Source organism: Lithobates pipiens, unplaced genomic scaffold (genome assembly GCF_037356315.1).
Source record: "Lithobates pipiens isolate NorthernLeopardFrog02 unplaced genomic scaffold, aLitPip1_a1.2 Scaffold_185, whole genome shotgun sequence".
Taxonomy (NCBI): domain Eukaryota; kingdom Metazoa; phylum Chordata; class Amphibia; order Anura; family Ranidae; genus Lithobates; species Lithobates pipiens.
The window spans coordinates 1-72089 of NW_027507761.1; the positions used below are offsets into that span (position 1 = coordinate 1).

At 48.5% G+C, this 72089-nt stretch overlaps 2 protein-coding genes across 2 annotated transcripts in view; one reads left to right on the forward strand and one right to left on the reverse strand.

Annotated features, from left to right (window-relative positions):
- The first annotated feature begins 105 nt into the window (after nucleotides 1-105).
- Nucleotides 106-42893, forward strand: LOC143995703 (uncharacterized). Its single transcript, XM_077490451.1, has 5 exons — nucleotides 106-168; nucleotides 2488-2555; nucleotides 21345-21770; nucleotides 30065-30181; nucleotides 37739-42893. The coding sequence occupies exons 3-5, from the start codon at nucleotides 21455-21457 to the stop codon at nucleotides 38860-38862; spliced, it is 1557 nt and encodes a 518-aa protein (XP_077346577.1). The 5' UTR covers nucleotides 106-168; nucleotides 2488-2555; nucleotides 21345-21454; the 3' UTR covers nucleotides 38863-42893.
- Nucleotides 42894-70095: 27202 nt separating this feature from the next.
- LOC143995704 (T-cell differentiation antigen CD6-like) overlaps nucleotides 70096-72089 on the reverse strand; it is a 133193-nt gene continuing 131199 nt past the window's right edge. The window contains exons 12-13 of the mRNA XM_077490452.1: nucleotides 71615-71692; nucleotides 70096-70376 (exon numbers count right to left, since the gene is read on the reverse strand). Of these exons, the coding sequence (XP_077346578.1) occupies nucleotides 70372-70376; nucleotides 71615-71692 (83 nt within the window). The 3' untranslated portion in view covers nucleotides 70096-70371. The remainder of the gene's footprint in view (nucleotides 70377-71614; nucleotides 71693-72089) is intronic.

Here is a 72089-nt window from a genome sequence, read left to right on the forward strand (position 1 = left end):
CTCCCATTTTCCCTTCATATAAAGCATTAAATTTTGGGAATTCTGTGGAGTTCAGACACGGACTACATTTCCCATCATGCCTCAGTTCTGCTCTCCCAGCATCCTCAGCAGACTCCGCCCCTCTCCCAGATTCTGCAGCCCATCCATAGGGAAGCTGAGTGTATCCAGGTATGTGTGGCCCATCGCCTGCACTCTGTATGGGGGAGGGGTTCTCCTATACAATGCTGTCCATTGTCTGCGCTGTATACCCGGGGGGGAGGAGGGAGGGGGCTATCTATATACTGTATACACTTTATATAGAGGAAAGCAGGAGAAGTGTTTATTTTTCTACCTATCTATCCATGTATAGAGAGGGAGATAACCCTCGGAATATTCCTTCCTATATACTTCCCTATATACCTCCCTATTTACCTCCCTATATATCACCCTATATTCCTCCCTATATACCTCTCTGTATATCTCCCTGTATACCTCTCTATATATCTCCCTGTATACCTTCCTATATACCTCCGTACACTGATCAGCCAGAACATTATGACCCCCGTAATATACCTCCCTATATATCACCCTATATACTTCTCTGTATACCTCCCTATATATCTCCCTGTATACCTCTCTATATATCTCCCTGTATTCCTCCCTATATACCTCCCTATATATCTCCCTGTATACCTCCGTACACTGATCAGCCAGAACATTATGACCCCCAGAATATTCCTCCCTATATACCTCTCTATATATCTCCCTGTATACCTCCCTATATACCTCAGTACACTGATCAGCCAGAACATTACGACCCCCGGAATATTTCCCCCTGTATACCTCCTTATATATCGCCCTATATGTGTCCTGTATATAGAGAGAGGGAAGGGGAAGGGAGAGGGGGATAACAAGAGATGTATGGGGGGAGGGAGAGGTGATAAAAAGAGAGGGATGGGGGAAGGGAGAGGGGGATAAAGAGAGAGAGGGATGGGGGGAATAATGGGGGATAAAGAGAGGGGGACGGAGAGGGGGGAGAGAGTGAGAGGAGTATAAAGAGAGGAGGATGGGGGAAGAGCGAGAGGGGTATAAAGAAGGAGGGGTGGAAGGGCAGGAGGAGAGTAAGAGGGGTATAAAGAGAGAGGGGAAGGGACAGGGGGAGAATGAGAGGGGTATAAAGAGAGGGGGGAGAATGAGAGGGGTATAAAGAGATGGGGAAGGGACAGGGGGAAGAGAGGGGTATAAAGAGAGGAGGTGGGGTAGGGACAGGAGCGAGAGTGAGAGGGGTATACAGAGAGGGGGGAAAGGGACAATGGGAGAATGAGAGGGGTATAAGGAGAGGGGGGAGAATGAGAGGGGATGGGGGAAGGGACGGGGGGAGAGTGAGATGGGTATAAGTAGAGGGGGGAGAGTGAGAGGGGTATAAAGAGAGGGGGGTGGGGGAAGGGACACGGGGGAAGTGAGAGGGGTATATAGAGGGGGATGGGGGATGGGGGAAGGGACAGGGGGGAAAGTGAGAGGGGTATATAGAGGGGGATGGGGGAAGGGACGGGGGTAAAGTGAGAGGGGTATATAGAGGGGGATGGGGAAGGGACAGGGGGGAAAGTGAGAGGGGTATATAGAGGGGGATGGGGGAAGGGACAGGGGGGAAAGTGAGAGGGGTATATAGAGGGGGAAGGGACAGGGGGGAAAGTGAGAAGGGTATATAGAGGGGGGTGGGGAAGGGACAGGGGGGAAAGTGAGAGGGGTATATAGAGGGGGAAGGGACAGGGGGGAAGGGACGGGGGTAAAGTGAGAGGGGTATATAGAGGGGGATGGGGAAGGGACAGGGGGGAAAGTGAGAGGGGTATATAGAGGGGGGTGGGGGAAGGGACGGGGGAAAGTGAGAGGGGTATATAGAGGGGGATGGGGGAAGGGACGGGGGTAAAGTGAGAGGGGTATATAGAGGGGGATGGGGGAAGGGACGGGGGTAAAGTGAGAGGGGTATATAGAGGGGGATGGGGAAGGGACAGGGGGGAAAGTGAGAGGGGTATATAGAGGGGGGTGGGGGAAGGGACGGGGGAAAGTGAGAGGGGTATATAGAGGGGGATGGGGGAAGGGACGGGGGTAAAGTGAGAGGGGTATATAGAGGGGGATGGGGGAAGGGACGGGGGTAAAGTGAGAGGGGTATATAGAGGGGGATGGGGAAGGGACAGGGGGGAAAGTGAGAGGGGTATATAGAGGGGGGTGGGGGAAGGGACGGGGGAAAGTGAGAGGGGTATATAGAGGGGGATGGGGGAAGGGACGGGGGTAAAGTGAGAGGGGTATATAGAGGGGGATGGGGGAAGGGACGGGGGTAAAGTGAGAGGGGTATATAGAGGGGGATGGGGAAGGGACAGGGGGGAAAGTGAGAGGGGTATATAGAGGGGGATGGGGGAAGGGGGGAGTGATAGTGAATACAGATAGTGTAGATGCGATTCTCCTCCTGCTGGCTCTCTATTGGTCTAATTCTTCTGTTTTCTCTGGAAGGGCGATGCCGCTATATAATCACACATGTGCGATCCGGGACGCTGTGAGACGGGAACAACCAATCCCTGGTGAGTATAGAGCGGGTCCAATATCATACCTGAGGAGAGGCAGATACCCCAATGTGTGTGTGACCCCAATACTAATATACAGAGAGAGTTTGGGGTCCGGTCAGATGATGATGATGGGGACTCATTGAGTTCAGCGTCCTCTATGGATGATGAGTTTTGGGGTACAATGAAACGCGTTGGTTCTCCAGGCAGAGGGAGGAGTCGGGCTAAGAATCGGCGGCTTCAACTACCCTAATGGCAGTTCCCATTCCGTTTCTATAGAAGGCTCCATGCACGGTGACGGTGATGTTCCTTAGTCTGGCTCTCCCGTAGGGATTATGTTGTATGCATTTTGGTTTGCACCATTTATTATGTTCTTGTTTTTTTTGTTTTGTATAATTATATTCAATTATTTTGTAAATATGTTTTACATATTTATTATGGTTTTATTGTATATAAGTTGTTGTTTGTAAGATTTTCAATAAACAAAATTAACCCCTCATAATGGGCACAGCGGGTGTACAGACCCGGGAACTCAGCACAGGGATGGGGGGAGGGGCCCCTCATAATTGGTAGAGAGAGTGTACAGACCCGGGAACTCAGCACAGGGATGGGGGGAGGGGCCCCTCATAATTGGTAGAGAGAGTGTACAGACCCGGGAACTCGGCACAGGGATGGGGGGAGGGGCCCCTCATAATGGGCACAGCGGGTGTACAGACCCGGGAACTCAGCACAGGGATGGGGGGAACCCCTCATAATGGGCACAGCGGGTGTACAGACCCAGGAACTCAGCACAGGGATGGGGGGAGGGGCCCCTCATAATGGGCACAGCGGGCGTACAGACCCAGGAACTCAGCACAGGGATGGTGGGAACCCCTCATAATGGGCACAGCGGGTGTACAGACCCGGTAACTCAGCACAGGGATGGTGAGAACCCCTCATAATGGGCACAGCGGGTGTACAGACCCGGGAACTCAGCACAGGGATGGTGGGAACCCCTCATAATGGGCACAGCGGGTGTACAGACCCGGGAACTCAGCACAGGGATGGTGGGAACCCCTCATAATGGGCACAGCGGGTGTACAGACCCGGGAACTCGGCACAGGGATGGTGGGAACCCCTCATAATGGGCACAGCGGGTGTACAGACCCGGGAACTCAGCACAGGGATGGTGGGAACCCCTCATAATGGGCACAGCGGGTGTACAGACCCGGGAACTCAGCACAGGGATGGTGGGAACCCCTCATAATGGGCACAGCGGGTGTACAGACCCGGGAACTCGGCACAGGGATGGTGGGAACCCCTCATAATGGGCACAGCGGGTGTACAGACCCGGGAACTCGGCACAGGGATGGTGGGAACTCCTCATAATGGGCACAGCGGGTGTACAGACCCGGGAACTTGGCACAGGGATGGTGGGAGCCCCTCATAATGGGCACAGCGGGTGTACAGACCCGGGAACACAGCACAGGGATGGTGGGAACCCCTCATAATGGGCACACCGGGTGTACAGACCTGGGAACATGGCATAGGGATGGTGAGGACCCCTCATAATGGGCACAGCGGGTGTACAGACCCGATAAATCAGCACAGGGATGGTGAGAACCCCTCATAATGGGCACAGCGGGTGTACAGACCCGGGAACTCAGCACAGGGATGGTGGGAACCCCTCATAATGGGCACAGCGGGTGTACAGACCCGGGAACTCGTCACAGGGATGGTGGGAACCCCTCATAATGGGCACAGCGGGTGTACAGACCCGGGAACTCAGCACAGGGATGGTGAGAACCCCTCATAATGGGCACAGCGGGTGTACAGACCCGGGAACTCGGCACAGGGATGGTGGGAACCCCTCATAATGGGCACAGCGGGTGTACAGACCCGGGAACTCAGCACTGCGATGGTGGGAACCCCTCATAATGGGCACAGCGGGTGTACAGACCCGGGAACTCGGCACAGGGATGGTGGGAACCCCTCATAATGGGCACAGCGGGTGTACAGACCCGGGAACTCGGCACAGGGATGGTGGGAACCCCTCATAATGGGCACAGCGGGTGTACAGACCCGGGAACTCGGCACAGGGATGGTGGGAACCCCTCATAATGGGCACAGCGGGTGTACAGACCCGGGAACTCAGCACTGCGATGGTGGGAACCCCTCATAATGGGCACAGCGGGTGTACAGACCCGAGAACTCGGCACAGGGATGGTGGGAACCCCTCATAATGGGCACAGCGGGTGTACAGACCCGAGAACTCGGCACAGGGATGGTGGGAACCCCTCATAATGGACACAGCGGGTGTACAGACCCGGGAACTCAGCACAGGGATGGTGTGAACCCCTCATAATGGGCACAGCGGGTGTACAGACCCGGGAACTCGGCACAGGGATGGTGGGAACCCCTCATAATGGGCACAGCGGGTGTACAGACCCGGGAACTCGGCACAGGGATGGTGGGAACCCCTCATAATGGGCACAGCGGGTGTACAGACCCGGGAACTCGGCACAGGGATGGTGGGAACCCCTCATAATGGGCACAGCGGGTGTACAGACCCGAGAACTCAGCACATGGATGGTGGGAACCTCTCATAATGGGCACAGCGGGGGTACAGACCCGGGAACTCAGCACAGGGATGGTGGGAACCCCTCATAATGGGCACAGCGGGTGTACAGATCCAGGAACTCAGCACAGGGATGGTGGGAACCCCTCATAATGGGCACAGCGGGTGTACAGACCCGGGAACTCGGCACAGGGATGGTGGGAACCCCTCATAATGGGCACAGCGGGTGTACAGACCCGGGAACTCGGCACAGGGATGGTGGGAACCCCTCATAATGGGCACAGCGGGTGTACAGACCCGGGAACTCGGCACAGGGATGGTGGGAACCCCTCATAATGGGCACAGCGGGTGTACAGACCCGGGAACTCGGCACAGGGATGGTGGGAACCCCTCATAATGGGCACAGCGGGTGTACAGACCCGGGAACTCAGCACTGCGATGGTGGGAACCCCTCATAATGGGCACAGCGGGTGTACAGACCCGAGAACTCGGCACAGGGATGGTGGGAACCCCTCATAATGGGCACAGCGGGTGTACAGACCCGAGAACTCGGCACAGGGATGGTGGGAACCCCTCATAATGGGCACAGCGGGTGTACAGACCCGGGAACTCGGCACAGGGATGGTGGGAACCCCTCATAATGGGCACAGCGGGTGTACAGACCTGGGAACTCAGCACAGGGATGGTGGGAACCCCTCATAATGGGTACAGCGGGTGTACAGACCCGAGAACTCAGCACATGGATGGTGGGAACCCCTCATAATGGGCACAGCGGGTGTACAGACCCGGGAACTCAGCACAGGGATGGTGTGAACCCCTCATAATGGGCACAGCGGGTGTACAGACCCGGGAACTCGGCACAGGGATGGTGGGAACCCCTCATAATGGGCACAGCGGGTGTACAGACCCGGGAACTCGGCACAGGGATGGTGGGAACCCCTCATAATGGGCACAGCGGGTGTACAGACCCGGGAACTCGGCACAGGGATGGTGGGAACCCCTCATAATGGGCACAGCGGGTGTACAGACCCGAGAACTCAGCACATGGATGGTGGGAACCTCTCATAATGGGCACAGCGGGGGTACAGACCCGGGAACTCAGCACAGGGATGGTGGGAACCCCTCATAATGGGCACAGCGGGTGTACAGATCCAGGAACTCAGCACAGGGATGGTGGGAACCCCTCATAATGGGCACAGCGGGTGTACAGACCCGGGAACTCGGCACAGGGATGGTGGGAACCCCTCATAATGGGCACAGCGGGTGTACAGACCCGGGAACTCGGCACAGGGATGGTGGGAACCCCTCATAATGGGCACAGCGGGTGTACAGACCCGGGAACTCGGCACAGGGATGGTGGGAACCCCTCATAATGGGCACAGCGGGTGTACAGACCCGGGAACTCGGCACAGGGATGGTGGGAACCCCTCATAATGGGCACAGCGGGTGTACAGACCCGGGAACTCAGCACTGCGATGGTGGGAACCCCTCATAATGGGCACAGCGGGTGTACAGACCCGAGAACTCGGCACAGGGATGGTGGGAACCCCTCATAATGGGCACAGCGGGTGTACAGACCCGGGAACTCAGCACAGGGATGGTGGGAACCCCTCATAATGGGCACAGCGGGTGTACAGACCCGAGAACTCGGCACAGGGATGGTGAGAACCCCTCATAATAGGCACAGCGGGTGTACAGACCCGAGAACTCGGCACAGGGATGGTGGGAACCCCTCATAATGGGCACAGCGGGTGTACAGACCCCGGAACTCGGCACAGGGATGGTGGGAACCCCTCATAATGGGCACAGCGGGTGTACAGACCCGGGAACTCGGCACAGGGATGGTGGGAACCCCTCATAATGGGCACAGCGGGTGTACAGACCCGGGAACTCAGCACAGGGATGGTGGGAACCCCTCATAATGGGCACAGCGGGTGTACAGACCCGGGAACTCGGCACAGGGATGGTGGGAAACTGCCATTCCTCTCCTTGACAGCGAGGTGAGAGGTTGCTAGTTCCTTTGCTCCTGTGCTTCCAGAGACCAGGGGCTAGAGTTACTCCTCTGCCCCAGGAAGGATGCTGGATCCTGGGGAGGACCCTGGCGGGGGCCCCCTGGATAGGCCTCAACCTGCGGAAGATTCTGGGCCTGGCCCAAGGAAGGATGAATCTCTGTCTTCCTTTAGACGGAGGATTGTGGAAACGCTGAAGCGGATTGAGAAGGAAGAGGAGAAGTTGGGAGCTTTGAAAGCTGAATTTAAAAAGAAGAAGCAGATTTGTGCCAAAGTCTTCAGTAAGAAGAGACCGGCTCTGAGGCCTGAATTGAAGGACCTGGAACAAGCTCTGCGGAAGCAGAAAGAATTGGTGAGTTCTCTGAAGGAGAATAGTGGAGCTTTTAAAGAAAAATATAAAAACGAGGAGCGATTTAATCAACTGAGGAAAGGAGCTTCTTCCTGCATGGAGAGCGAGGAGATGGAAGCAGAGAGTGAGAAAGTGGGCCCGGAGGATGAGCCCAGCTCTTCAACATCTCAGACATCTGCTGAACCCTCAATGGCGGAGGCCTCTGTCCCCTTCCCTCCCCAGCAATGTGGAACATCCCAGCAGGAGGATGAAGGTTCTAACATGTTGGATCTGATCAGCAAACTGGAGGCCAGTCCAGATTCAGCTCCCCAGGAAGGTGAGGAGAAGATGGACACCGTTCCTATTCCTGTGGAGAGAGCAGGTGCAGGTACTGTGTGTGTGCAGGATGGTGGGATCTTTAATAACAATGGGCCTGCTGAGGGTTGTGGTACTGCAGACAGTCAGCCCAGACCCATAGACAATATACAGCAAGCAAATACATCTGCTAATAACTGTCAGCTTCAGTCTGCAGAGAGGTCCATGGACAATACAGTGACTTTGCCTGGACCAGGCACAGCGGCTGTTCCTGTGAATGGTGGAGGAGATGCTGGGAGCAGTAGTACTACAGCTCTCCAGGAGTCTGCAGCAGCCAAGACTGTGATATCTCCCAGGATTGCAGCTGAGTGTTCGGGGGAGGGGGTGGGTCCTGCTAATCAGAAGACTGCTATCCCAGCTGATTCACACTCTCTGCCAGCAGGTCTGAATGTATCTGAGGACAAGACTGCAAATGCTGGAAGAAAAACTTATGCTGGTGTTGCTGCCACAGGATCTGGGAAGGGGGAACAAGCAGGGAGGGAACATGGGGACTTTCTATCTTTCTCCCTGTTTAAAAGGAGGAATGTTGTACAATTGAAATGGGAAGGTGATGGAAACCCCCCACATAGGAGGGTGGTGGTGGATAAAATTCTGCAGATGGGGTTTAGGCCTGCGGATATCTTCGCCCTGATCAGTCCGGCAGGTTCCTATGAATATGATTTGTCCTTTATCCGTCCCGAGTCTCTGGACATATTTTGGGAGAAGTTTGAACACGTGTGTAGGGGCCTGCCGGACTGGAAAGGGCTCATCCCCAAACTTATTTCCCGCCAGCCCCTCATTAAGATGGTGACAATTCTTGTGCGCAATGAATCCATACCACAAGGGGATCTGACTGTATGGTTGAGGAGGTATGGGGATGTCCTGAGCCCCCTGAGAAAGATTTTGGACGATCGGGGAATATGGACAGGGGGATGGTCTGTGCAGCTGAAACTAAAGGTTATTGACAATGTTGTCCAACATCTGCCATCCTCAGCTTTCCTGGGGAGGGACAGGCTGACCATCTTCTACCCGGGCCAGCCAAAGCTCTGCAATAAATGTGGAGATAAAGGGCATCTTGCATCCTCCTGTCCAGTAATGAAGTGCTCCCTGTGTCAGGGTATAGGACATTTGGCAAAGGATTGTAATATTATAAGGTGTAATCTGTGCAATGCAGTGGGACATCCTTATAGTCAGTGTCCTGAGGCAATGCACAATAAGCCTGAGCTCATGAGGGAGTTTTTCCGTCCGGACATGGAGGATGCGCAGAGCTCATCAGCTGGAGGGCCTGTGATCCCATCTGAGTCTGTGCCAATACCCAATGTGTCTCCCCAGTCTGTGCCAATACCCAATGTGTCTCCCCAGTCTGTGCCAATACCCAATGTGTCTCCCCAGTCTGTGCCAATACCCAATGTGTCTCTCCAGTCTGTGCCCATACCCAATGGGTCTGTGTCTCCCCAGTCTGTGCCCATACCCAATGGGTCTGTGTCTCCCCAGTCTGTGCCCATACCCAATGGGTCTGTGTCTCCCCAGTCTGTGCCAGTACCCAATGTGCCTGTGTCCTCCCAGCCTGTATGTAAAGTTTCAGTTGCCAAGAATGTGTCCAATCCTTCTGTGTCTTATCCTTCTGTGTCTTCTAAAATTGCAGAGGCAGCAAGAGGTGCTGAGGCTGGTGCATCAGGTGTGGTGCCAGTCCCCCTCCCCCGACGCTGCAGGGTTCCTATTGCAGATCGTGGGGGCCAGAGGAGTGGGGAAAATAGTGGGGAGGCTGGCCTGGTGGTAGATAAGGGAAGGGAGAGTGGGGGGGAGGGGGTTGAAGGGGAGGATAGGTGTGGGGAGGCTGGTTGTGGTTTATCCAAAGATGATATGGAGTGGTTGGAGGATAGGAGGAGGAGGGGCAAAATAAGGAAAAAAAGGGGTTCAGTTCCCTTCAATCCTGAAGTTTTGCCTTTGAAAAATAAGTTTAAGGTCCTGTCGGACGATGATGATGATTGGGACTCGTTCAGTTCAGCGTCCTCCATGGACGATGAGTGCCAGGGCGCAACAAAGCGTGCTGGTTCTCCAGGCAGAGGGAGTAGTCAGGCTAAGAAACGTCTGCCTCAATTACCCTAATGGCAGTTCCCACTCCGTTAAAAGTGGCAACCATTAATGTTGCCAGTTTGAGATCAGTAAGTGCTCGTCATATGGCCTTATTTTTGCTCAGCGAGTTTGATGCTGACATTTTGTTTTTACAAGAGACCCATCTGAGTAGTCTGGCCGATATACATCTGGCAAAGAAGGAGTGGAGACGTGGTCCCTCATTTTGGTCTCTTGCGGCCGAGCCTTACAGCGGGGTTGCAGTCCTTTTTTCTGGTATGGTAACGTGCCGGCGGGTAATTGAGGTAGAGATTGGGAGATGCATGGTCTTGGACGTCTCTGTAAGGGGGCAGGACTTGCGCCTGATTAACATCTATGGTCCCCAGACAAAGTGGGGCAGGAAATGCCTCCTTACAAAGATTAAGCCTTTTCTTTTTACGGCCCAGCAGGTTATCTTTGGAGGTGATTTCAACACCATTACTAGGTCTAAAGACAGGAGAGGTTTCAGAGATAAGCTGGGCTATGACACCCTTTTTCTCAATGCGATAGTTAGGGAAGCAGGTCTGGTAGATGCGCACATTAAGCGTTGCCCAGACAGCACGGGGTTCACTTTTCAGAGAGGTAGTAGTCAGAGTAGGATAGATAGGTTTTTTTTAAAGGGAGACTCTGCTTTTTCGGCCCCTGTGTGTCGGGCAGTGGAGTTTTCTGACCACTGTATTCTGTCTGTGACTCTGAATGCCTCAGACATGCCACCTAGGGGGAGGGGTATCTGGAGATTGAATTCGGCCCTCCTGGAAGACGAGAGAGTAAGACAATCCTTTGAGGATTTTTTTCAAGCACAGGTAACGATCCTAGACTTTTGCAACAGCAAGTCAGAATGGTGGGAGCTTGTAAAACAGCGGACTGTTAGGCTTTTCAAGGCCATAGGAAGAAAGAAGCAGCAAGATAAGTATATCACCTACCAGCGTTTGCGGAGGAAACTTGACCGCCTTGTTTCGAATGGAGGAGATTCTGGGGCGATCTCTGAGGTGAAGCTCCTCCTTAGGAGACATGAATATGACCGGCACGCCTCTTTGGTTCAGGAGAGGGATTACGGGAAATACCATTCACCTGACCCTTACCAGAACTGTAAACAGAGCGTAGCAGTTAAGACGGTCCATGGCCTGAAGGACAGTACGGGCTCCCTGACGAAGTCTAGGTCAGGGATCCTGGAGGTGGTCAGGTCATACTATGCAGATCTCCTGGGAGGAAGGAACCTTGATCGGACAAGGATGTTGGGTTTTTTGGACTCTACACCAGGACTGGAGAGTAATGTTCCTTTGATGAATTTGACAGATGAAATCACTGCAGATGAGGTAGTCCAGGCTATTGATAAACTGGCCATCAAGAAAACGCCAGGGCCAGATGGGTTGACAGCTGAGTTTTATAAATGTTTTAAGACGATCCTGGCTCCCTACCTTGCGGAGGTTTTTAATAGCTGTTTGCAGGAGGGTTCTCTCCCTCCCTCCATGAGGCAATCTGCAGTGATCCTTCTGTCAAAGGGTAAAGATCCTTCGATGATTGAGAATTGGCGCCCCATTAGCCTTCTTAATGTCGATAGAAAGATACTGGCAAAGATTTTTTTCTGGCGATTTTCGCCAGTGGCAGGCAGTTTGTTATCCCACCACCAGCACTGTTCGGTCCAAGGTAGAAGCACTTTCTCAGCAGTGTTAGCCGTCCGGGAGGCCTTGGAGCGTTGTAGGGCTGCTGGTTGGGGTAAATTTTTGCTGACATTGGATCAGGCTAAGGCCTTTGATCGGGTTAATCATGAGTACTTATGGCTGCTTCTTGGCAGATATGGCCTGGAGGGGGGTTTCATTGATTGGCTTAAGATTTTGTACAAAGGGGCTGAAAGCTTTCCGCTAGTTAATGGTTGGGTCGGGCAACCCTTTGTGGTCGGCTCGGGTGTGCGTCAGGGGTGCCCATTGAGTCCTCTGTTATATGCATTTGCAATTGACCCCTTCATCAGAAGGCTGGAGAATGGGCCATTGTGTGGAGTACCTTTGGGCATCGCTGGTGAGCCTCCTTTGAAAGTTGTGGCCTATGCTGATGATGTTTCTGTTTTTGTCTCTGGGACTGGAGAGGCGCAGGAGGTGGTCTCAGTGATAACGCAGTATTCAGAGGCATCAGGTTCAAAGGTCAACCAGGACAAGTGTGAAGCTTTCTGGATGGGCGTGGAAGGTGAGAGCTTTGTTCTCCCGGATGACTTCCCGGAGCCCCAGCAAAAAATTAGAGTTCTAGGCATTGAATTTGGCCCAGGTGACTATGGTCATGCAAATTGGGTGAACAGGCTGGAGAATGCCGATGCCAAGGTGGCAAGCTGGAAAGGTTGGCAGCTTTCCTTGAGGGAAAAGGTTGATCTGATCAAGACTTACCTGATTCCGATTTTTCTATATGTCAGTTTTGTTTGCGTTTTGCCAGCTTCTCTCTATACCAGGGTCTATACTTGTTTCTTCCAGCTGTTATGGGGGAACAGAATAAACCTTGTCAAAAGGAATGTGACTTACCTTTCTAGGCGGGAGGGTGGTCTAGGGATGATCAACCCTGTAGTCTTTTTCTCTCTGATGTTTGTGAAGTACAATCTTGGTAACATGTTGGCAGAGAGACCGCCTGGGTGGGTTGGTATTTTCCAGTCCTGGTTTAGGCCCTTTCTGCGAGACTGGGAAAATGGTGGGCCAGTGAAGAGCCTGAGGGTCAAGCATGATAAGCTCCCGGCTTATGTTGCCCCGTGTTTGAAAATGCTTCGGCAGTGGCAAGTAACAGCAGGAGAAGTCAGATCTCTTCCAAGGAAACTTCTTGAGAAGCGGATCATGAGCTCTGTTTTTTGCGAGCCACTGGCCTTGAGGGATTGCCCAAGCCTGGTTTTGGGGGTGGGTTTGCGGTTGATTAATTTGGAGAGAATCCCAATGAAGTTTAGGGATCAGGCTTGGCTTGCCTTTCATGGAAAACTATATGTGAAGGGCAACTTGAAGTTTCTTTCCATGAGTGATCGGGGCTGCCCGAGAGTGGAGTGTGGAGGAGTGGTGGAGTCCATGGATCACTTTCTACTTCAGTGCCCTTTTAATATAGAGGTGTACAAGAGGGTGGGGAGGGCTCTGAGTATACCCTTCCTCCCCCATATGAGTTATGCAGAGTGGGTGTATGGGGCTTTCCAGACTCGTCGGGATTATGATTTGGAAACACTTTTTTTAGTTAGTTTAGTAGTCCGTTATTTCACGTGGAGTGCACGGTGTCAGGTATCCTTACGGGGTAAAATCCTCCCTGTGGAAGTGGTGATGCAGAACATTCTGGGTGAGGTTGGGAAGATTCGGGGTCTTGAGAAAGACAGGTGGCAGCAGGAGGCCTGGATAAAGGCGTGGAGGAATATCAGGGCTCTGTAGCTGCTGCCTGTTGATCTCGGGGTGTGCGGCTTTCTTTGTATTCTTCTTTCACTCCCTTAGATTTTCAGATCAAATACAATTTTGATAAAAGGCTCCATGCATGGTGACGGTGATGTTCCTTAGTCTGGCTCTCCCATAGGGATTATGTAATGCGCAATCTGTTTTTGCACTGTTTATTTTGTTCTTGTTCTTTCTGGTCTGTATAATGATATTCAATTATTTTGTAAATATGTTTTTATTTATTTATTATGGTTTTATTGTATATAAGTTGTTGTTTGTAAGATTTTCAATAAAACAAAATTAACCCCTCATAATGGGCACAGCGGGTGTACAGACCCGGAACTCGGCACAGGGATGGTGGGAACCCCTCATAATGGGCACAGCGGGTGTACAGACCCGGAACTCGGCACAGGGATGGTGGGAACCCCTCATAATGGGCACAGCGGGTGTACAGACCCGGGAACTCAGCACAGGGATGGTGAGAACCCCTCATAATGGGCACAGCGGGTGTACAGACCCGGGAACTCAGCACTGCGATGGTGGGAACCCCTCATAATGGGCACAGCGGGTGTACAGACCGGGGAACTCAGCACAGGGATGGTGGGAACCCCTCATAATGGGCACAGCGGGTGTACAGACCCGGGAACTCAGCACAGGGATGGTGGGAACCCCTCATAATGGGCACAGCGGGTGTACAGACCCGGGAACTCGGCACAGGGATGGTGGGAACCCCTCATAATGGGCACAGCGGGTGTACAGACCCGGGAACTCAGCACAGGGATGGTGGGAACCCCTCATAATGGGCACAGCGGGTGTACAGACCCGGGAACTCAGCACAGGGATGGTGGGAACCCCTCATAATGGGCACAGCGGGTGTACAGACCCGGGAACTCGGCACAGGGATGGTGGGAACCCCTCATAATGGGCACAGCGGGTGTACAGACCCGGGAACTCAGCACTGCGATGGTGGGAACCCCTCATAATGGGCACAGCGGGTGTACAGACCCGAGAACTCGGCACAGGGATGGTGGGAACCCCTCATAATGGGCACAGCGGGTGTACAGACCCGAGAACTCGGCACAGGGATGGTGGGAACCCCTCATAATGGGCACAGCGGGTGTACAGACCCCGGAACTCGGCACAGGGATGGTGGGAACCCCTCATAATGGGCACAGCGGGTGTACAGACCCGGGAACTCGGCACAGGGATGGTGGGAACCCCTCATAATGGGCACAGCGGGTGTACAGACCCGGGAACTCGGCACAGGGATGGTGGGAACCCCTCATAATGGGCACAGCGGGTGTACAGACCCGAGAACTCGGCACAGGGATGGTGGGAACCCCTCATAATGGGCACAGCGGGTGTACAGACCCGGGAACTCAGCACTGCGATGGTGGGAACCCCTCATAATGGGCACAGCGGGTGTACAGACCCGAGAACTCGGCACAGGGATGGTGGGAACCCCTCATAATGGGCACAGCGGGTGTACAGACCTGAGAACTCAGCACAGGGATGGTGGGAACCCCTCATAATGGGCACAGCGGGTGTACAGACCCGGGAACTCGGCACAGGGATGGTGGGAACCCCTCATAATGGGCACAGCGGGTGTACAGACCCGGGAACTCAGCACAGGGATGGTGGGAACCCCTCATAATGGGCACAGCGGGTGTACAGACCCGGGAACTCAGCACTGCGATGGTGGGAACCCCTCATAATGGGCACAGCGGGTGTACAGACCGGGGAACTCAGCACAGGGATGGTGGGAACCCCTCATAATGGGCACAGCGGGTGTACAGACCCGGGAACTCGGCACAGGGATGGTGGGAACCCCTCATAATGGGCACAGCGGGTGTACAGACCGGGGAACTCAGCACAGGGATGGTGGGAACCCCTCATAATGGGCACAGCGGGTGTACAGACCTGGGAACTCAGCACAGGGATGGTGGGAACCCCTCATAATGGGCACAGCGGGTGTACAGACCCGGGAACTCAGCACAGGGATGGTGGGAACCCCTCATAATGGGCACAGCGGGTATACAGACCTGGGAACTCAGCACCGGGATGGTGGGAAACTGCCATTCCTCTCCTTGACAGCGAGGTGAGAGGTTGCTAGTTCCTTTGCTCCTGTGCTTCCAGAGACCAGGGGCTAGAGTTACTCCTCTGCCCCAGGAAGGATGCTGGATCCTGGGGAGGACCCTGGCGGGGGCCCCCTGGATAGGCCTCAACCTGTGGAAGATTCTGGGCCTGGCCCAAGGAAGGATGAATCTCTGTCTGCCTTTAGACGGAGGATTGTGGAAACGCTGAAGCGGATTGAGAAGGAAGAGGAGAAGTTGGGAGCTTTGAAAGCTGAATTTAAAAAGAAGAAGCAGATTTGTGCCAAAGTCTTCAGTAAGAAGAGACCGGCTCTGAGGCCTGAATTGAAGGACCTGGAACAAGCTCTGCGGAAGCAGAAAGAATTGGTGAGTTCTCTGAAGGAGAATAGTGGAGCTTTTAAAGAAAAATATAAAAATGAGGAGCGATTTAATCAAATGAGGAAAGGAGCTTCTTCCTGCATGGAGAGCGAGGAGATGGAAGCAGAGAGTGAGAAAGTGGGCCCGGAGGATGAGCCCAGCTCTTCAACACCTCAGACACCTGCTGAGCCCTCAATGGCGGAGGCCTCTGTCCCCTTCCCTCCCCAGCAATATGGAACATCCCAGCAGGAGGATGAAGGTTCTGACATGCTGGATCTGATCAATAAACTGGAGTCCAGTCCAGATTCAGCTCCCCAGGAAGGTGAGGAGAAGATGGACACCGTTCCTATTCCTGTGGAAGAAAGACCTGTGGAGAGAGCAGGTGCAGGTACTGTGTGTGTGCAGGATGGGGGGAACTTTAATAACAATGGGCCTGCTGAGGGTTGTGGTACTACAGACAGTCAGCCCAGAACCATAGACAATGTACTGCAAGCAAATACATCTGCTAATAACTGTCAGCTTCAGTCTGCAGAGAGGTCCATGGACAATACAGTGACTTTGCCTGGACCAGGCACAGCGGCTGTTCCTGTGAATGGTGGAGGAGATGCTGGGTGTAGTAGTACTACAACTCTCCTGGAGTCTGCAGCAGCCAAGACTGTGATGGCTCCCAGGATTGAAGCTGAGTGTTCGGGGGAGGGGGTGGGTCCTGCTAATCAGAAGACTGCTATCCCAGCTGATTCAGACTCTCTGCCAGCAGGTTTGAATGTATCTGAGGACAAGACTGCAAATGCTGGTGGTGGAAGAAAAACTTATGCTGGTGTTGCTGCCACAGGATCTGGGAAGGGGGAGCAAGCAGGGAAGGAGCATGGGGACGTTTTATCTTCCTCCCTGTGTAAAAGGAGGAATGTTGTACAATTGAAATGGGAAGGTGATGGAAACCCCCCACATAGGAGGGTGGTGGTGGATAAAATCCTGCAGATGGGGTTTAGGCCTGCGGATATCTTCGCCCTGATCAGTCCGGCAGGTTCCTATGAATATGATTTGTCCTTTATCCGTCCCGAGTCTCTGGACATATTTTGGGAGAAGTTTGAACACGTGTGTAGGGGCCTGCCGGACTGGAAAGGGCTCATCCCCAAACTTATTTCCCGCCAGCCCCTCATTAAAATGGTGACAATACTTGTGCGCAATGAATCTATACCACAAGGGGATCTGGCTGTATGGTTGAGGAGGTATGGGGACGTCCTGAGCCCCCTGAGAAAGATTTTGGATGATCGGGGAATATGGACGGGGGATGGTCTGTCCAGCTGAAACTAAAGGTTATTGACAATGTTGTCCAACATCTGCCATCCTCAGCTTTCCTGGGGAGGGACAGGCTGACCATCTTCTACCCGGGCCAGCCAAAGCTCTGCAATAAATGTGGAGATAAAGGGCATCTTGCATCCTCCTATCCAGTGATGAAGTGCTCCCTGTGTCAGGGTATAGGGCATTTGGCAAAGGATTGTAATATTATAAGGTGTAATCTGTGCAATGCAGTGGGACATCCTTATAGTCAGTGTCCTGAGGCAATGCACAACAAGCCGGAGCTCATGAGAGAGTTCTTCCATCTGGACATGGAGGATGCACAGAGCTCATCAGCTGGAGGGCCTGTGAGTCCATCTGAGTCTGTGCCCATACCCAATGTGTCTCCCCAGTCTGTGCCAATACCCAATGTGTCTCCCCAGTCTGTGCCAATACCCAATGTGTCTCCCCAGTCTGTGCCAATACCCAATGTGTCTCCCCAGTCTGTGCCAATACCCAATGTGTCTCCCCAGTCTGTGCCAATACCCAATGTGTCTGTGTCGCCCCAGTCTGTGCCAATACCCAATGTGTCTGTGTTGCCCCAGTATGTGCCAATACCCAATGTGTCTGTGTCCTCCCAGTCTGTATGTAAAGTTTAAATTGCCGAGAATGTGTCCAATCCTTCTGTGTCTTCTAAAATTGCAGAGGCAGCAAGAGGTGCTGAGGCTGGTGCATCAGGTGTGGTGCCAGTCCCCCTCCCCCGACGCTGCAGGGTTTCTATTGCAGATCGTGGGGGGCAGAGGAGTGGGGAAAATAGTGGGGAGGCTGGCCTGGTGGTAGATAAGGGAAGGGAGAGTGGGGGGGAGGGGGTTGAAGGGGAGGATAGGTGTGGGGAGGCTGGTTGTGGTTTATCCAAAGATGATATGGAGTGGTTGGAGGATAGGAGGAGGAGGGGCAAAATAAGGAAAAAAAGGGGTTCAGTTCCCTTCAATCCTAAAGTTTTGCCTTTGAAAAATAAGTTTAAGGTCCTGTCGGACGATGATGATGATGATGATGATTGGGACTCGTTCAGTTCAGCGTCCTCCATGGATGATGAGTGCCAGGGCGCAACAAAGCGTTCTGGTTCTCCAGGCAGAGGGAGTAGTCAGGCTAAGAAACGTCTGCCTCAATTACCCCAATGGCTGTTCCCACTCCGATAAAAGTGGCAACCATTAATGTTGCCAGCTTAAGATCAGTAAGCGCTCGTCATATGGCCTTATTTTTGCTCAGCGAGTTTGATGCTGACATTTTGTTTTTACAAGAGACCCATCTGAGTAGTCTGGCCGATATACATCTGGCAAAGAAGGAGTGGAGACGTGGTCCCTCATTTTGGTCTCTTGCGGCCGAGCCTTACAGCGGGGTTGCAGTCCTTTTTTCTGGTATGGTAACGTGCCGGCGGGTAATTGAGGTAGAGATTGGGAGATGCATGGTCTTGGACGTCTCTGTAAGGGGGCAGGACCTGCGCCTGATTAACATCTATGGTCCCCAGACGAAGTGGGACAGGAAATGCCTCTTTACAAAGATTAAGCCTTTTCTTTTTACGGCCCAGCAGGTTATCTTTGGTGGTGATTTTAACACCATTACTAGGTCTAAAGACAGGAGAGGTTTCAGAGATGAGCTGGGCTATGACACCCTTTTTCTCAATGCGATAGTTAGGGAAGCAGATCTGGTAGATGCGCACATTAAGCGTTGCCCAGACAGCACGGGGTTCATTTTTCAGAGAGGTAGTAGTCAGAGTAGGATAGATAGGTTTTTTTTTAAAGGGAGACTCTGCTTTTTCGGCACCTGTGTGTCGGGCAGTGGAGTTTTCTGATCACTGTATTCTATCTGTGACTCTGAATGCCTCAGACATGCCACCTAGGGGGAGGGGTATCTGGAGATTGAATTCGGCCCTCCTGGAAGACGAGAGAGTAAGACAATCCTTTGAGGACTTTTTTCAAGCACAGGTAACGATCCTAGACTTTTGCAACAACAAGTCGGAATGGTGGGAGCTTGTAAAACAGCGGACTGTTAGGCTTTTCAAGGCCATAGGAAGAAAGAAGCAGCAAGATAAGTATATCACCTACCAGCGTTTGTGGAGGAAACTTGACCGCCTTGTTTCGAATGGAGGAGATTCTGGGGCGATCTCTGAGGTGAAGCTCCTCCTTAGGAGACGTGAATATGACCGGCACGCCTCTTTGGTTCAGGAGAGGGATTACGGGAAATACCATTCGCCTGACCCTTACCAGAACTGTAAACAGAGCGTAGCAGTTAAGACGGTCCATGGCCTGAAGGACAGTACGGGCTCTCTGACGAAGTCTAGGTCAGGGATCCTGGAGGTGGTCAGGTCATACTATGCCGATCTCCTGGGAGGAAGGAACCTTGATCGGACAAGGATGTTGGGTTTTTTGGACTCTACACCAGGACTGGAAAGTAATGTTCCTTTTTTGACAGATGAAATCACTGCAGATGAGGTAGTCCAGGCTATTGATAAACTGGCCATCAAGAAAACGCCAGGGCCAGATGGGTTGACAGCTGAGTTTTATAAATGTTTTAAGACGGTCCTGGCTCCCTACCTTGCGGAGGTTTTTAATGGCTGTTTGTATGAGGGTTCTCTCCCTCCCTCCATGAGGCAATCTGCAGTGATCCTTCTGTCAAAGGGTAAAGATCCTTCGATGATTGAGAATTGGCGCCCCATTAGCCTTCTTAATGTCGATAGAAAGATACTGGCGAAGATTTTTTTCTGGCGATTATCGCCAGTGGCAGGCAGTTTGTTATCTCACCACCAGCACTGTTCGGTCCAAGGTAGAAGCACTTTCTCAGCAGTGTTAGCCGTCCGGGAGTCCTTGGAGCGTTGTAGGGCTGCTGGTTGGGGTAAATTTTTTGCTGACATTGGATCAGGCTAAGGCCTTTGATCGGGTTAATCATGAGTACTTATGGCTCCTTCTTGGCAGATATGGCCTGGAGGGGGGTTTCATTGATTGGCTCAAGATTTTGTACAAAGGGGCTGAAAGCTTTCCGCTAGTTAATGGTTGGGTCGGGCAACCCTTTGTGGTCGGCTCAGGTGTGCGTCAGGGGTGCCCATTGAGTCCTCTGTTATATGCATTTGCAATTGACCCCTTCATTAGAAGGCTAGAGAATGGACCATTGTTTCGGGTACCTATGGGCATCCCTGGTGTGCCTCCTTTGAAAGTTGTGGCCTATGCTGATGATGTTTCTGTTTTTGTCTCTGGGACTGGGGAGGCGCAGGAGGTGGTCTCAGTGATAACACAGTATTCAGAGGCATCAGGTTCAAAGGTCAACCAGGACAAGTGTGAAGCTTTCTGGATGGGCGTGGAAGGTGAGAGCTTTGTTCTCCTGGATGACTTCCCGGAGCCCCAGCAAAAAATGAGAGTTCTAGGCATTGAATTTGGCCCAGGTGACTATGGTCATGCAAATTGGGTGAACAGGCTGGAGAATGCCGATGCCAAGGTGGCAAGCTGGAAAGGTTGGCAGCTTTCCTTGAGGGAAAAGGTTGATCTGGTCAAGACTTATCTGATTCCGATTTTCCTATATGTCAGTTTTGTTTGTGTTTTGCCAGCTTCTCTCTATGCCAGGGTCTATACTTGTTTCTTCCAGCTGTTATGGGGGAACAGAATAAACCTTGTCAAAAGGAATGTGACTTACCTTTCTAGGCGGGAGGGTGGTCTAGGGATGATCAACCCTGTAGTCTTTTTCTCTCTGATGTTTGTGAAGTACAATCTTGGTAACATGTTGGCAGAGAGACCACCTGGGTGGGTTGGTATTTTCCAGTCCTGGTTTAGACCCTTTCTGCGAGACTGGGAAAATGGTGGGCCAGTGAAAAGCCTGAGGGTCAAGCATGATAAGCTCCCGGCTTATGTTGCCCCGTGTTTGAAAATACTTCGGCAGTGGCAAGTAACGGCAGGAGAAGTCAGATCTCTTCCAAGGAAACTTCTTGAGAAGCGGATCATGAGCTCTGCTTTTTGCGAGCCACTGGCCTTGAGGGATTGCCCAAGCCTGGTTTTGGGGGTGGGTTTGCGGTTGATTAATTTGGAGAGAATCCCAATGAAGTTTAGGGATCAGGCTTGGCTTGCCTTTCATGGAAAACTATATGTGAAGGGCAACTTGAAGTTTCTTTCCATGAGTGATCGGGGCTGCCCGAGAGTGCAGTGTGGAGGAGTGGTGGAGTCCAACAGAGCTCCTCAGAGATCTAGGACATTTTTGTGGGGGGGGGGGGGGTTTATCATGCATTTTCCATTTACTGTGAGATCAGTTCAGGGTGGATAAGCTATGAGAACTCTAACGGTGTATTTCCCTGCAGGGTGTGGTTGAGCGGGTTGATGGTGGTGATGGGTTCATCACTCCAGCATTGGCGGATTATCCGGCACCATCCCCGAAACTAAGAAGCTCCACATTCAAGCAGACTGTGACATGACACAGGAGGAAGGGCCAGACCTGGATCACATGACACAGGAGGAGGGGCCAGACCTGGATCACATGACACAGGAGGAGGGGCCAGACCTGGATCACATGACACAGGAGGAGGGGCCAGACCTGGATCACAGGACACAGGAGGAGGGGCCAGACCTGGATCACATGGCACAGGAGGAGGGGCCAGACCTGGATCACAGGACACAGGAGGAGGGGCCAGACCTGGATCACATGGCACAGGAGGAGGGACCAGACCTGGATCACATGGAACAGAAGGAGGGACTGGACTTGGAGCTGTCAGTGGATTCCCTCATTGGTGAGTGCTCTTTTCCTGTATACATCTCTTCTATACAAAGTCTCCTTCATTTCTCCATCCTTCTGGAATATGTATGTATCCTCTTCTGGGGAGGGGCCTGTAAAGTAAAGTGTAAAGTGACACATCTGGACCATGTATAGAACCTGCTGCAGCAAAACTAACATTTCTAAAGAGAAAAAAAATATTTCAAATGTACTTCGGTTGGCGATGTGTGGTTGGGGGGACAAGGTCCTCTTTCCAACAACCCTGGCCGGTGGTTGTGGGGGGTCTGCAGGCAGGGGGCTTATTGGAATCTGGAAGCTAACAAGGGGCCTACCAAATCCCAGCCTCCCATGTAAATGAGTATGGGGTACATAGTGCCCTTACCTATTCCCAACAAAAGTTTAATTAATTAACCACTTCAATACAGGGCACTTAAACACCTTCCTGCCCAGACCAATTTTGAGCTTTCAGCGCTGTCGCACTTTGAATGACAATTGCGCGGTCGTGCTACACTGTACCCAAATGACATTTTTATCATTTTTTTCCCACAAATAGAGCTTTCTTTTGGTGGTATTTGATCACCTCTACGGTTTTTATTTTTTGCGCTACAAATAAAAAAATACAGAAAATTTAGAAAAAAATAATGTTTTTTTGTTTCAGTTTCAAAACTTTGTAAATAAGTACGTTTTCTCCTTCACTGATGGGCACAGATGGGGCTACACTGATGGGCACTGATAAGGCGGCACTGATGGGCACCAATGAAGTGGCACTGATGAGGTGGCATTGATGGGCACTAGGCGGCACTGATAGGCGACACGGATGGGTGACACGGATGGACACTGATAGCTGGCACGGATGGGCATGGATAGGCGGCACAGATGGGCATGGATAGGCGGCACAGATGGGCATGGATAGGCGGCACAGATGGGCATGGGTCGGCAAGTGGTTAAGAAAAACACAGGCACAGTTGTTGACAATTCCTTTATTAAATATAAAAAACAATGTCCCCCGGTGTAGATCCATCATCAATCATGATGCCCACCTATCAGTGCCCATCAGTGCCACCTCATCAGTGACCCAACAGTGCCACCTCATCAGTGCCCAACAGTGCAGCCACATCAGTGCCCAACAGTGCCACCTCATCAGTGCCCAACAATGCAGCCACATCAGTGCCCGTCAGTGAAGGAGAAAACAAAATTTTATAACAGAAAGGAAGAAAACTTTTTTCTGTATTTTTTTTACTTTGTTTAGCAGAAAATAAACCCCCAGAGGTGATGAAATACCACCAAAAGAAATCTCTATTTGTGGGAAACCCCCTCTTTGGGAAGAAAAACAAAAACCAGCTGCAAACAGACATGCGCAGAGCGGCGAGGACACTAGCGGCGGCCATGACAGCTGTCTGGAGGACAGCAAGACCCAGCCACTCCTGCAGAAAAAAAGGTATTTTCTTAAGTAAGAAAAAGGATAGGATACATAAAGGGGAGCCCACTGCATAATAAGAAGCTTATTTAAAGCTTATAAAAAATTCCATGAGATGTCCCCTGAGACCACCAGAACGGGGATTCCCTCCATAAAGCTCATTTAGAGACTGTACAGGAGGGACTTCCAAACAGGAGAGGCTTGAACCTGCTGGGGTGAGGCGGTAAGAGGCTTATTCATCTGTAGGTATCTTAGAAACTCGAACGCTCCAACCTGTCAGGTGAGGATAAAAAAGAGAATGCAGCGGGAGGTCTCCCCTTCAAATTTATAGTTAACCAATCCTGTCAGGTTGTGGGGGCGGAGTCACAACCCAGTGTGTGCTGCCATGAAGGCATCAGGAAATGTAGTTTGGGTACAGTGTTGTATGACCGCGTAATTGTCATTCAAAGTGTGACAGCACTGAAAGCTGAAAATTGGGCAGGAAGGGGGCAAGTGCCCGGCATTAAAGTGGTTAAAAACGATATTTTAACAAAAAGTTTTTTGCATTGATAGTATCAAAAATAAAAAAATAGAGGAAAAAAAAATGGCAAGGGGCCCCCGCAAAATCCATACCAGACCCTTATCCCACGGCACAGCCTGGCAGGCCAGGAAATGGGCGTGAGAAGCGAGTGCCCCCCTCCTGATCCATACCCGGACACTTCCCCTTAACATGGGCGGGTGTTTTGGGGGCGGGGCACCGGACTCGAAAAAAGAAAAAAATGCTTTTCCTGCGAGGAAGGCTGACCGCTGAATGGCTGCTCCTCCGGGTGTCAGTTCTTAAATAGGTAAGGGGTGGGACCAACTGGTGACTGTCCCCTTGAGTCATCACTGAGCAAGCATGCACTGGTCCGTGATGTCACAAGGGGCAGTGCCATCAGGTGACATCACCAGGTGGCCCTCCCCTTACTTATCTAAGAACTGTCCAATGGCGGAGCAGGAATTCAGCGGTCAGCCTTTCTCATGGGAGGAGCTTTTTCTTTTCTTTTCAGGTCCGGCGGGCATCGTGATTGGCGATGGATCTATGTCAGGGACGTCTTTTTTTTTTTTTATGTCATTGCAAAAAATGTCATTGCAAAATCTGTTTTTGTGTTTTTTTTGTTGATACTTTTTTGGTGAATGAGTAGGGGTAAAATCTATTCCATACTCATTCACCTAAAAGGGCTGGGATCTGTGGACCCCCTTATTAAAAGGGGCTTCCAGTTTCTGATAAGACCCCTGCCTGCAGACCCCCACAATCACCCCCCAGGGTGGTGCCCTGCCCCAAAGCACCCCTCATGTTCAAGGCATGGGGGTGCTTTGGGGCCCTAACCCTAACCCTATCCTTATTCCTAACCCTAATCCTATGCTTATTCCTAACCCTAATCCTATCCTTATTCCTAACCCTAATCCTATCCTTATTCCTAACCCTAATCCTATCCTTATTCCTAACCCTAATCCTATGCTTATTCCTAACCCTAATCCTATCCTTATTCCTAACCCTAATCCTATCCTTATTCCTAATCCTATCCTTATTCCTAATCCTATCTGTATTCTTAACCCTAATCCTATCCTTATTCCTAATCCTATCTGTATTCTTAACCCTAATCCTATCCTTATTCCTAACCCTAATCCTGACCCTAGCTGTATTCCTAACCCTAATCCTATCTGTATTCCTAACCCTAATCTTATCTTTATTCCTAATCCTAGCTCTATTCCTAACCCTATCCATTTTCCTAACCCTAATCCTGACCCTAGCTGTATTCCTAACCCTAATCCAATCCTTATTCCTAATCCTATCTGTATTCCTAAACCTAATCCTATCCTTATTCCTAATCCTATCCTTATTCCTAACCCTAATCCTATCCTTATTCCTAACCCTAATCCTATCCTTATTCCTAATCCTATCCTTATTCCTAACCCTAATCCTATCCTTATTCCTAATCCTATCTGTATTCCTAAACCTAATCCTATCCTTATTCCTAATCCTATCCTTATTCCTAACCCTAATCCTATCCTTATTCCTAACCCTAATCCTATCCTTATTCCTAACCCTAATCCTATCCTTATTCCTAAACCTAATCCTATCCTTATTCCTAAACCTAATCCTATCCTTATTCCTAACCCTAATCCTATGCTTATTCCTAACCCTAATCCTATCCTTATTCCTATCCCTAATCCTATCCTTATTCCTATCCCTAATCCTATCCTTATTCCTAACCCTAATCCTATGCTTATTCCTATCCCTAATCCTATCCTTATTCCTAATCCTATCTGTATTCTTAACCCTAATCCTATCCTTATTCCTAACCCTAATCCTGACCCTAGCTGTATTCCTAACCCTAATCTTATCTTTATTCCTAATCCTAGCTGTATTCCTAACCCTATCCATTTTCCTAACCCTAATCCTGACCCTAGCTGTATTCCTAACCCTAATCCTATCCTTATTCCTAATCCTATCTGTATTCCTAAACCTAATCCTATCCTTATTCCTAATCCTATCCTTATTCCTAACCCTAATCCTATCCTTATTCCTAATCCTATCCTTATTCCTAACCCTAATCCTATCCTTATTCCTAATCCTATCTGTATTCCTAAACCTAATCCTATCCTTATTCCTAATCCTATCCTTATTCCTAACCCTAATCCTGACCCTAGCTGTATTCCTAACCCTAATCCTATCTGTATTCCTAACTCTAATTCTATCTGTATTCTTAACCCTAACTCTATCCTTATTCCTAACCCTAATCCTATCCTTATTCCTAGCTTTAATCCTATTTGTATTCCTAACCCTAATCCTATCCTTATTCCTAACCCTAACCCTATGCTTATTCCTAACCCTAATCCTATCCTTATTCCTAAACCTAATCCTGACCCTAGCTGTATTCCTAACCCTAATCCTATCTGTATTTCTAACCCTAATCTTATCTTTATGCCTAATCCTATCTGTATTCCTAACCCTAATTCTATCTGTATTCTTAACCCTAACTCTATCCTTATTCCTAACCCTAATCCTATCCTTATTCCTAATCCTATCCTTATTCCTAGCTTTAATCCTATTTGTATTCCTAACCCTAATCCTATCCTTATTCCTAATCCTATCTGTATCCTTAACCCTAATCCTATCCTTATTCCTAAACCTAATCCTGACCCTAGCTGTATTCCTAACCCTAATCCTATCTGTATTTCTAACCCTAATCTTATCTTTATGCCTAATCCTATCTGTATTCCTAACCCTAATTCTATCTGTATTCTTAACCCTAATCCTATCCTTATTCCTAACCCTAATCCTGACCCTAGCTGTATTCCTAACCCTAATCTTATCTTTATTCCTAATCCTAGCTGTATTCCTAACCCTATCCATTTTCCTAACCCTAATCCTGACCCTAGCTGTATTCCTAACCCTAATCCTATCCTTATTCCTAATCCTATCTGTATTCCTAAACCTAATCCTATCCTTATTCCTAATCCTATCCTTATTCCTAACCCTAATCCTATCCTTATTCCTAATCCTATCTGTATTCCTAAACCTAATCCTATCCTTATTCCTAATCCTATCCTTATTCCTAACCCTAATCCTGACCCTAGCTGTATTCCTAACCCTAATCCTATCTGTATTCCTAACTCTAATTCTATCTGTATTCTTAACCCTAACTCTATCCTTATTCCTAACCCTAATCCTATCCTTATTCCTAGCTTTAATCCTATTTGTATTCCTAACCCTAATCCTATCCTTATTCCTAACCCTAACCCTATGCTTATTCCTAACCCTAATCCTATCCTTATTCCTAAACCTAATCCTGACCCTAGCTGTATTCCTAACCCTAATCCTATCTGTATTTCTAACCCTAATCTTATCTTTACGCCTAATCCTATCTGTATTCCTAACCCTAATTCTATCTGTATTCTTAACCCTAACTCTATCCTTATTCCTAACCCTAATCCTATCCTTATTCCTAATCCTATCCTTATTCCTAGCTTTAATCCTATTTGTATTCCTAACCCTAATCCTATCCTTATTCCTAATCCTATCTGTATCCTTAACCCTAATCCTATCCTTATTCCTAAACCTAATCCTGACCCTAGCTGTATTCCTAACCCTAATCCTATCTGTATTTCTAACCCTAATCTTATCTTTATGCCTAATCCTATCTGTATTCCTAACCCTAATTCTATCTGTATTCTTAACCCTAACTCTATCCTTATTCCTAACCCTAATCCTATCCTTATTCCTAATCCTATCCTTATTCCTAGCTTTAATCCTAGCTGTTTTCCTAACCCTATCCATTTTCCTAACCCTAATCCTGACCCTAGCTGTATTCCTAACCCTAATCCTATCCTTATTCCTAATCCTATCCTTATTCCTAACCCTAATCCTATCCTTATTCCTAACCCTAATCCTATCCTTATTCCTAACCCTAATCCTATCCTTATTCCTAACCCTTATCCTATCCTTATTCCTAACCCTAATCCTATCCTTATTCCTAACCCTAATCCTATCCTTATTCCTAACCCTAATCCTGACCCTAGCTGTATTCCTAACCCTAGCTGTATTTCTAACCATAATCCTACCTGTATTCCTAACCCTAACCCTATCCATTTTCCTAATCCTATCCTTATTCCTAATCCTAATCTTATCTGTATTCTTAACACTAATCCTATCCTTATTCCTAATCCTAATCTTATCTGTATTCTTAACCCTAATCCTATCCTTATTCATAACCCTAACCCTATCCTTATTCCTAACCCTATTCCTAACCCTAATCCTATCCTTATTCCTAATCCTGACCCTAGCTGTATTCCTAACCCTAACCCTAGCGGTATTCCTAAATCTAGCTGTATTCCTAACCCTAATCCTAGTTGTATTCCTAACACTAACGGTAATCCTAACTCTAACCCTAACTGTAATACTAACACTAGCTGTATTCCTAACCCTAACTCTTGCTGTATTCCTAACCCTAACTGTAATACCAACACTAACCCTAGCTATATTTCTAAACCTAGCTGTAATCCTAACACTAACCCTAGCTGTATTCCTAACCCTTGCTGTCTTCCTAACCCTAACCCTACCTGTATTTGTAAACTCTACCTGTATTCCTAACCCTAAACCTAGCCGTAATCCTAACACTAACCCTAGCTGTATTCCTAATAAAAAGCTGTATTACTAAACCCTAACCCTAGCTGTATTTTTAACCCTAGCTGTATTCCTAACCCTTACCCTAATCCTAGCTTTATTCCTAACTCTATCTGTAATCCTAACACTAACCCTACCTGTATTCCTAACCCTAGCCATAATCCTAACCCCAACCCTTGCTGTATTACTAAACCCTAACCTTGGCTGTATTTCTAACCCTATAGCTGTATTCCTAACCCTTACCCTAATCCTAGCTTTATTCCTAACTCTAACTGTAATCCTAACACTAACCCTACCTGTATTCCTAACCCTAGCCATAATCCTAACCCCAACCCTTGCTGTATTACTAAACCCTAACCTTGGCTGTATTTCTAACCCTATAGCTGTATTCCTAACCCTAACCCTACCTATATTCTTTACCTGAACTCTAGCTATAATCCTAACTAACCCTAGCTGTATTCCTTACCCTAGCTGTATTCCTAACCCTAGCTGTATTCCTAACCCTAGCTGTATTCCTAACCCTAGCTGTATTCCTAACCCTAGCTGTATTCCTAACCCTAGCTGTATTCCTAACCCTAGCGGTATTCCTAACCCTAGCGGTATTCCTAACCCTAGCTGTATTCCTAACCCTAGCGGTATTCCTAACCCTAGCGGTATTCCTAACCCTAGCTGTATTCCTAACCCTAGCTGTATTCCTAACCCTAGCTGTATTCCTAACCCTAACCCTAGCCATAATCCTAACACTAACCCTAGCTGTAATCCTAACACTAATCTTAACACTAACCCTAGCTGTAATCCTAACACTAATCCAAACCCTATCTGTAATCTGTGTATCCTGAAGACCCCATTATCAGAATACAATAGCAGAGTGGGGGAGAGCGCTGCATACACATTACAAGTGTGAATCTGCAAGGCTTTTTTTGTGTATATTCAGCTTTTCCTATCCATAGATCTAACCCTCACTTCCATTCTATTGTTAGTCCTCGTTCTAATCCTAGCTTTATTCCTAACCCATATTATTATTAATATTATTATATGGAGATGATATGAATGTCATTATTATTATATGGGGAGGATATGAATTATGACATTTTTATAGAGAGATGATATGAATGATGTCATTATTATTATATGGAGATATGAGGTCATTATTATAAGGGAAGGATATGAATGATGCCATTGTTATTATATATAGAGATGATATGAATGTCATTATTATTATATGGAGATGATATGGATGATGTTATTATTGTTATATGGGAAGGATATGAATGATGTCATTATTATATGGGAAGGATATGAATGATGTCATTGTTATATGGGAAGGATATGAATGATGTCATTATTATATGGGAAGGATATGAATGATGTCATTATTATATGGGAAGGATATGAATGATGTCATTATTATTATTATATGGATATATGAAGTCATTATTATAAGGGAAGGATATGAATGATCTCATTATTATATGGGAAGGATATGAATGATCTCATTATTATATGGGAAGGATATGAATGATCTCATTATTATTTGGAGACAATATGAATGATCTCATTATTATATGGAGGTATGAAGTCATTATTATATGGGGATGATGTGAATGATGTCATTATTGTTATAGGGGGGTGATATGAGTATCATTATTATTATATGAGAATGATATGAATAATGTCATTATTATATGGAGATGATATGCATGCCAGGAATATCCATTACCTATCACATGGACGTTTTCTGCAGATCTCCATTTTTTGGATTGCTGTGACACGGATGGATCTCCGGTATTCCTGACAGATGGAGATTCAGAGAGGATACAACATAATGCCCATGAAGAGATGATGGAGGCCATTGATTCAGGTGAGGATGCGGGGGGTGGAGTTCCGGGATTCTATGTGTCTAATTACAATACATTCCGAGGATTAGGGGCATGGAGGTCCAGTTAGGAGGTTGTTTCCCATTAGGAGGTTGCGTCCCATTAGAGAGGCTGTGTCCCATTAGAGAGGCTGTGTCCCATTAGAGAGGCTGTGTCCCATTAGAGAGGCTGTGTCCCGTTAGAGAGGCTGTGTCCCGTTAGATGGTTGCGTCCCGTTAGATGGTTGTGTCCCATTAGGAGGTTGTGTCCCATTAGGAGGTTGTGTCCCTTTAGGAGGTTGTGTCCCTTTAGGAGGTTGTGTCCCATTAGGAGGTTGTGTCCCATTAGGAGGTTGTGTCCCATTAGGAGGTTGTGTCCCATTAGGAGGTTGTGTCCCATTAGGAGGTTGTGTCCCTTTAGGAGGTTGTGTCCCTTTAGGAGGTTGTGTCCCATTAGGAGGTTGTGTCCCATTAGGAGGTTGTGTCCCATTAGGAGGTTGTGTCTCTTTAGGAGGTTGCGTCTCTTTAGGAGGTTGCGTCCCTTTAGGAGGTTGCGTCCCTTTAGGAGGTTGCGTCCCTTTAGGAGGTTGCGTCCCTTTAGGAGGTTGCGTCCCATTAGGAGGTTGTGTCCCGTTAGATGGTTGTGTCCCGTTAGGAGGTTGTGTCCCGTTAGGAGGTTGTGTCCCGTTAGGAGGTTGTGTCCCGTTAGGAGGTTGTGTCCCGTTAGGAGGTTGTGTCCCGTTAGGAGGTTGTGTCCCGTTAGGAGGTTGTGTCCCATTAGGAGGTTGTGTCCCATTAGGAGGTTGTGTCTCCTTCCTTACTAATCTTCATATATTGTTATCACCAGGAGGTCCCGCACAGCCGGTATCAGAAAAGTCTTTATTATTCTCCAGCTGAACTAATTTCTTACCTTTAGATGACCTTCAGATGGTTCTTTGTTTGGTCTGTGGGGGCTTTACATGTGTGGAATAGGGGACAGTCTATACAATTCATCACTGCAGCCCCCTTCTATGTCTTTAGATCCGGTCACCGCAGCCCCCTTCTATGTCTTAAGATCCGGTCACTGCAGCCCCCTTCTATGTCTTGAGATCCAGTCACTGCAGCCCCCTTCTATGTCTTAAGATCCGGTCACTGCAGCCCCCTTCTATGTCTTAAGATCCGGTCACTGCAGCCCCCTTCTATGTCTTGAGATCCGCTCACTGCAGACCCCTTCTATGTCTTGAGATCCGGTCACTGCAGCCCCCTCCTATGTCTTGGGATCCGGTCACTGCAGACCCCTTTTATGTCTTGAGATCCGGTCACTGCAGCCCCCTTCTATGTCTTAAGATCCGGTCACTGCAGCCTCCTTCTATGTCTTAAGATCCGGTCACTGCAGACCCCTTCAATGTCTTGGAATCCGGTCACCGCAGCCCCCTTCTATGTCTTAAGATCCGGTCACTGCAGACCCCTTCTATGTCTTGAGATCCGGTCACTGCAGCCCCCTTCTATGTCTTAAGATCCGGTCACTGCAGCCCCCTTCAATGTCTTGGAATCCGGTCACCGCAGCCCCCTTCTATGTCTTAAGATCCGGTCACTGCAGACCCCTTCTATGTCTTGAGATCCGGTCACTGCAGCCCCCTTCTATGTCTTGGGATCCGGTCACTGCAGCCCCCTTCTATGTCTTGGGATCCGGTCACTGCAGCCCCTTCTATGTCTTGGGATCCGGTCACTGCAGCCCCCTTCAATGTCTTGGGATCCGGTCACTGCAGCCCCCTTCTATGTCTTGGGATCCGGTCACTGCAGCCCCCTTCAATGTCTTGGAATCCGGTCACTGCAGCCCCCTTCTATGTCTTGGGATCCGGTCACTGCAGCCCCCTTCAATGTCTTGGAATCCGGTCACCGCAGCCTCCTCCTATGTCTTGGGATCCGGTCACTGCAGACCCCTTCTATGTCTTGGGATCCGGTCACCGCAGCCCCCTTCTATGTCTTGGGGTCCTGTCACCTCAGCCCCCTTGTATGTCTTGGGATCCGGTCACTGCAGCCCCCTTCAATGTCTTGGAATCCGGTCACCGCAGCCTCCTCCTATGTCTCGGCATCCGGTCACCGCAGCCTCCTCCTATGTCTTGGCATCCGGTCACTGCAGCCCCCTTCTATGTCTTGAGATCTGGTCACTGCAGCCTTCTTCTATGTCTTAAGATCCGGTCACTGCAACCCCCTTCTATGTCTTGGGATCCGGTCACTGCAGCCTCCTTCTATGTCTTGAGATCCGGTCACTGCAGCCCCCTTCTATGTCTTGAGATCCGGTCACTGCAGCCCCCTTCTATGTCTTGAGATCCTGTCACTGCAGCCCCCTTCTATGTCTTGAGATCTGGTCACTGCAGCCCCCTCCTATGTCTTGGGATCCGGTCACTGCAGACCCCTTCTATGTCTTGAGATCTGGTCACTGCAGCCTCCTTCTATGTCTTAAGATCCGGTCACTTCAGCCCCCTTCTATGTCTTGGGATCCGGTCACTGCAGCCCCCTTCTATGTCTTGGGATCCGGTCACTGCAGCCCCCTTCTATGTCTTGGGATCCGGTCACTGCAGACCCCTTCTATGTCTTTAGATCCGGTCACTGCAGCCCCCTTCTATGTCTTGAGATCTGGTCACTGCAGCCCCCTTCTATGTCTTGAGATCCAGTCACTGCAGCCCCCTTCTATGTCTTGGGATCTGGTCACTGCAGCCCCCTTCTATGTCTTGAGATCCGGTCACTGCAGCCTCCTTCTATGTCTTAAGATCCGGTCACTGCAACCCCCTTCTATGTCTTGAGATCCAGTCACTGCAGCCCCCTTCTATGTCTTGAGATCTGGTCACTGCAGCCCCCTTCTATGTCTTGGGATCTGGTCACTGCAGCCCCCTTCTATGTCTTGAGATCCGATCACTGCAGCCCCCTTCTATGTCTTGAGATCCGATCACTGCAGCCCCCTTCTATGTCTTGAGATCCGGTCACTGCAGCCCCCTTCTATGTCTTGAGATCCGGTCACTGCAGCCCCCTTCTATGTCTTGAGATCCGGTCACTGCAGCCCCCTTCTATGTCTTGAGATCCGGTCACTGCAGCCCCCTTCTATGTCTTGAGATCCGGTCACTGCAGCCTCCTTCTATGTCTTGGGATCCAGTCACTTCAGCCCCCTTCTATGTTATGAGATCCGGTCACTGCAGACCCCTTCTGTGTCTTGGGGTCCTGTCACCGCAGCCCCCTTCTGTGTCTTGGGGTCCTGTCACCGCAGCCCCCTTCTGTGTCTTGGGGTCCTGTCACCGCAGCCCCCTCCTGTGTCTTGGGGTCCTGTCACCGCAGCCCTCTCCTGTGTCTTGGGGTCCTGTCACTGCATTCCCCTTCTGTGTCTTGGGGTCTGGTTACCCACTAACAATACTGTTGCTGTCTGTATACCCCACCTTTTCCTTTGTAAAAACTGAGGAGAAGAATCCTCCCATCCTCATCTTTTAGGCAATGTGCTCTAATCTCCCTTTTTACTGTGAATATATAAAAAAGTCCTTAGGAATTTTTTTAATCTCCTATGCTATGTGTCTCTCATAGTTTTTTTGCCACCCTTATTTCATTATTACACTTCTTATTGCATTCCATGTAGTGTTGGAATGCTGACAATGCCCCCTCCCCTTTTACATTTTTTAAATGCCTTTTTTTAAATGACTTTTTACGTATGATTAGGCACCCGGGTTTAACCATCGCTCTTCTATATTTATTACCCATTAGAATGCACTGTGTGATACCTTTCTTTAATATGTTCCTAAAGCATTCCCATTTCGCTTCTAGGATTTGGTCCCTGTAATGGAACATCCCGCAATCTGCTTGAGTGCTGCCGTCATATACCACTTCCTCCAGTCTGAACATAAATATCAGATATTATAGCCGCTTATTAAAACCAAGAACAAGGCAGGACTCGTTTGGCTGCTAAGCTGGAACACTTTATTTGAACAAACTAACACAGATTATATACCCCGCAGGAGGACACCCCCCTGCTGATCGTATTACTCTAACAATACAAACTGTACACAGGATAATAATTAGAACAGACATATACTATAAACATTATGTTAATTAGCCACCTGGATGACTCATTGCCCACCCAGACAGAAACAATAGGTGAATGGGAGTTCACATGTAAACAATGCTTTGATTATTCGGGATCTCACTACTGGTCAGACTTGGTGTCACTGAGCTTCACACAGTGCAATACACATTATCATAAGTATAAACACAGAACACCCTCATACAATAGCAGGAGACCTACTTTCAATCAACACATTATGGCAGGAGGCCCTAGACCGGTGGCTTGCTGATGACATCAGCTATGAGTCCAGAGCTGGCAGAGACCATCGTGGCCTTTTTAATAATGTCCTTCTGTATTACATAACAGAATATCTTCCTAAATGCTTGTAGCTCCCTCAAATACCAGGGCCCATAGATGGTAGGCAAGAGGCCAGCATTTAGTCCCCTCCAAAAGCTTCTGTCCCGAGTGAGTCACATTTCTCCCCCATCAAAAGTCGATTAACAAGGTCCCAGACCTCCACCTGGTCTGGACAGGCATTAGTCGGGCAGAGAGAACTCACATAGTCAGTCCGCATGATCTCCAATCTTGGCTGCATGGAATAGTCGTCAGTAAGTGTGGGGCACAGGTCATTGACTCTCTGCCAGCGCTTCAGCTGGGTGGTTTGTAACATTCCATGGCTTGGTCTGCTGCTGGGGAGAGGGGCCAATTGCCTCAGCTTCCTGGAGCTATGGAGGGCACTGTAGGTGCTAGCAGAGGCCACCCGCGCTCTGCCCTGTTACCAGCGATTAAGCCGGGAGAAGAAGCTTAACTACATCAGCTTGTGGCTGGGGAAGAGGGGCCAACAGCCCCGGCTCCCTGGAACTCCACAGTCGTTTCCGGTGCTGGGCAGAGGTTGGTAGCACTCTGCCCTGTTGCCAGCACTTCTGCTGAGGACTCCCAATCAGACGCTCCAGCTAACTGTTTGGGCGAGAGGCCGGTTTCCTCCACTCACAGACGGTGAATCTGCTGCTGGGGAGGAAGGTGTGACGGGAGTCACTTTGGGCAGGGGGAGCCATGGAACCCAGAATCCCTTGGGGAGGTTGGAAAACCCTTGTTTCAGCTCCCTATGCACCACCTGTGTCTAAGTCACCCTGTGTCCCTATTGACCGAGAACCCCAGTCTGATCTGTACTAATCAGACTCACTGTACAACCACACTGGAATGTTGTGTTTATGTATGTATGTGTGTGTGTATATATATATATATATATATATATATATATATATATATATATATATATATATATATATATATAGGGTGTGGCTGTATTCCATTGTTCTATTGTGTCTGTCTGCCTTGGGTATTATAGGATGTGCATGTAGATTAGCTGTGAGAGGGAATTCCTCCAACAGCTCTCCCTGCTGATTAGACAGTCTATCCCGCCCTGAATGCAAAGAGGGGGATTGTCCCGAGAGTTATATTCAGACTGGAGGAAGGAAGCGGTATATGACAAAAGCACTAAGCGGAATGTGGGATGTTTCGTTACAGAAGGATGACCTCCGTCTCTTCCAGCTGCCATTGGGGAGGTGAGCCGGCTGCTTCCTCTTCCGTTTCCTCCTCTGGCTGCTGGGATGACATTTCTCTGTGACTGTCTCCCAGGTGCATGGATCCTGGTTGGGCAGTGAAGACAATTTCCTCCACTCTGACTGTTGGGAAGAGAGGACAACAACTTCCTCTCCCTTCTCCCCCCTGGATCCAGATTTGCTGCTGGGAATTGACCATCTCCTTCTCACCCTGGACCTCTGGAACTGCCGTGGGGCAGAGGTCTTGGACTCTCTGTGCGGTTGTCAGAACTTCAGCTGGAGAAGTTTCTATCAGAAACCATGAATCAGATCTAGACAGAAGTACAATTAAATCACACTTGTTTATTAAATAAAAATAAAAAGGTAAATAGAGAAAGCGTAGCCAGAGTCCAGTAACCGGATCGAGTAGTCAGCCAGGCCAGAGTTCAATAACCAGATCGGGTAGTCAGCCAGGCCAGAGTTCAATAACCAGATCGGGTAGTCAGCCAGGCCAGAAGCCAGGGATCCAAGGAGAGCAACTGCAAGCAGGATAAGGAGCCAGAAGGGATGTCAGCAAGCCAGTCTTTAAACAGAAACGCAGGAGATGGTTTCTTGTGATGTGACCAAGGCAAAGGCAGAGATGAAATGAGCTGGACAGCTTTAAGTAGGCAGGTCAGACGAGCATCATCAGGAACAGCTGGTAACTGTGGAGAGAGATGAGAGCTGGCAATTACCCTACAGCTGACCGGCCAGCCCAGAGAAGGAAGGGCTAAGCCAGCCCTGACAGTACCCCCTCCACAATGACCCCTCTCCCTCTGAGGACCACCGGGCTTGAGGGGAAAAGTCTATGGAACTCGTGGAAGAGGACAGGGGCATGTACGTCAGAGGATGAAACCCAGGAGCGTTCCTCTGGACTGTACCCCTTCCAATGCACCAGATACTGTATGCTCCCATGGAACCTATGGGAGTCAACAATGGACTGTACCTCATACTACTCATGTTTCTCAATCTGAATAGGGTGAGGGCATGGCACCAAGGTGGTAAATCGGTTGCAGACCAACGGTTTCAATAAGGAGACATGAAACACATTTGAGATGCGTATACAAGGAGGAAGGTCCAACGTGCAAGCCACTGGGTTAATCCTGCGAAGGATTCGGAAAGGCTAACCCTACTAATGGTATATAATGGTAACGGAACATGTGGGTAATGGTATATAATGGTAACGGAACATGTGGGTAATGGTATATAATGGAACATGTGGGTAATGGAATATAAAGGTAATACTGAACATGTGGGTAATGGAATATAATGGAACATGTGGGTAATGGTATATAATGGAACATGTGGGTAATGTTATATAATGGTAACAGAACATGTGGGTAATGGAATATAATGGTAACAGAACATGTGGGTAATGGTATATAATGGTAACAGAACATGTGGGTAATGGAATATAATGGTAACAGAGCATGTGGGTAATGGAATATAATGGTAACAGAACATGTGGGTAATGGTATATAATGGTAACAGAACATGTGGGTAATGGTATATAATGGTAACAGAACATGTGGGTAATGGTATATAATGGTAACAGAACATGTGGGTAATGGTATATAATGGTAACAGAACATGTGGGTAATGGTATATAATGGTAATACTGAACATGTGGGTAATGGAATATAATGGTAACAGAACATGTGGGTAATGGTATATAATGGTAATGGTATATAATGGTAATACTGAACATGTGGGAAATGGTATATAATGGTAACAGAACATGTGGGTAATGGAATATAATGGTAATACTGAACATGTGGGTAATGGAATATAATGGTAACAGAACATGTGGGTAATGGAATATAATGGTAACAGAACATGTGGGTAATGGTATATAATGGTAATACTGAACAGGTGGGTAATGGAATATAATGGTAACTAAGTTCTAGGTTTTGTTTATTTCATTGAATCTTCTTTTCTATCTCATTTTCTCTTCAGTTGGTGATTCCGGTCCCCCAAGGAACGCCATCCCATCCACAGGCACAGCTCACACAACAGACGATTTTCTGCTGCAAACTCCAAGGAGAAGAAACCGCAGGACAAGGTGTGACCCTGTGAAGGTCCTGTCAGCCAATGTTCCTATTGGTTGCAGGGCATTTGGGCACCTAACAATCCCTAGCAGTCAGAGGAGAACCATATTAAACCACGGCCTTGTGTTTGGTGGGTCGGAGAGTGAGGAGTGTTCCGAGTCGGCTCTAGCTGTGGATTTTGGGTCGTATATTTGTATCGAGTGTGGTCAAAGCTTTTCTCAGGAGACGTCATACATTGAGCACCGCCAGCTGCACAACCCATATAGTCCCGGAGTTGTTCTTACTGCCAGTAGTAAAGTATGTGATGGTGACCCTAAAATCCGCTCAGCAGAACAGAAGCGATCAGGGAAAGAGTTTGAGTGTGCGGATTGTGGTAAAACATTTATTGGGAAGTCCAATCTCATCGTTCATCAACGTTCCCACACCGGTGAGAAGCCGTATGGCTGCATCTTCTGCGGGAAACACTTTGGACGAAGTTCTGTTCTTCGCAAACATGAACGCATCCACACCGGGGAAAAGCCGTACGCCTGCGTTTACTGTGGGAAACAATTCAGCCAGAATTCTGGGCTGAAGAACCATGAGCGAATTCACACAGGTGAAAAACCATATGCTTGTATCGAATGTGGACGGCGGTTCAGCCAGAGTGCCGACCTCATGGTTCATTATAGGACCCACACGGGTGAAAAGCCCTTTATATGTACTGAGTGCGGAAACAGCTTCATCCGCAGCTCAGACCTCGTCATACACCAAAGAACTCATTCCGGCATTAAACCATTTACTTGTACAGACTGTGGGAAAAGCTTTAGTCAGAGATCCCAAATTATACGCCACCGGAGAACCCACACAGGTGAGCGCCCATTTACCTGCGAAGTGTGCAGAAAAAGCTTTATCCTCAGCTCTGAACTAAAGAAACATCACCGTGTCCATACTGGGGAGAAGCCTTACAAGTGTAAAGATTGTGGAAAGTCCTTCCGCCATTGTTCCAACATGAGCCGCCACCAGAAGATGCACATCGAGCTCGAGCTTCTATAGATGTGAGCACATTCATAATTCCTGTCCTATTTTATACCACAGATGAGCTTCAATCATTGCTCCACCAGAAGATGCACATCGAGCTCGAGCTTCTCTAGATGTGAGAACATTCATAATTCCTGTCCTATTTTATACCACAGATGAGCTTCAATCATTGCTCCACCAGAAGATGCACATCGAGCTCGAGCTTCTCTAGATGTGAGAACATTCATAATTCCTGTCCTATTTTATACCACAGATGAGCTTCAATCATTGCTTCACCATGAACCGCCACCAGAAGATGCACATCGAGCTCGAGCTTCTATAGATGTGAGCACATTCATAATTCCTGTCCTATTTTATACCACAGATGAGCTTCAATCATTGCTCCACCAGAAGATGCACATCGAGCTCGAGCTTCTCTAGATGTGAGAACATTCATAATTCCTGTCCTATTTTATACCACAGATGAGCTTCAATCATTGCTCGACCATGAGCCGCCACAAGACGATGCACATGGAACTCAAGCTTCTCTAGATGTGAGCACATTCATAATTCCTGTCCTATTTTATACCACAGATGAGCTTCAATCATTGCTCCACCATGAGCAGCCACCAGACGATGCACATGGAACTCAAGCTTCTCTAGATGTGAGAACATTCATAATTCCTGTCCTATTTTATACCACAGATGAGCTTCAATCATTGCTCCACCATGAGCCGCCACCAGACGATGCACATCGAGCTCGAGCTTCTCTAGATGTGAGAACATTCATAATTCCTGTATTATTTTATACCACAGATGAGCTTCAATCATTGCTCCACCATGAGCCGCCACCAGAAGATGCACATCGAGCTCGAGCTTCTATAGATGTGACAACATTCATAATTCCTGTATTATTTTATACCACAGATGAGCTTCAATCATTGCTCCACCATGAGCCGCCACCAGACGATGCACATCGAGCTCGAGCTTCTCTAGATGTGAGAACATTCATAATTCCTGTCCTATTTTATACCACAGATGAGCTTCAATCATTGCTCCACCATGAGCCGCCACCAGACGATGCACATCGAGCTCGAGCTTCTCTAGATGTGAGAACATTCATAATTCTTTCCATCTCCTTTCATATGAGAAATAAGCTGTGTGCTCTTCAATCATTTCTCCACCATAAAGGTCCATCAGAAGATACATATGAAACTCCAGCCCCTCTAGATGTGAGCCCCATTGTAATTTCTGTATTTGCTTCAATCAATGCTTCACCATGAAAATTGTCATCAGAAAGTACACATGGCGCTTGAGTTCCTCCAGATGTGAACACCGTCACGGCTTCTGTTCATCTTGTTTAATATGATAGATGAGATGAGTGAACTTCAATCACTTCTCCACCACGAAGGTCCATCAGAACATACACATGGAGCTTAAGCACTTCAATCACTTCTCTACCACGAAGGTCCATCAGAACATACACATGGAGCTTAAGCACTTCAATCACTTCTCCACCACGAAGGTCCATCAGAACATACACATGGAGCTTAAGCACTTCAATCACTTCTCTACCACGAAGGTCCATCAGAACATACACATGGAGCCTAAGCACTTCAATCACTTCTCTACCACGAAGGTCCATCAGAACATACACATGGAGCTTAAGCACTTCAATCACTTCTCCACCACGAAGGTCCATCAGAACATACACATGGAGCTTAAGCACTTCAATCACTTCCCCACCACAAAGGTCCATCAGAACATACACATGGAGCTTAAGCACTTCAATCACTTCCCCACCACAAAGGTCCATCAGAACATACACATGGAGCTTAAGCACTTCAATGACTTCTCTACCACGAAGGTCCATCAGAACATACACATGGAGCTTAAGCACTTCAAACACTTCCCCACCATAAAGGTCCATCAGAAGGTACACATGTCACGGCTTTTGTTCCTCTCATTTATTATGATAGATGAGATGAGTGGACCTTCAATCACTTCTCTACAACGAAGGTCCATCAGAACATACACATGGAGCCTAAGCACTTCAATCACTTCTCCACCACGAAGGTCCATCAGAACATACACATGGAGCCTAAGCACTTCAATCACTTCTCTACCACGAAGGTCCATCAGAACATACACATGGAGCCTAAGCACTTCAATCACTTCTCTACCACGAAGGTCCATCAGAACATACACATGGAGCCTAAGCACTTCAATCACTTCTCCACCACGAAGGTCCATCAGAACATACACATGGAGCCTAAGCACTTCAATCACTTCTCTACCACGAAGGTCCATCAGAACATACACATGGAGCCTAAGCACTTCAATCACTTCTCTACCACGAAGGTCCATCAGAACATACACATGGAGCCTAAGCACTTCAATCACTTCTCTACCACGAAGGTCCATCAGAACATACACATGGAGCTTAAGCACTTCAATCACTTCCCCACCACAAAGGTCCATCAGAACATACACATGGAGCTTAAGCACTTCAATCACTTCCCCACCACAAAGGTCCATCAGAACATACACATGGAGCTTAAGCACTTCAATGACTTCTCTACCACGAAGGTCCATCAGAACATACACATGGAGCTTAAGCACTTCAAACACTTCCCCACCATAAAGGTCCATCAGAAGGTACACATGTCACGGCTTTTGTTCCTCTCATTTATTATGATAGATGAGATGAGTGGACCTTCAATCACTTCTCTACCACGAAGGTCCATCAGAACATACACATGGAGCCTAAGCACTTCAATCACTTCTCCACCACGAAGGTCCATCAGAACATACATATGGAGCCTAAGCACTTCAATCACTTCTCTACCACGAAGGTCCATCAGAACATACACATGGAGCTTAAGCACTTTAATCACTTCTCTACCACGAAGGTCCATCAGAACATACACATGGAGCTTAAGCACTTCAATCACTTCTCTACCACGAAGGTCCATCAGAACATACACATGGAGCCTAAGCACTTCAATCACTTCTCCACCACGAAGGTCCATCAGAACATACACATGGAGCCTAAGCACTTCAAACACTTCTCTACCACGAAGGTCCATCAGAACATACACATGGAGCCTAAGCACTTCAATCACTTCTCTACCACGAAGGTCCATCAGAACATACACATGGAGCTTAAGCACTTCAATCACTTCTCCACCACGAAGGTCCATCAGAACATACACATGGAGCCTAAGCACTTCAAACACTTCTCTACCACGAAGGTCCATCAGAACATACACATGGAGCCTAAGCACTTCAATCACTTCTCTACAACGAAGGTCCATCAGAACATACACATGGAGCCTAAGCACTTCAATCACTTCTCTACCACGAAGGTCCATCAGAACATACACATGGAGCCTAAGCACTTCAATCACTTCTCTACCACGAAGGTCCATCAGAACATACACATGGAGCCTAAGCACTTCAAACACTTCCCCACCATGAAGGTCCATCAGAAGGTATACATGTCAAGGGATTTTGTTCCTCTCATTTATTATGATAGATGAGATGAGTGGACCTTCAATCACTTCTCCATTATGAAGGTCCATCAAAAGGTACACAGGAAACTCCAGCTCCTCTAGACATGGGCACAGCTATGGTTTCTATCCTTCTTTAATATGATGGATGACCTGTGTTTGCTTCAGTCCCTGCTCCACCATGAGATGTCATCAGAAGGTACACATGGAGCTCCAGATCCTCCTAGATGTGAGCAGTTATGGTTGCTGTTTGTCTTATTTCAGATGATAGATGAGTTGTGTGAAGTTCAATCGCTTCACCACCGTGAATGTCCATAAGAAGGCACACATGGAGATTGAGCTCCTTTTAAATGTGAGCACCACCATATTTCCAATTTCATATAAGAGTTGAGTTGTGTGTTTCAATTTCTGCTCCACCATGAATTCCACCAGCAGATGCACATAGAGCTCCTCTGGATGTGAACACAATCGTGGCTTCTGTCCTTCTCGTCTTATATGATTTATGAGTTGTTTGTACTCCAAGAGTAAAAAAAAGAGGAGCATCACTCTAAAAAATGGTCTAAATAGTTTATTATTTGTAGTGCCTGTTTAAAAGCCAACACATTTCATGAGTTCCCCCGGCCCCCTTCATCAGGGCTAGAGAAAGGCTGAACATAGAGAACAAGGTTTCCCGAAGGATTTGGTTGGGAATAATGTGATGCGGTTTGATACTTGGGCTTATTCCATTTGTGTGTACTGATCCACCATGAATATCTTCATGAGATACACATAGATCCAAACATAGATCCAAGCTCCTCTAGATGTGAGCACCATCAGAACTCTCCGTTTCATCCTATATAAAAAATAAGTTTCAATCACTGCTCCACCATAAATGACCATTAGAATGTGCACACAAGGCTTATTCTTCTGTTTATCACCTTTGTTTTGTCCATTTCTTTCTTGTATTATTTTAGATATTAGGTCATGACTCCTGTATTAGAGACCAATGAAAGATGCACATGAAGCTTGGTCCTCTCTCAGCAGAGCAACACCAACTTAGCCCCCATTTCTTCTATGTCAGAGTACATGGACCGAAAACTGGATACAAGGGCGAGTTCAGAGGGTGATGATAAATGGGGAGTACTCAGAATGGTCGGGGTGGGTAGTGGGGTCCCCCAGGGTTCTGTGCTGGGACCAATCCTATTTAATTTGTTCATAAACGACCTGGAGGATGGGGATGGGGGAAACAGTTCAATCTCTGTATTTGCGGATGATACTAAGCTAAGCAGGGCAATAACTTCTCCGCAGGATGGGGAAACCTTACAAGAAGATCTGAACAAATGAATGGGGGGAGGGGCAACTACATGGCAAATGAGGTTCAATGTAGAGAAATGTAAAGCAAAGCATTTGGGTGGCAAAAATCTGAATGCAATCTACTCATTAGGGGGAGAACCTCTGGGGGGGTCTAGGATGGAGAAGGACCTGGGAGGAGAACCTCTGGGGGGGATCTAGGATGGAGAAGGACCTGGGAGGAGAACCTCTGGGGGGATGTAGGATGGAGAAGGACCTGGGAGGAGAACCTCTGGGGGGATGTAGGATGGAGAAGGACCTGGGAGGAGAACCTCTGGGGGGGATCTAGGATGGAGAAGGACCTGGGAGGAGAACCTCTGGGGGGGTCTAGGATGGAGAAGGACCTGGGAGGAGAACCTCTGGGGGGGATCTAGGATGGAGAAGGACCTGGGAGGAGAACCTCTGGGGGGGTCTAGGATGGAGGAGGACCTGGGGGGAGAACCTCTGGGGGGATGTAGGATGGAGAAGGACCTGGGAGGAGAACCTCTGGGGGGATGTAGGATGGAGAAGGACCTGGGGGGAGAACCTCTGGGGGGGATCTAGGATGGAGAAGGACCTGGGAGGAGAACCTCTGGGGGGGTCTAGGATGGAGAAGGACCTGGGAGGAGAACCTCTGGGGGGGATCTAGGATGGAGAAGGACCTGGGAGGAGAACCTCTGGGGGGGTCTAGGATGGAGGAGGACCTGGGGGGAGAACCTCTGGGGGGATGTAGGATGGAGAAGGACCTGGGAGGAGAACCTCTGGGGGGTGTAGGATGGAGAAGGACCTGGGGGGAGGAGAACCTCTGGGGGGGATCTAGGATGGAGGAGGACCTGGGGGTCCTAGTAGATGATGGGCTCAGCAATGCCAAGCTGCTGCTAACAAAGCTCACAGAATATTGGCATTAAAAAGGACTTGCAGTGGTTTCAGCAGGGAGCATAGAGAATTTCAAAAAACAATTCGATAATCACCTGAACGACCACAGTATATAGGGATATACAATGTAATACTGACATATAATCACACACATAGGTTGGACTTGATGGACTTGTGTCTTTTTTCAACCTCACGTATTATGACATATGAGATAAGTTATGTGCATCTAGTTCTGGTTGCGTTTGCCTCATTCTCTAAATCTTTAGCCCCACAAGTAGAGGCACACAGAGCTTCTCCAGATATTTCTCCTAGATGTATACATGAACCTGTATACCTCCTGTATACATGAACCAACTGGAACACGGATGTGCTCAGTCCTTTCATCACCACTCCAGCGTGAGCCGCCATCATAAGATATGGAAATAGCTGGAGATGGACCAAAATTGTGTTCACCCGCGACTTTTCACATCATCTGGGTGAGCGTTCTGTTCGGTACCAACAACCAATACACTCTGACCTTCAGGTGACATTTGGGCCGAGCATTCATCACATCCTACTTCCATCACTATTCCACCATAAGCATTCATTACTACCTTGTCATCACTCCTTCACTATGGACCATCATTAGAAGATGAATGAAAAGCTTCTCGCCACACGTGCCATCACAGTGTCCCCCCTCTTCTCCATGTCCCCTAACATTGTACATACATGTTCCTGCCGCACCTGTGCTTGTGTGCCATAGAGCTGGACCTGTATGTGGAACGCCCTTCAATTTATCCTGCAACACGTTCCTCTATGAGAAGAGGCATTGAGGGCTGTTGTCTGAGCATTCATTACGCTGTATCCATCCCTCTTCCATTCATTCATTACGCTGTATCCATCCCTCTTCCATTCATTCATTACTCTGTATCCATCCCTCTTCCATTCATTCATTACGCTGTATCCATCCCTCTTCCATTCATTTATTACGCTGTATCCATCCCTCTTCCATTCATTCATTACTCTGCATCCATCCCTCTTCCATTCATTCATTACGCTGTATCCATCCCTCTTCTATTCATTCATTACGCTGTATCCATCCCTCTTCCATTCATTCATTACGCTGTATCCATCCCTCTTCCATTCATTCATTACGCTGTATCCATCCCTCTTCCATTCATTCATTACGCTGTATCCATCCCTCTTCCATTCATTCATTACGCTGTATCCATCCCTCTTCCTTTCATTCATTATTCTGTATCCATCCCTCTTCCATTCATTCATTATTCTGTATCCATCCCTCTTCCATTCATTCATTACGCTGTATCCATCCCTCTTCCATTCATTCATTACGCTGTATCCATCCCTCTTCCATTCATTCATTACGCTGTATCCATCCCTCTTCCATTCATTCATTACGCTGTATCCATCCCTCTTCCATTCATTCATTACGCTGTATCCATCCCTCTTCCATTCATTCATTACGCTGTATCCATCCCTCTTCCTTTCATTCATTATTCTGTATCCATCCCTCTTCCATTCATTCATTATTCTGTATCCATCCCTCTTCCATTCATTCATTACGCTGTATCCATCCCTCTTCCATTCATTCATTATTCTGTATCCATCCCTCTTCCATTCATTCATTATTCTGTATCCATCCCTCTTCCATTCATTCATTACGCTGTATCCATCCCTCTTCCATTCATTCATTATTCTGTATCCATCCCTCTTCCATTCATTCATTATTCTGTATCCATCCCTCTTCCATTCATTCATTACGCTGTATCCATCCCTCTTCCATTCATTCATTACGCTGTATCCATCCCTCTTCCATTCATTCATTACACTGTATCCATCCCTCTTCCATTCCATTCATTCAGACATTACTCGATGTTTGTTTCCATCTCTCTTCCATTCAATCATTATTCCGTTTCCACCCCTCTTCCATTCAGGTCTTTATTCCGTTTCCATCCCTCTTCCATTCAGGTCTTTATTCCGTTTCCATCCCTCTTCCATTCAGGTCATTATTCCGTTTCCATCCCTCTTCCATTCAGGTCATTATTCAGTTTCCATCTCTCTTCCATTCATTCATTATTCCATTTCCATCTCTCTTCCATTCAATCATTATTCCGTTTCCATCCCTCTTCCATTCAGGTCATTATTCCGTTTCCATCTCTCTTCCATTCATTCATTACTCGATGTTTGTCTCCATCCCTCTTCCATTCAATCATTATTCCTTTTCCATCTCTCTTCCATTCATTCATTACTCGATGTTTGTTTCCATCTTGGACCATCATCAGGAGGATGCATATAAATCTTCCATCTGTGACCCCCGTGAGGGTATCTGTCTTCTCCCTGTCGTAGAAGATATGTCTACAACTATGGTTGTGTGCCGGCCAGCTCCACCATCCAATGAGAAGATGGACTTGGAGCTTCTTGGTCATACATTGGTTGTATCTCATGAAGATGAGCTCTTTGTACTGAGTGCCACCTACCCACAGGCAGGAAGAAGTCCTTCCATCACCGCTCCGACATGAGATGCCATCCAAACATGTACATGGGGCTGAAATGTCTTCATATTGCCCCAGCCGTATTCCATCCAAACATGTACATGGGGCTGAAATGTCTTCATATTGCCCCAGCCGTGTTCCATCCAAACATGTACATGGTGCTGAAATGTCTTCATATTGCCCCAGCCGTGTTCCATCCAAACATGTACATGGTGCTGAAATGTCTTCATATTGCCCCAGCCGTGTTCCATCCAAACATGTACATGGTGCTGAAATGTCTTCATATTGCCCCAGCCGTGTTCCATCCAAACATGTACATGGGGCTGAAATGTCTTCATATTGCCCCAGCCGTGTTCCATCCAAACATGTACATGGGGCTGAAATGTCTTCATATTGCCCCAGCCGTGTTCCATCCAAACATGTACATGGGGCTGAAATGTCTTCATATTGCCCCAGCCGTGTTCCATCCAAACATGTACATGGTGCTGAAATGTCTTCATATTGCCCCAGCCGTGTTCCATCCAAACATGTACATGGTGCTGAAATGTCTTCATATTGCCCCAGCCGTGTTCCATCCAAACATGTACATGGGGCTGAAATGTCTTCATATTGCCCCAGCCGTGTTCCATCCAAACATGTACATGGGGCTGAAATGTCTTCATATTGCCCCAGCCGTGTTCCATCCAAACATGTACATGGGGCTGAAATGTCTTCATATTGCCCCAGCCGTGTTCCATCCAAACATGTACATGGAGCTGAAATGTCTTCATATTGCCCCAGCCGTGTTCCATCCAAACATGTACATGGTGCTGAAATGTCTTCATATTGCCCCAGCCGTGTTCCATCCAAACATGTACATGGGGCTGAAATGTCTTCATATTGCCCCAGCCGTATTCCATCCAAACATGTACATGGGGCTGAAATGTCTTCATATTGCCCCAGCCGTGTTCCATCCAAACCAGTACATGGGGCTGAAATGTCTTCATATTGCCCCAGCCGTGTTCCATCCAAACATGTTCATGGAGCTGAAATGTCTTCATATTGCCCCAGCCGCATTCCATCCAAACATGTACATGGGGCTGAAATGTCTTCATATTGCCCCAGCCATGTTCCATCCAAACATGTACATGGAGCTGAAATGTCTTCATATTGCCCCAGCCGTGTTCCATCCAAACATGTACATGGAGCTGAAATGTCTTCATATTGCCCCAGCCGTGTTCCATCCAAACAAGTACATGGGGCTGAAATGTCTTCATATTGCCCCAGCCGTGTTCCATCCAAACAAGTACATGGGGCTGAAATGTCTTCATATTGCCCCAGCCGTGTTCCATCCAAACCAGTGGAAGTAAAGTCCAGAGAATGTTTGTTGGGTCACTTCGCTCCTGTGAGATTCACACTGCCACCAATACAGAATCATGTTCTGGTTCTGAGTCCATCGTCTCTGGTTACAGCTTTCTAGTTCCTAACAATCAACATGTCTTGCCTGACAATGGGGAACCTTTATGGGTCCTACAACAGGTGCACTTTAAAATGAATCAGTTATGCTTTATATTGTGTTATTGATTCTCTGTATACTGTTACTTTGCACAAAGTCTGCCTGTTATGCAATGACTTGGCCACGGCCACCATAAGTCATCCGAATGTCTGTCTGTCTATCTGTGTTTATGATGTGTGTTCAGCCATTGTACTACCTATCCAATAAATTCTGTTTCTCCTTTCATCTTCTATTGTTGGTAAATCCTGGACTGGAGAGACAATTAGAAGTTAATGTGGCCCATACAGTAGAAACCCAAAGATTGGGAGAGGTGACGCCGACATAAACCCAAAGATTGGGAGAGGTGACGCCGACATAAACCCAAAGATTGGGAGAGGTGACGCCGACACAAACCCAAAGATTGGGAGAGGTGACGACAAAATAAACCCAAAGATTGGGAGAGGTGACGCCGACACAAACCCAAAGATTGGGAGAGGTGACGCCTACACAAACCCAATCTTTGGGTTTATGTCGGTGTCACCTCTCCCAACCTTTTGGGTTTGTGTCTGTGTCACCTCTCCCAACCTTTTGGGTTTGGAGAGGTGACGCCGACACAAACGCAAAGATTGGTAGAGGTGACACCGACACAAACCCAAAGATTGTTAGAGGTGACACCGACACAAACCCAAAAGGGTGGTAGAGGCGGCACCGACACAAACCCAAAATGGTGGTAGAGGTGACACGACACAAACCCAAAGATTGGTAGAATGGCACCAACACAAACCCAAAGGTTGGTAGAGGTGAAGCCGACACAAACCCAAAGATTGGTAGAGGTGACACCAACACAAACCCAAAAGGGTGGTAGAGGTGACACCGACACAAACCCAAAGGTTGGTAGAGGTGAAACCGACACAAACCCAAAGATTGGTAGAGGTGACACCAACACAATCCCAAAAGGGTGGTAGAGGCGGCACCGACACAAACCCAAAGGTTGGTAGAGGTGACACCGACACAAACCCAAAGATTGGTAGAGGTGACACCGACACAAACCCAAAATGGTGGTAGAGGTGACACCAACACAAACCCAAAAGGGTGGTAGAGGTGACACCGACACAAACCCAAAAGGGTAGTAGAGGTGACATGACACAAACCCAAAGATTGGTAGAGGTGGCACCAACACAAACCCAAAAGGGTGGTAGAGGTGGCACCAACACAAACCCAAAAGAGTGGTAGAGGTGGCACCAACACAAACCCAAAAGATTGGTAGAGGTGACACCGACACAAACCCAAAGATTGGGAGAGGTGGCACCAACACAAACCCAAAGATTGGGAGAGGTGACACAGACACAAACCCAAAGATTGGGAGAGGTGACACCAACACAAACCCAAAGATTGGTAGAGGTGACACCGACACAAACCCAAAAGGGTAGTAGAGGTGACACGACACAAACCCAAAGATTGGTAGAGGTGGCACCAACACAAACCCAAAAGGGTGGTAGAGGTGACACCGACATAAACCCAAAGATTGGGAGAGGTGACACCAACACAAACCCAAAGATTGGTAGAGGTGACACCGACACAAACCCAAAAGGGTAGTAGAGGTGACATGACACAAACCCAAAGATTGGTAGAGGTGGCACCAACACAAACCCAAAAGGGTGGTAGAGGTGGCACCAACACAAACCCAAAAGAGTGGTAGAGGTGGCACCAACACAAACCCAAAAGATTGGTAGAGGTGACACCGACACAAACCCAAAGATTGGGAGAGGTGGCACCAACACAAACCCAAAGATTGGGAGAGGTGACACAGACACAAACCCAAAGATTGGGAGAGGTGACACCGACACAAACCCAAAAGGGTAGTAGAGGTGACACGACACAAACCCAAAGATTGGTAGAGGTGGCACCAACACAAACCCAAAAGGGTGGTAGAGGTGACACCGACATAAACCCAAAGATTGGGAGAGGTGACACCGACACAAACCCAAAAGGGTGGTAGAGGTGGCACCAACACAAACCCAAAGATTGGTAGAGGTGACTCCGACACAAACGCAAAGATTGGTAAAGGTGACACCGACACAAACCCAAAGATTGGTAGAGGTGACACAGACACAGACCCAAAAGGGTGGTAGAGGTGGCACCGACACAAACCCAAAAGGGTGGTAGAGGTGACACCGACACAAACCCAAAGATTGGTAGAGGTGGCACCAACACAAACCCAAAGATTGGTAGAGGTGACACCAAAACAAACCCAAAGATTGGTAGAGGTGACACCGACACAAACCCAAAAGGGTGGTAGAGGTGACACCGACACAAACCCAAAGATTGGTAGAGGTGACGCCGACACAAACCCAAAGATTGGTAGAGGTGACACCAACACAAACCCAAAGATTGGGAGAGGTGACACTGACACAAACCCAAAAGGGTGGTAGAGGTGACACCGACACAAACCCAAAGATTGGTAGAGGTGACGCCGACACAAACCCAAAGATTGGTAGAGGTGACACCAACACAAACCCAAAGATTGGGAGAGGTGACACTGACACAAACCCAAAAGGGTGGTAGAGGTGACACCGACACAAACCCAAAGATTGGTAGAGGTGACGCCGACACAAACCCAAAGATTGGTAGAGGTGACACCAACACAAACCCAAAGATTGGGAGAGGTGACACTGACACAAACCCAAAAGGGTGGTAGAGGTGACACCAACACAAACCCAAAGATTGGTAGAGGTGACGCCGACACAAACCCAAAGATTGGTAGAAGTGACACCGACACAAACCCAAAAGGGTGGTAGAGGTGACGCCGACACAAACCCAAAGATTGGGAGAGGTGACACCGACACAAACCCAAAGATTGGTAGAAGTGACACCGACACAAACCCAAAAGGGTGGTAGAGGTGACACCGACATAAACCCAAAGATTGGGAGAGGTGACACCGACACAAACCCAAAAGGGTGGTAGAGGTGGCACCAACACAAACCCAAAAGGGTGGTAGAGGTGACACCAAAACAAACCCAAAGATTGGTAGAGGTGACACCGACACAAACCCAAAAGGGTGGTAGAGGTGACACCGACACAAACCCAAAGATTGGGAGAGGTGACGCCGACACAAACCCAAAGATTGGGAGAGGTGACGCCTACACAAACCCAATCTTTGGGTTTATGTCGGTGTCACCTCTCCCAACCTTTTGGGTTTGTGTCTGTGTCACCTCTCCCAACCTTTTGGGTTTGGAGAGGTGACGCCGACACAAACGCAAAGATTGGTAGAGGTGACACCGACACAAACCCAAAGATTGTTAGAGGTGACACCGACACAAACCCAAAAGGGTGGTAGAGGCGGCACCGACACAAACCCAAAATGGTGGTAGAGGTGACACCAACACAAACCCAAAAGGGTGGTAGAGGTGACACGACACAAACCCAAAGATTGGTAGAATGGCACCAACACAAACCCAAAGGTTGGTAGAGGTGAAGCCGACACAAACCCAAAGATTGGTAGAGGTGACACCAACACAAACCCAAAAGGGTGGTAGAGGTGACACCGACACAAACCCAAAAGGGTAGTAGAGGTGACACCAACACAAACCCAAAGATTGGTAGAGGTGGCACCAACACAAACCCAAAAGGGTGGTAGAGGTGGCACCAACACAAACCCAAAAGAGTGGTAGAGGTGGCACCAACACAAACCCAAAAGATTGGTAGAGGTGACACCGACACAAACCCAAAGATTGGGAGAGGTGGCACCAACACAAACCCAAAGATTGGGAGAGGTGACACAGACACAAACCCAAAGATTGGGAGAGGTGACACCAACACAAACCCAAAGATTGGTAGAGGTGACACCGACACAAACCCAAAAGGGTAGTAGAGGTGACACGACACAAACCCAAAGATTGGTAGAGGTGGCACCAACACAAACCCAAAAGGGTGGTAGAGGTGACACCGACATAAACCCAAAGATTGGGAGAGGTGACACCGACACAAACCCAAAAGGGTGGTAGAGGTGGCACCAACACAAACCCAAAGATTGGTAGAGGTGACTCCGACACAAACGCAAAGATTGGTAAAGGTGACACCGACACAAACCCAAAGATTGGTAGAGGTGACACAGACACAGACCCAAAAGGGTGGTAGAGGTGGCACCGACACAAACCCAAAAGGGTGGTAGAGGTGACACCGACACAAACCCAAAGATTGGTAGAGGTGGCACCAACACAAACCCAAAGATTGGTAGAGGTGACACCAAAACAAACCCAAAGATTGGTAGAGGTGACACCGACACAAACCCAAAAGGGTGGTAGAGGTGACACCGACACAAACCCAAAGATTGGTAGAGGTGACGCCGACACAAACCCAAAGATTGGTAGAGGTGACACCAACACAAACCCAAAGATTGGGAGAGGTGACACTGACACAAACCCAAAAGGGTGGTAGAGGTGACACCGACACAAACCCAAAGATTGGTAGAGGTGACGCCGACACAAACCCAAAGATTGGTAGAGGTGACACCAACACAAACCCAAAGATTGGGAGAGGTGACACTGACACAAACCCAAAAGGGTGGTAGAGGTGACACCAACACAAACCCAAAGATTGGTAGAGGTGACGCCGACACAAACCCAAAGATTGGTAGAAGTGACACCGACACAAACCCAAAAGGGTGGTAGAGGTGACGCCGACACAAACCCAAAGATTGGGAGAGGTGACACAGACACAAACCCAAAGATTGGTAGAAGTGACACCGACACAAACCCAAAAGGGTGGTAGAGGTGACGCCGACACAAACCCAAAGATTGGTAGAAGTGACACCGACACAAACCCAAAAGGGTGGTAGAGGTGACACCGACATAAACCCAAAGATTGGGAGAGGTGACACCGACACAAACCCAAAAGGGTGGTAGAGGTGGCACCAACACAAACCCAAAAGGGTGGTAGAGGTGACACCAAAACAAACCCAAAGATTGGTAGAGGTGACACCGACACAAACCCAAAAGGGTGGTAGAGGTGACACCGACACAAACCCAAAAGGGTGGTAGAGGTGGCACCAACACAAACCCAAAAGGGTGGTAGAGGTGACACCAACACAAACCCAAAAGGGTGGTAGAGGTGACACCGACATAAACCCAAAGATTGGTAGAGGTGACACCGACACAAACCCAAAGATTGGTAGAGGTGACACCGACACAAACCCAAAGATTGGTAGAGGTGGCACCAACACAAACCCAAAAGGGTGGTAGAGGTGACACCGACATAAACCCAAAGATTGGTAGAGGTGACAGCAACACAAACCCAAAAGGGTGGTAGAGGTGACACCGACATAAACCCAAAGATTGGGAGAGGTGACACCGACACAAACCCAAAAGGGTGGTAGAGGTGACACCGACACAAACCCAAAGATTGGCAGAGGTGACACCGACACAAACCCAAAAGGGTGGTAGAGGTGGCACCAAAACAAACCCAAAAGGGTGGTAGAGGTGACACCGACACAAACCCAAAGATTGGTAGAGGTGACACCGACACAAACCCAAAGATTGGTAGAGGTGACGCCGACACAAACCCAAAGATTGGTAGAGGTGACACCGACACAAACCCAAAGATTGGTAGAGGTGACACCAACACAAACCCAAAGATTGGGAGAGGTGACACTGACACAAACCAAAAAGGGTGGTAGAGGTGACACCGACACAAACCAAAAAGGGTGGTAGAGGTGACGCCGACACAAACCCAAAGATTGGTAGAAGTGACACCGACACAAACCCAAAAGGGTGGTAGAGGTGACACCAACACAAACCCAAAAGGGTGTTAGAGGTGACACCGACACAAACCCAAAGATTGGTAGAGGTGACACCGACACAAACCCAAAGATTGGTAGAGGTGACACCGACACAAACCCAAAGATTGGTAGAGGTGACACCGACACAAACCCAAAGATTGGGAGAGGTGACACTGACACAAACCCAAAAGGGTGGTAGAGGTGACACCAACACTAACCCAAAAGGGTGGTAGAGGTGACGCCGACATAAACCCAAAGATTGGGAGAGGTGACACCGACACAAACCCAAAAGGGTGGTAGAGGTGACGCCGACACAAACCCAAAGATTGGTAGAGGTGGCACCAACACAAACCCAAAAGGGTGGTAGAGGTGACACCAAAACAAACCCAAAGATTGGTAGAGGTGACACCGACACAAACCCAAAAGGGTGGTAGAGGTGACACCGACACAAACCCAAAGATTGGGAGAGGTGACACCGACACAAACCCAAAAGGGTGGTAGAGGTGACGCCGACACAAACCCAAAGATTGGTAGAGGTGACACCGACACAAACACAAAGATTGGTAGAGGTGACACCAACACAAACCCAAAGATTGGGAGAGGTGACACTGACACAAACCCAAAAGGGTGGTAGAGGTTACACCGACACAAACCCAAAGATTGGTAGAGGTGACGCCGACACAAACCCAAAGATTGGTAGAAGTGACACCGACACAAACCCAAAAGGGTGGTAGAGGTGACGCCGACACAAACCCAAAAGGGTGTTAGAGGTGACACTGACACAAACCCAAAGATTGGTAGAGGTGACACTGACACAAACCCAAAAGGGTGGTAGAGGTTACACCGACACAAACCCAAAGATTGGTAGAGGTGACACCGACACAAACCCAAAGATTGGTAGAGGTGACACCAACACAAACCCAAAGATTGGGAGAGGTGACACTGACACAAACCCAAAAGGGTGGTAGAGGTGACACCGACACAAACCCAAAGATTGGTAGAGGTGACACCGACACAAACCCAAAAGGGTGGTAGAGGTGACGCCGACACAAACCCAAAGATTGGTAGAGGTGACACCGACACAAACCCAAAGATTGGTAGAGGTGACACCGACACAAACCCAAAAGGGTGGTAGAGGTGACGCCGACACAAACCCAAAGATTGGTAGAGGTGACACCGACACAAACCCAAAGATTGGTAGAGGTGACACCGACACAAACCCAAAAGGGTGGTAGAGGTGACGCCGACATAAACCCAAAGATTGGTAGAGGTGACACCGACACAAACCCAAAGATTGGTAGAGGTGACACCGACACAAACCCAAAAGGGTGGTAGAGGTGACATGACACAAACCCAAAAGGGTGGTAGAGGTGACATGACACAAACCCAAAAGGGTGGTAGAGGTGACACCGACACAAACCCAAAGATTGGTAGAGGTGACGCCGACACAAACCCAAAGATTGGTAGAGGTGACACCGACACAAACCCAAAGATTGGTAGAGGTGACACCGACACAAACCCAAAAGGGTGGTAGAGGTGACACCGACACAAACCCAAAGATTGGTAGAGGTGACACCGACACAAACCCAAAGATTGGTAGAGGTGACACCGACACAAACCCAAAGATTGGTAGAGGTGACACCAACACAAACCCAAAGATTGGTAGAGGTGACACCGACGCAAACCCAAAGATTGGTAGAGGTGACACCGACACAAACCCAAAGATTGGTAGAGGTGACGCCAACACAAACCCAAAGATTGGTAGAGGTGACGCCGACACAAACCCAAAGATTGGCAGAGGTGACACCGACACAAACCCAAAGATTGGCAGAAGTGACACCGACACAAACTCAAAGATTGGTAGAGGTGACGCCGACACAAACCCAAAGATTGGTAGAGGTGACGCCGACACAAACTCAAAGATTGGTAGAGGTGGCACCAACACAAACTCAAAGATTGGTAGAGGTGGCACCAACACAAACCCAAAGATTGGTAGAGGTGACACCAACACAAACCCAAAGATTGGTAGAGGTGACGCCGACACAAACTCAAAGATTGGTAGAGGTGACGCCGACACAAACCCAAAGATTGGTAGAGGTGACACCGACACAAACTCAAAGATTGGTCGAGGTGACGCCGACACAAACCCAAAGATTGGTAGAGGTGACGCCGACACAAACTCAAAGATTGGTAGAGGTGGCACCAACACAAACTCAAAGATTGGTAGAGGTGGCACCAACACAAACCCAAAGATTGGTAGAGGTGACACCAACACAAACCCAAAGATTGGTAGAGGTGACGCCGACACAAACTCAAAGATTGGTAGAGGTGACGCCGACACAAACCCAAAGATTGGTAGAGGTGACACCGACACAAACCCAAAGATTGGTAGAGGTGACGCCGACACAAACTCAAAGATTGGTAGAGGTGGCACCAACACAAACTCAAAGATTGGTAGAGGTGACACCGACACAAACTCAAAGATTGGTAGAGGTGACACCGACACAAACACAAAGATTGGTAGAGGTGGCACCAACACAAACCCAAAGATTGGTAGAGGTGACACCAACACAAACTCAAAGATTGGTAGAGGTGACGCCGACACAAACCCAAAGATTGGTAGAGGTGACGCCGACACAAACCCAAAGATTGGTAGAGGTGACGCCGACACAAACCCAAAGATTGGTAGAGGTGACGCCGACACAAACCCAAAGATTGGTAGAGGTGACGCCGACACAAACCGAAAGATTGGTAGAGGTGACGCCGACACAAACCCAAAGATTGGTAGAGGTGACACCGACACAAACCCAAAGATTGGTAGAGGTGACACCGACACAAACACAAAGATTGGTAGAGGTGACACCAACACAAACCCAAAGATTGGGAGAGGTGACACTGACACAAACCCAAAAGGGTGGTAGAGGTGACGCCGACACAAACCCAAAGATTGGTAGAGGTGACGCCGACACAAACCCAAAGATTGGTAGAGGAGACGCCAACACAAACCCAAAGATTGGTAGAGGTGACGCCGACACAAACCCAAAGATTGGTAGAGGTGACACTGACACAAACCCAAAGATTGGTAGAGGTGACACTGACACAAACCCAAAGATTGGTAGAGGTGACACCGACATAAACCCAAAGATTGGTAGAGGTGACACAAGCATTAAGAGTAGCTGTAAATGTGAGGCAGGAAGAGGTCCTGTCAGGAATATTGTTGGGGGAGGATAAAATGTGGAATTTAAGGAGGCAGCTCCATATATGAATGTCCACCATATACAGATGATATAGAATACGTGTGTCAAACACAAGGCCTGTGGGCCCAATCTGGCCTGCCTGTCAATTTCATGTGGCCCTCGCACCCATGATGTTTTTTTTTAGCTGAAATGTAACGGAAATCTGTTCTGCCACCTCCAGCTCTTACCTTCTGCTCCCCGCACACCACTGTCACCTGCACTGCTAGGAGGGGGTACAAGAGCCGGTGCAGTTCGGTAAGATGCGGGGAAGCTTTTTGGGGAGTAGGGGAGATGAGAGCTGTGGGAGGGAGGGGTGGAAATGAGATGAACAGCCTGTGAAAGAAAGCTGAACACTGCACACCCCTAAACCCTGCACTTTGTATGTAGCACACTCCTCAACCCTGCACACTGTGCATAGCACACCCCTAAACCCTGCACTTTGTATGTAGCACATTCCTCAACCCTGCACACTGTGCCTAGCACACCCCTAAACCCTGCACTCTGTATGTAGCACACTTCTCAACCCTGCACACTGTGCATAGCACATCCCTAAACCCTGCACTTTGTATGTAGCACACTCCTCAACCCTGTACACTGTGCATAGCACACCCCTAAACCCTGCACTTTGTATGTAGCCCACTTCTCAACCCTGCACACTGTGCATAGCACATCCCTAAACCCTGCACTTTGTATGTAGCACACTTCTCAACCCTGCACACTGTGCATAGCACACCCCTAAACCCTGCACTTTGTATGTAGCACACTCATCAACCCTGCACACTGTGCATAGCACACCCCTAAACCCTGCACTTTGTATGTAGCACACTCATCAACCCTGCACACTGTGCATAGCACACCCCTAAACCCTGCACTTTGTATGTAGCACACTCATCAACCCTGCACACTGTGCATAGCACACCCCTAAACCCTGCACTCTGTATGTAGCACACTCCTCAACCCTGCACACTGTGCCTAGCACACCTCTAAACCTTGCACTTTGTATGTAGCGCACCACTAAACTCTGCACTCAGTGCATAGGACACCCCTGAAATTGCACTCTTTACATAGCGGACCACTAAACCCTGCACACTGTGTGTAGCGCACTCCTCAACCCTGCACACTGTGCGTAGAGCACTCCTCAACCCTGTACTCTGTGCGTAGCGCACTCCTCAACCCTGCACTCTGTGCGTAGCGCACTCCTCAACCCTGCACTCTGTGCGTAGCGCACTCCTCAACCCTGCACTCTGTGCGTAGCGCACTCCTCAACCCTGCACTCTGTGCGTAGGGCACTCCTCAACCCTGCACTCTGTGCGTAGCGCACTCCTCAACCCTGCACTCTGTGTGTAGCACACTCCTCAACCCTGCACTCTGTGCGTAGCGGACTCCTCAACCCTGCACTCTGTGCGTAGCACACTCCTCAACCCTGCAATCTGTGCGTAGAGCACTCCTCAACCCTGCACTCTGTGCGTAGCGCACTCCTCAACCCTGCACTCTGTGCGTAGCACACTCCTCAACCCTGCACTTTGTATGTAGCACACTCATCAACCCTGCACACTGTGCATAGCACACCCCTAAACCCTGCACTCTGTATGTAGCACACTCCTCAACCCTGCACACTGTGCATAGCACACCCCTAAACCCTGCACTCTGTATTTAGCACACTCCTCAACCCTGCACACTGTGCATAGCACACCCCTAAACCCTGCACTTTGTATGTAGCACACTTCTCAACCCTGCACACTGTGCCTAGCACACCCCTAAACCTTGCACTTTGTATGTAGCGCACCACTAAACTCTGCACTCAGTGCATAGGACACCCCTGAAATTGCACTCTTTACATAGCGGACCACTAAACCCTGCACACTGTGTGTAGCGCACTCCTCAACCCTGCACACTGTGCGTAGCGCACTCCTCAACCCTGTACTCTGTGCGTAGCGCACTCCTCAACCCTGCACTCTGTGCGTAGCGCACTCCTCAACCCTGCACTCTGTGCATAGCGCACTCCTCAACCCTGCACTCTGTGCGTAGCGCACTCCTCAACCCTGCACTCTGTGCGTAGCACACTCCTCAACCCTGCAATCTGTGCGTAGAGCACTCCTCAACCCTGCACTCTGTGCGTAGCGCACTCCTCAACCCTGCACTCTGTGTGTAGCACACTCCTCAACCCTGCACTCTGTGCGTAGCGCACTCCTCAACCCTGCACTCTGTGCATAGCACACTCCTCAACCCTGCAATCTGTGCGTAGAGCACTCCTCAACCCTGCACTCTGTGCGTAGCGCACTCCTCAACCCTGCACTCTGTGCATAGCACATCCCTAAACCCTGCACTTTGTATGTAGCACACTCCTCAACCCTGCACACTGTGCATAGCACACCCCTAAACCCTGCACTTTGTATGTAGCACACTTCTCAACCCTGCACACTGTGCATAGCACATCCCTAAACCCTGCACTTTGTATGTAGCACACTCCTCAACCCTGCACACTGTGCATAGCACACCCCTAAACCCTGCACTTTGTATGTAGCACACTCCTCAACCCTGCACACTGTGCATAGCACACCCCTAAACCCTGCACTCTGTATGTAGCACACTTCTCAACCCTGCACACTGTGCATAGCACATCCCTAAACCCTGCACTTTGTATGTAGCACACTCCTCAACCCTGCACACTGTGCATAGCACACCCCTAATCCCTGCACTTTGTATGTAGCACACTCCTCAACCCTGCACACTGTGCATAGCACACCCCTAAACCCTGCACTCTGTATTTAGCACACTCCTCAACCCTGCACACTGTGCATAGCACACCCCTAAACCCTGCTCTTTGTATGTAGCACACTCCTCAACCCTGCACACTGTGCCTAGCACACCCCTAAACCTTGCACTTTGTATGTAGCGCACCACTAAACTCTGCACTCAGTGCGTAGGACACCCCTGAAATTGCACTCTTTACATAGCGGACCACTAAACCCTGCACACTGTGTGTAGCGCACTCCTCAACCCTGCACACTGTGCGTAGCGCACTCCTCAACCCTGCACTCTGTGCGTAGCGCACTCCTCAACCCTGCACTCTGTGCGTAGCGCACTCCTCAACCCTGCACTCTGTGCGTAGCGCACTCCTCAACCCTGCACTCTGTGCGTAGCGCACTCCTCAACCCTGCACTCTGTGCGTAGAGCACTCCTCAACCCTGCACTCTGTGCGTAGCACACTCCTCAACCATGCAATCTGTGCGTAGAACACTCCTCAACCCTGCACTCTGTGCGTAGCGCACTCCTCAACCCTGCACTCTGTGCGTAGCACACTCCTCAACCCTGCAATCTGTGCGTAGAGCACTCCTCAACCCTGCACTCTGTGCGTAGAGCACTCCTCAATCCTGCACTCTGTGCGTAGCGCACTCCTCAACCATGCAATCTGTGCGTAGCGCACTCCTCAACCCTGCACTCTGTGCGTAGCACACTCCTCAACCCTGCAATCTGTGCGTAGCGCACTCCTCAACCCTACACTCTGTGTGTAGCGCACTCCTCAACCCTGCACTCTGTGCGTAGCGCACTCCTCAACCCTGCAATCTGTGCGTAGAGCACTCCTCAACCCTGCACTCTGTGCGTAGCACACTCCTCAACCCTGCAATCTGTGCATAGCACACTCCTCAACCCTACACTCTGTGTGTAGCGCACTCCTCAACCCTGCACTCTGTGCGTAGCGCACTCCTCAACTCTGCACTCTGTGCGTAGAGCACTCCTCAACCCTGCACTCTGTGCGTAGCACACTCCTCAACCATGCAATCTGTGCGTAGAGCACTCCTCAACCCTGCACTCTGTGCGTAGCGCACTCCTCAACCCTGCACTCTGTGCGTAGCACACTCCTCAACCCTGCAATCTGTGCGTAGAGCACTCCTCAACCCTGCACTCTGTGCGTAGCACACTCCTCAACCCTGCAATCTGTGCATAGCGCACTCCTCAACCCTACACTCTGTGTGTAGCGCACTCCTCAACCCTGCACTCTGTGCGTAGAGCACTCCTCAACCCTACACTCTGTGCGTAGAGCACTCCTCAACCCTGCACTCTGTGCGTAGAGCACTCCTCAACCCTGCACTCTGTGTGTAGCGCACTCCTCAACCCTGCACTCTGTGCGTAGCACACTCCTCAACCCTACACTCTGTGCGTAGAGCACTCCTCAACCCTGTACTCTGTATGTAGCACACTCCTCAACCCTGCAATCTGTGCATAGAGCACTCCTCAACCCTGCACTCTGTGTGTAGCGCACCACTAGGACACCCCTGAAATTGCACTCTGTACAAAGCGGACCCCTAAACCCTGCACTCGATATGTAGCACACCCCTGAATGGTGCTCTATACACGTAGAGCACTGCTGAACATTTTACCCTGAGCATAGGGCACCCCTGAACTCTGTACGTAACTAAACCCTGTACGTAACACGCTCCTTGTATTTATTGTCAGTTAAGATCCTCCAATTGTTAGTACAATATGGCCACATTCACCGATCGATCTGGTTGGGGGGGGGGGGCTGGGCATGGTTGAGCCCTGGATAAAATGTATCTAGTCTTACAGATACAGCTGGCCCTTTAAGGGCATCCACAATGTTGACACCCCAGATATAGATCATGAAAAGGAGCCCCTGGAGTACCGTCTGGAAATTAGAAAGGTAATCAATATTAATACGCAATAATTCACATTCGTCTAAAAAACCATAAGAGGAAATATACACTTTTTATTTCATTTTTAGTCAGGAGTAGTATATAAAAAATGATTTTATGTTCCCCTAAAAAGGCCAAGTTCATCTTTTCCAGAAAACAGTCAAAGGGCCCCAGAAGATATAAAAAAAAAAAACTGTTCCAACCAAAATCGTGATAAAAAGGGGCGCCAACCCAATAGCAGTTATTAAAGTGCAGCTGCCCCTTTAAGTGTAAAGCACACTAGAATTTTTTTATTTATTTCTGGTACTTTATATAGAGGCTTCAATTTTATGCAGCGCTTTACACATACATTGTACGTTCACATCAATCCCTGCCCCCGAGGGCACTTTCACACTGGGGGGGGGGGGGGGGGGGCAGCGGTGCTTTTCGGGCCTCTAGCGGGGTGCATTTAACTCCTGCTAGCACCAAATAAAGGGTTAAAAGCGCCTGCAAATTGCTGACGCCGAATAGCTTTGGCAACGCTGGCCATTGATTTCAATGGCAGGGGCGGTTTAGAAGCGCTGTATGCACCGCTCCCGCACCGCCCCAAAGATGTGACTTGCAGGACTTTTTTTTCCCGTCCCGCAAAGGCACCGCTCCAGTGTGAAAGCACTCGGGATATCACACTGGGGCTGCGAGGGAGGCGTTTTACAGGCGCTATTTCTAACCCAAAAGAGCCAGGAAAACGCCTCCAGTGTGAAAGTGGCCTAAAGGAGCTTACAATCTAATGTCCCGAACTCACATTCATACATACACATACTAGGGCCAATTTAGACAAGATCTCATTTTGTGGTTGAACTGGATGGACTTGTGTCTTTTTTCAACCTGACTAACTATGTAATTAACCTACCAACATGTCTTTGTAGTGTGGGAGGACATGGGATAACATGGATACATAGAACACAGAGACATGGGAGAACATGGGGACATAGGGTAACATGGATACATAGAACACAGAGACATGGGATAACATGGATACATAGGAGAACATGGAGACATGGGATAACATGGATACATAGAACACAGAGACATGGGAGAACATGGGGACATAGAACACAGAGACATGGGAGAACATGGATACATAGGAGAACATGGAGACATGGGATAACATGGATACATAGGAGAACATGGAGACATGGGATAACATGGATACATAGAACACAGAGACATGGGAGAACATGGGGACATAGAACACAGAGACATGGGAGAACATGGAGACATGGGATAACATGGATACATGGGATAACATGGATACATAGGAGAACATGGAGACATAGGAGAACATGGAGACATGGGATAACATGGAGACATAGGAGAACATGGAGACATAGGAGAACATGGAGACATAGGAGAACATGGAGACATAGAACACAGAGACATGGAATAACCTGGATACATAGGAGAACACAGAGACATGGGAGAACATGGAGACATGGGATAACATGGATACATAGGAGAACATGGAGACATAGGAGAACATGGAGACATAGAACACAGAGACATGGAATAACCTGGATACATAGGAGAACACAGAGACATGGGAGAACATGGATACATAGGAGAACATGGATACATAGGAGAACATGGAGACATTGGATAACATGGATACATAGGAAAACATGGAGACATGGGAGAACATGGAGACATGGGAGAACATGGAGACATTGGATAACATGGATACATGGGAGAACATGGAGACATGGGAGAACATGGAGACATGGGAGAACATGGATACATAGGAGAACATGGAGACATAGGAGAACATGGAGACATGGGAGAACATGGAGACATTGGATAACATGGATACATAGGATAACATGGAGACATGGGATAACATGGATACATTGGAAAACATGGAGACATGGGAGAACATGGGATAACATGGATACATAGGAGAACATGGAGACATGGGAGAACATGGATACATAGGAGAACATGGAGACATGGGAGAACATGGAGACATGGGATAACATGGATACATAGGAGAACATGGAGACATGGGATAACATGGATACATTGGAAAACATGGAGACATGGGAGAACATGGGATAACATGGATACATAGGAGAACATGGAGACATGGGAGAACATGGAGACATGGGATAACATGGATACATAGGAGAACATGGAGACATAGGAGAACATGGAGACATGGGATAACATGGATACATTGGATAACATGGATACATAGGAGAACATTGAGACATGGGAGAACATGGATACATAGGAGAACATGGAGACATTGGAGAACATGGATACATAGGAGAACATGGAGACATTGGATAACATGGATACATAGGATAACATGGAGACATGGGATAACATGGATACATAGGAGAACATGGAGACATGGGAGAACATGGAGACATGGGATAACATGGATACATAGGAGAACATGGAGACATGGGAGAACATGGAGACATGGGATAACATGGATACATAGGAGAACATGGAGACATGGGAGAACATGGATACATAGGAGAACATGGAGACATGGGATAACATGGATACATAGGAGAACATGGAGACATGGGAGAACATGGATACATAGGAGAACATGGAGACATGGGAGAACATGGATACATAGGAGAACATGGAGACATGGGAGAACATGGAGACATGGGATAACATGGATACATAGGAGAACATGGAGACATGGGATAACATGGATACATTGGAAAACATGGATACATAGGAGAACATTGAGACATGGGATAACATGGATACATAGGAGAACATGGAGACATGGGAGAACATGGAGACATGGGATAACATGGAGACATGGGAGAACATGGATACATAGGAGAACATGGAGACATTGGAGAACATGGATACATAGGAGAACATGGAGACATTGGATAACATGGATACATAGGATAACATGGAAACATGGGATAACATGGAAACATGGGATAACATGGAGACATGGGAGAACATTGAGACATGGCATAACATGGATACATAGGAGAACATTGAGACATGGCATAACATGGATACATAGGAGAACATTGAGACATGGCATAACATGGATACATAGGAGAACATGGAGACATTGGATAACATGGAAACATAGGAGAACATGGAGACATTGGATAACATGGATACATAGGAGAACATGGAGACATGGGATAACATGGATACATAGGAGAACACAGAGACATGCGAGAATACAGAGACATGGGAGAACATGGATACATAAGATAACATGGAGACATGGGAGAACATGGAGACATGGGAAAACATGGGGACATAGGAGAACATGGAGACATGGGAAAACATGGAGACATGGGAAAACATGGAGACATAAGAGAACATGGAGACATGGGATAACATGGAGACATGGGAGAACATGGAATAACATGGAGACATGGGAGAACATGTAGACATGAGATAACATGGAGACATGGGAGAACATGGGAAAACATGGAGACATAGGAGAACATGGAGACATGGGATAACATGTAGACATGAGATAACATGGAGACATGGGAGAACATGGGAAAACATGGAGACATAGGAGAACATGGAGACATGGGATAACATGTAGACATGAGATAACATGGAGACATGGGAGAACATGGAGACAAAGCAAGGTCCATAAAGACATGGATGAGTGAGTTTGGGATGGAGGAACTTGACTGGCCTGCACAGAGTCCTGACCTCAACCTGATAGAATACCTTGATGAATTAGAGCGGGGAGACTGTGAGCCAGGCCTTCTCGTCCATCATCAGTGAATGACCTCACAAATGCTCTTCTGGAAGAATGATCAGACATTCCAATAGACACCCTCCTAAATCTTGTGGACGGCCTTCCCAGAAGAGTTGAAGCTGTTATAGCTGCAAAGAGCCAACTCAATACTGAACCCTCCGGACGAGGACTGGTATACCATTAAAGTTCATGTGCATATAAAGGCCGGCGTCCCAATAATTTAGGTAATAAAGCATATAAGGTGCGTTCCAAAGATCCAAAAATGACATCAGGCGATGACCAGAAGTAACGGCAACAAAAGCAAAATGTATAAATTGAAGACTAATGTTACTGACTGTGAGGTTTATGGATGGAGAGATTATAGGGAAGGAGTAGTCCCTACATCTACACCATATAGGATGAAAAATCTGGCTGTCCCATCATGTGATTGTCCAACCTGTAGACCATTTGGGTCCCCTCAAGAGCCTGAAAACTCCACGTCAGCAATCCCTACGCCCCGGCCGGTTGATGGGGCATGAAAACTGTTGGACTCTGGCATTGCAGAATGGAAAACCAGTCATGATATAGGGGGGGGGGGGGGGGGGGGTGCTAACTTCAGGCCAGGCTTCTGTTGGGACCCAAATGGCGTTCCACGTATGACAATCATATTACGGAACCCGGACGTCATGGGCTATTTTCGGGAAAAGGTGAACTTGGCCTTTAGACATCTTCCGATATATTCCTGGAACAAGGATGGGAAAGCTGAGAGTAAATGAGAACCGGCATATAAAGCCCCCCATCTCCGAGTCTACATGATGTATGATACAAGAATTATATCTACAGCCGGGGGCCCCAAATCTTCTAAACATAGGGCCACTTTACTGTCCTCCAGACGTTAGGGGGGCCGGACCGTGGCCATTGGATGTTGAAATTGTCCTGGCATCAGTGGGAGTAAACAGTGCATATTTGGCATTAGGGCGAGGAATAGTGCCCCCTCCCCTATCATTCCCGTCAGCGGAGGAATAGTTCCTTATTCTTGGCCTCAATGGGAGAAATATTCCCCCGTTGTTGATGTCAGTACCAGGAATTATGACACATTGTTGGTGTCAGTGGCAGAAAAAGTGCTCTAAGGGCTGGGTAAAGGCAAGAAAAGGGTCACATCTGCCCCCCCGGGCTGTACTTTGACGATAACTGTTCTACAGAAATGTCCCAGCACTTGTGTGATGACGCATTGAGGTGAGAGGAGGACCCAAAGCTACAGAAATGTCAACTGGAGGAGAATCCAAGGTAAGAATCCAAGCTGCCGAGACTTCAATTGGAAGAGAATCCAAGGCTGCCGAGACTTCAATTGGAAGAGAATCCAAGGCTGCCGAGACTTCAATTGGAAGAGAATCCAAGGCTGCCGAGACTTCAATTGGAAGAGACTCCAAGGCTGCCGAGACTTCAATTGGAAGAGAATCCAAGGCTGCCGAGACTTCAATTGGAAGAGACTCCAAGGCTGCCGAGACTTCAATTGGAAGAGAATCCAAGGCTGCCGAGACTTCAATTGGAAGAGACTCCAAGGCTGCCGAGACTTCAATTGGAAGAGAATCCAAGGCTGCCGAGACTTCAATTGGAAGAGAATCCAAGGCTGCCGAGACTTCAATTGGAAGAGAATCCAAGGCTGCCGAGACTTCAATTGGAAGAGACTCCAAGGCTGCCGAGACTTCAATTGGAAGAGAATCCAAGGCTGCCGAGACTTCAATTGGAAGAGACTCCAAGGCTGCCGAGACTTCAATTGGAAGAGAATCCAAGGCTGCCGAGACTTCAATTGGAAGAGACTCCAAGGCTGCCGAGACTTCAATTGGAAGAGAATCCAAGGCTGCCGATACTTCAATTGGAAGAGAATCCAAGGCTGCCGAGACTTCAATTGGAAGAGAATCCAAGGCTGCAGAGACTTCAATTGGAAGAGAATCCAAGGCTGCCGAGACTTCAATTGGAAGAGAATCCAAGGCTGCCGAGACTTCAATTGGAAGAGACTCCAAGGCTGCCGAGACTTCAATTGGAAGAGAATCCAAGGCTGCCGAGACTTCAATTGGAAGAGACTCCAAGGCTGCCGAGACTTCAATTGGAAGAGAATCCAAGGCTGCCGAGACTTCAATTGGAAGAGACTCCAAGGCTGCCGAGACTTCAATTGGAAGAGAATCCAAGGCTGCCGATACTTCAATTGGAAGAGAATCCAAGGCTGCCGAGACTTCAATTGGAAGAGAATCCAAGGCTGCAGAGACTTCAATTGGAAGAGAATCCAAGGCTGCCGAGACTTCAATTGGAAGAGACTCCAAGGCTGCCGATACTTCAATTGGAAGAGAATCCAAGGCTGCAGAGACTTCAATTGGAAGAGACTCCAAGGCTGCCGAGACTTCAATTGGAAGAGAATCCAAGGCTGCAGAGACTTCAATTGGAAGAGACTCCAAGGCTGCCGAGACTTCAATTGGAAGAGAATCCAAGGCTGCAGAGGCTTCAATTGGAAGAGACTCCAAGGCTGCCGAGACTTCAATTGGAAGAGAATCCAAGGCTGCAGAGACTTCAATTGGAAGAGAATCCAAGGCTGCCGAGACTTCAATTGGAAGAGAATCCAAGGCTGCAGAGACTTCAATTGGAAGAGACTCCAAGGCTCCCGAGACTTCAATTGGAAGAGACTCCAAGGCTGCCGAGACTTCAATTGGAAGAGAATCCAAGGCTGCAGAGACTTCAATTGGAAGAGAATCCAAGGCTGCCAAGACTTCAATTGGAAGAGAATCCAAGGCTGCAGAGACTTCAATTGGAAGAGAATCCAAGGCTGCCGAGACTTCAATTGGAAGAGAATCCAAGGCTGCCGAGACTTCAATTGGAGGAGACTCCAAGGCTGCAGAGACTTCAATTGGAAGAGACTCCAAGGCTGCCGAGACTTCAATTGGAAGAGACTCCAAGGCTGCCGAGACTTTAATTGGAAGAGAATCCAAGGCTGCCGAGACTTCAATTGGAAGAGAATCCAAGGCTGCAGAGACTTCAATTGGAAGAGAATCCAAGGCTGCCGAGACTTCAATTGGAAGAGAATCCAAGGCTGCCGAGACTTCAATTGGGAGAGACTCCAAGGCTGCAGAGACTTCAATTGGAAGAGAATCCAAGGCTGCAGAGACTTCAATTGGAAGAGAATCCAAGGCTGCCGAGACTTCAATTGGAAGAGAATCCAAGGCTGCCGAGACTTCAATTGGGAGAGACTCCAAGGTTGCAGAAACTTCAACTGGAGGAGAATCCAAGGCTGCCGAGACTTCAACTGGAGGAGAATCCAAGGCTGCAGAGGCTTCCATTGGAGGAGAATCCAAGGCTGCAGAGACTTCAATTGGAAGAGAATCCAAGGCTGCAGAGACTTCAATTGGAAGAGAATCCAAGGCTGCAGAGGCTTCCATTGGAGGAGAATCCAAGGCTGCAGAGACTTCAATTGGAAGAGAATCCAAGGCTGCAGAGGCTTCCATTGGAGGAGAATCCAAGGCTGCAGAGACTTCCATTGGAGGAGAATCCAAGGCTGCAGAGACTTCAGCAGGAGTCCTCGAGACTGCAGGGACTTGTGTGGGAGGAGTCCCCAAAGCTGTAGAGACTTCAGCAGAAGGGGGCTCAAGCGAGCAGAGACTTCAATGGGAGGAGAACCTGAGACTTCAATGGGAGGAGGCCCAGAGACTTCAATGGGAGGAGGCCCAGAGACTTCAATGGGAGGAGGCCCAGAGACTTCAATGGGAGGAGGCCCAGAGACTTCAATGGGAGGAGGCCCACAGACTTCAATGGGAGGAGGCCCACAGACTTCAATGGGAGGAGGCCCACAGACTTCAATGGGAGGAGGCCCACAGACTTCAATGGGAGGAGGCCCACAGACTTCAATGGGAGGAGGCCCACAGACTTCAATGGGAGGAGGCACACAGACTTCAATGGGAGGAGGCACACAGACTTCAATGGGAGGAGGCCCACAGACTTCAATGGGAGGAGGCCCACAGACTTCAATGGGAGGAGGCCCAGAGACTTCAATGGGAGGAGGCCCAGAGACTTCAATGGGAGGAGGCCCTGAGACTTCAATGGGAGGAGGCCCTGAGAATTCAATGGGAGGAGGCCCTGAGACTTCAATGGGAGGAGGCCCTGAGAAATCAATGGGAGGAGGCCCTGAGACTTCAATGGGAGGAGGACCAGAGACTTCAATGGGAGGAGGCCCTGAGACTTCAATGGGAGGAGGACCAGAGACTTCAATGGGAGGAGGACCAGAGACTTCAATAGGAGGAGGACCAGAGACTTCAATGGGAGGAGAACCTGAGAATTCAATGGGAGGAGACTGCAGTGTTCAGCAAATTATATACTCAGAATATCTACACTGATTGATACTGGCGATAGTTGTCCATTCAGAGTTCTTGTAAGATAATAGCTTTGATCCGGCTGTGAATGACGACATCTTCTCACCAGAGGCCACTTCATTGTCTCTTGTATTCAAACTGCAAAAAGAACATACAGACAGATGAGATACAAGGAAGCTCTTTACACAGATAAGACTGCCTATAGAGGAGAGAAGCACAGCTAGAAGATATCTCCATGACCTGCTGGGAGCCACCACAAGACTCCACCAATGGTCTGCACATGAAACCTCCCATCACTGTCTCTGCTTTATTATACAGAAAAGCATCAGAACGGATCGTAGAGGGATCTCCAACAATCCGGAAATCTCTTAGTAATAAGGAAGGTCTCTGATTGATGGATGGGTTCCCTAATAGGTCAACAATTGTATGCAGCTCCCTCCTACCCCAATCTGCATGGTCACCCAAGGCTTGCCAAGGTTGGAAGGCTAAGACTACCTGCCTTCTCTGTACACCTGGAACAGAGTACTAGAAGAACTGGCAAATGATCCCTCTACTGTTCTACTACCAGTCCACTTCAAGGTGTGCCGGCCCAGAGTGGGTGGCACAGTATGGAAGACCACAGTACACTATTCCACCAAAATTGTACAAACCATATATGGAGAGCAGCCAGAGGATTGCAATAGAAGACATGACGGTAGTCTGTATCCTTTTATTATACATGGCAGTAATGTCTGTACCATGATGTTTGGTGGACCATGATGTTTGGTGGACCATGATGTTTGGTGGACCATGGATGTTTGGTGGACCATGGATGGTTGGTGGACCATGGATGTTTGGTGGACCATGGGTGTTTGGTGGACCATGGGTGTTTGGTGGACCATGGACGTTTGGTGGACCATGGCAGCCCATCTATGGCATGGTCTACAGACACACAGACATTACAATACAATAAGTCCATACAGTTCTTACTCAGACGGAGGTTTATTATACAAGTAGTATGCACAGGCATGCAGTCGTTAAAAAAGGAACCTTGATGCAATTCACACTGTCATAAGATGACCACCAACCCTGAAGATTTCCTAATAAGAACTGTGAGCAAAATGCATTGTGGTTCCTCTGTAATGACTGCATACTGGTGCATACCTTTTCTACAATAAACCTCTATCTCAGCAAGAGAACTATGTGGACCTTATGTATTGGATTTGTATTGCATAAGACATGGCCTAGGTTGGCTCAGCAGAGAGGAGAACCTGGTCACAACTAATTGTGCGTGATATCATCTACATAAAGGGTCATTCCCAGTTCTGGCTATAGACTGGACTCCCATACGAAATGATAGAAATTCTCGCTATTTTCTCATTCTCATCCCGTTTTACCAGAAGCGAGGGAGTTGACATCATCGTATTCAGAAGATCCGTCATAACTCTGCGGAGGAGGCAGCAAATCCTGGGCACCTGAATGAAGAAGGACAATGATAAGAAGAAGAATACAGTAATGGGCCAGGATTAGGAATACATGGATGGGGGAGGATTTGGGGATGCAGAAATGGGCCAGGATTAGGAATATATGGATGGGGGAGGATTTGGGAATACAGGACTGGGCCAGGATTAGGAATACATTGATGGGGAAAGATTTGGGAATACAGGACTGGGCCAGGATTAGGAATACATGGATGGGGAAGGATTTGAGAATACAGTAATGGGCCAGCATTAGGAATACATGGATGGGGAAGGATTTGGGAATACAGCAATGGGCCGGGATTAGGAATACGTGGATGGGGAAGGATTTGGGAATACAGGTCTGGGCCAGCATTAGGAATACATTGATGGGGGAGGATTTGGGAATACAGCA

What these genes read in the sequence shown, in the direction of transcription:
- LOC143995703 (XM_077490451.1), top strand. Translation starts at nt 21,455, where the DNA reads ATGACACAGGAGGAAGGGCCAGACCTGGATCACATGACACAGGAGGAG. An exon ending in GTCAGTGGATTCCCTCATTG is followed by an intron (nt 21,771 to 30,064) that starts GTGAGTGCTCTT and finishes CGTTTTCTGCAG; the next exon opens with ATCTCCATTTTTTGGATTGC. An exon ending in GATGGAGGCCATTGATTCAG is followed by an intron (nt 30,182 to 37,738) that starts GTGAGGATGCGG and finishes TTTTCTCTTCAG; the next exon opens with TTGGTGATTCCGGTCCCCCA.